Source organism: Chlorocebus sabaeus, chromosome 23 (assembly GCF_047675955.1).
Source record: "Chlorocebus sabaeus isolate Y175 chromosome 23, mChlSab1.0.hap1, whole genome shotgun sequence".
Classification (NCBI taxonomy): Eukaryota; Metazoa; Chordata; class Mammalia; order Primates; family Cercopithecidae; genus Chlorocebus; species Chlorocebus sabaeus.
In genome coordinates, this window is record NC_132926.1 from 23,620,058 (window position 1) to 23,692,146 (window position 72,089).

Consider the following 72,089-nt stretch of genomic DNA (forward strand, 5'->3'; position numbering starts at 1 on the left):
ATAAATGAATGACAGGCTATAGGGATGTAATAAGGTAGTATCTGGCACATAGGTCTTCATACATGACAACAGTACTGGGTATTAATATTGATCATGGATATCTGTGTTGGTAACTCCTAACCATGAACTTCTGAGATGAAGTATGCACGCCAGGCTTAAGTCATCACTGGGTCACATCTCTACCCCTGACTATAGTGATTGGCTTGGAGAGGGGTCAATTACCCAATCAGAGCAATTACCCAGAGAGACTTTGGCTAGGAATCCTGGAAAGAGACTATTATCTTTTCCCTCTGAGAAGTGAATCAGAGAGAATGTAGAATCTGGGACTGCTGCCACAGTTCTGTGAGTATGTGGAGCCTGACAAGAGAGGCAGCACCAAGGGACAGGTCACTGGGAAATGGAGAGAGACAAACAGATCCTGGCCATATCATTTGAGCCCTGGATCAAGCAGTAGGTAGTCACATCTACCTTGGTCTATCCTATTGCATAAGCTTCATTGAAAGTTTCTTGCTTGTTTTACTGCTTACAGAAATTCATGTCAGTTGCAACATTATTGTCATCATCATAAATAAAGTAACAAAAACAAAGATCAAATATGTCTGCTGTATAACAACTTAAGGTTTTTAGTTTTGCATGGACAAATATGAGGAAGATCTTAATTTCAAAGTTTTTCCACTTAAGACAACACAATCACTTCCTTCTTGAATGATTCATATTGGTTCTTTCCTGATGTCCCAGGAGGTGGGGGTCTCGCTAATACAGATGTTTAGAAAAGGAAACACACATAGTATGCTTTTCTTTTAAATCTCATGCAACATCCTGCCTCCCTGGCAGAAATAGTTCAGCTACTCTTTCACCTGACTCTGACTGTTTTGAAATCATCATTATAATTTTCTCCTTTCCAATTGATCTGTGTGGGACTACCTCCTCAAATCGCAGGCAAATTCCTCCTGAAAGTAACATCCGGGCCCACAATTAAATTCATTCACACATCAGATACTGCCCATTACTGGACACTAGACACATGATCAGATTTGAGAGTTAATCAACCACTACCCCAGAAATGAAGTTTAAAGCATCAAGAAGATAGACAACTTGAAATTTTCCTTCATTCTACTTGAGGAGTTTGAGTACAGATAATGTTCTATCATCCGGGAACTTGGAAACTATTTTCATGGTCTCCATTTGCATCTCCAAAAGTATGCTAGAAACTTGCTTTTGAAATTCATTTGCAACAATTATACAACCAGCAATGATGCAAACTGTAAAATCATTCAACAATGATTCAATGAGCATTTTTTAAAAAATCATCATATATTAGGCACATCAGAAGGGCAAGGAAAATACAAAGATGAGTGAAAAGTGGTTTCTGCCTTCAAGGAGCTTATAGTCTAGGACAGTAAAATTCAGTGTTGAGACTGCCAGTTGAACCGCAGGGTGTGCACACAAAGATTCCTGATAAGCACAGGCATCATTTCACTTAATCCTCACAATTCTCTGAGTTAGATTGTATTATTTGCCTAATTTTCAGATGGGAAATCCAAGATTCTTCAAAGTTAAATAGCTTTGCCTGAGTTCACATAGCTGATAAGTGGCAGAACAGGAATTCCTCAGGCCTAGGTCTTATATACTCATTGGGGCAGAGGATAGAATACTCTTATCGGATACTATATTTCTCAATCTTTGAAAATCTCTTTCAACTTTCGTCATTCAACTTTCACTGCTGTAAGCATATGTAGGGACAATAGTTGAGCTCTGTTCTAGAAAGCATATTGAAATACATGAGAGTGACTTTTGTCCCAGGAGTCTTTGATCTCACTTTTAGTTTCTAAAGAGTAAATCACTCACCAGTGTCGTACTGTGTGCTTAGTAACACATTATTTGTGACACCGTTTGCAAGCGTGTGTCATGACCCCTGGTCAAGAGCTACTGGTCCAAATGGAAGACTGAAGAGCATCCTAGGAAAGTCAAGCTGCCTCTTACAAGTCCCACCACCTCCATTCAGCTGCCTGCTAATGGGGGTCCCGCCCCTTGCTGATTAGACTCATGCTTCACTACTGGTAGTGAAAAGGAATCAGTATACCAACTCCTCTTTGAAGGTGTGGTAGGAAAGAGGGAGCTGGAAATCGAATTCTAAAAGGTGGAATAGTTTTCCCAAAGGGACAAATACTAGCAAACAAGAAAAAAGAAGGCAACAGGGAATCCCATTCAGAATGCTGCAAGGCCTTAGACTTCATGGATGCTCCATGGACCACTGTGGTCATGGCTCTCTCCTTAACTTCTCCCCAGGAAAATCTATCTTTGGTAAAATCACTGTCCTATTAAAATAAGGCATGTTTGGGAAAGGAGGGGGAATACAAGTTAAACCACACGTACCCCAACTGGCCCATTATATTTTATGGCAACACTTTAGTAGGACACAAATAGGACTAGAAGCCCTCTCAACTCCCTCTTTTCTTCTTCACTTCCCATTACTCCAGGGGTTTTATTATTTTAGGTGTTTAATGTTCGTCCATTTAACTTGAGAAGTCTGGGTAACCTGCTCAGCATAATGCTTTCATAATTTTGGTCACAAAGTGATATGACAATGAAAAGCCAGACATGTTTCATTTTCCTAAAACTGTGATCACCCCCAAAATAGTTTTGTTAATATCAGAGGGAAGTGTTGCAAATAGATTCACCCTGGGAGTTACCCTTCTGTAGGCAGTCAGCTTGAGCTGTTAGGAGTCTGACGTGACCAACCCATCATATACAAGCACCAATGACCTAAAAGAGGAAGAGTCCTACATCTTAAATATGAAGACACAGGAAATTATTTTCCCATGTCCTGTTTAAAGCTTTGAAATTCTATGAAAACTAGGCAATATACATTTAATCAACATTCGTCTATTGACTGTTCATAGAATGACGCCAGGCACTCAGGGGTAATTCAAAAGAAATGGAAAGCATAGTTCATTTCCTCAAAGAATGTTTAATCGAAGAGACGTGGAGACAGTACTCATTAGGCAGGTAAGTTTCCAAGCAAGCTGTTTATAGTTAAGTAGCAATTAGGCAATAGAGATTCATCAGAAAAGGGAGATACTCACTTGGGCTATAGTGAGGAGGAAAGTGCTTATCTGGAAGGTAAGCTATGCAGGTTTGGAAAGAAACAAAGGCAAGAGAAGAACTCCTCTTCCAGAGGAGGACTATTACTGAAAGAGACAAGTCAGCACTGAACTTTTATAGCAGTGTCATATCATTAATTAATTCTTTCAAAGTACTCATTACGATCCTTTTACCTGTCCAACAGGTCTGGGGATGTCAGGGGAAGTGGAGAAGAGCTGTTTGGTCCATTTTACAGAAATGGCTAATACATAAAACAGTTTTTGCAGAGTCCCATACCAAATTAAACCCTTTCCCGAAGCCTCACTAACTTGCTATTTCCTCTTAAGCCATTAGCTTAAGAAAATAGAAGGAAATTGACCTATTTTTACTCCTCTGGTCAGGACACATGCTGCGAGTTGGTAAGTGCCAAAAATTGAAGATGTTATATGTAACAACACACCGTAATGAGCACTTCTAATTATTATCTTTATGTAAAGATGAGAAAATTGAGGCTTACCAAGGTTGAGTCACTTGCCCAAGGTGGTGAAACAGGAGCTCAAACTCAGGGTTGTTCAGTTCTGAAGTCCAGGCTCTTAATAACTTTCTGTCAGGCTCTCCCAATAAGATCGCAGGGTTAGCAATATCAGCATCACCTGGGAATGCAAAGTCCCAAACCCGACCCACCTCACCCTCTCAGAATCAGAAACTCCAGGGATGGAGCCCAGCTCGCTATGGTTCAAAAAGCCATCCAGGTGATTCTAATGCAAGCTCAGGTTGGAGAACTGCTTACAGTCACTTCTCTGGCTATTAAGCTTAAATCGAGGTTTAGTGTAAGCAGGGGATGCAAGAAAGATAAATGTCTTAGACTCAGCACCATGAAAGGAATAGAAGCTTTTGGATATCTCTGAACCACTGATGAGTCTGCACGGGCCAACCTGCCTAAACATAGAAACACAATTTGTATATGAAGACACAGGCTGGACACAGGGACCAACTCCCAAGAGTATCCACTCCAGGGAAATGGCTGCCAAGCAGAGGTCATAATTCCAGCTCCACATCACCAGCACTGTGACCTTGCACAAGTTCTGTAGCCTTCCCACATCCAAATGTCCTCATCTGCTCCTAGAGGCTGCTGGGTTATGTGATTTGTATCGTCTTTTCCCGCTATAAAACCTCTAGTTTCTCAGGCAATCTTCTCAGGACCAAGGCAAAATGAGTTGCTAGATGGAGTGGCAGACTAAGAATCTGCGAAGACAAGATGACTCCGAAGGCTTGAAGGATTCAAGAAGCAATGAAGAAGGTGGAGGCTGAAGCTAGGAAGGGTTCAGACACGAAGAGAGCAGAAGGAAAGCAGTGTATCCAGGTGTGGGAGATCAGGGGCAGGGCTGAGGTGAGCCAGGTGTGCTGTGAGATCAGTCTGAGCAGATGAAAGCAGCACTTGACAACTAGAGAAACAAGTAAGCACAATTCTCAAAAAGAGAGTTTCACCTGGACCATGAAGCGTTTCTATTCAGTAGAGCCATTGAATGAACTAATGATTGTTTTTCTTTTAACCCATCACAGTCATTGTCAACCAAGGGCAATTATACCCCTCAGGAGACATTTGGCAATGTCTGGAGATGTCTTTGGTTTCCGCTACTGGTTGGGAGGGTGTTAGGGTTGCTATTGGCATCTAGTGAGTAGAGAGACCAGGGATGCTAGGATACTGCTAAGCCCCCTACAGTTCACAAGACGTTCCCATTCCCAACCAAATTAAATGGCCCAAATGTCAAGAGTGCATAGGCTGAAAAACATTGACCTAGCAGATAACCCCATGCCTGAACATCTAATAACCAGTGTAGAAGCAGCACATAATGACTATGCTACATAGGGTTCTAAGTACTTTAAGGGCCTGTTTTCACAGCAACCCTCTGTCCTTCTGTTGCTTTTTTTTTTAAAGGTAGGTTTTATTATTTTTTTAGAGCAGCTTTAGGTTCACAGAAAAACTGAGCAAATGTGCAGATTCCTCATCTACCCCTGGTTCCCACGTACAGCCTCTCCCACTATCTGCTTACTTTTAGTAGCTTCTTTTGCCGGTAAGAAACTGGGGTATAAAGACACCCAGACACTTAGCTAGCAAGGTGTGGCACTCAAATGTGGACTTGTCTGAAGAATTTGAAAGTGACTGCTCCTGTGTGCTACCCGGTTCTTTCTATGGCTCTGTTACCTTCCCTGTTGGGTAAATATGTCAGCTCTGCTATAAGCACATGGGGCAGAAAGGTGCAAGCTAGGCCTGCTTCTGAAAACCCAGGGCCCTTTAATTTAGACGCTTCATCTACTTCAAACTCTCACTGTTATTTTACTGGATGAATTGAGCTAAGGCATTGGACACAAACAGATTTCCAAAAGACAACTGCTTGATAAGAGTCTACGTGAAATTATTGTTTGCTAGGCATTTAAATACCTTTGTGGCCTTTCCTCGTGTTTTCCAGAGGAGTCCTGGGTATCAGCTGATAGGAGCGGTGAACCATGAAAAATGCTGGGTTCCAGTCAAAGTAATTCCATTAGGGGCAGAAATGACTCGCTGAAACATGAGGAAGGGAAATCATTTGCAGCATACCAACAGCTGGGCCCAAATGACATCACTCGCCAAAATCAAAGGAAATGAGCTAATCAGATATGCATAAAAGCCCTTTTTGTTTGCTTGCTTAGAAAGTAACAATTTACTTTCAAGCTAGAGGTGAAAAAAAATACCTCTTTGAAATATTTTGACCCTGATATTTTGCTTTTTAAAATTGTTTTCAATTATTAGAGTAGACATGAAAATAAAATGCCTGAAATGTTCTCAGTTCACTGCATATTAGGAGGAATTACCACAGGAATGTTATTTTCACAGGTTCCTGCTAAACATTTGATGGCCCCCGGCCTCACATCCTTATCAAAGGGACCAAAGTTATCCATTGGTTTTAATCCTTCACAACCCTTCATATTTTGACCTTCCTTTCTGTTTCCTAGCAAGTTCACCCAGCCTGTGGTTGAGTAAATGCATATTCAATTAAGGGCTGAAGGCTGTGGGTAAAAGTAGAATTAAATAATGTTAAGTGAAAAAAGCCAAAGGCAGAGAATTCAGTGTTACCCACCTGGTAAGGCAAAGCAGGAAGATCCCACCATTCCACAAGGGTGGAGGCTGGAGATGGGTCCAGGGAGGCGCTGGGTTTTGGGACACTGATATAGGCAGCAAGAGTGCCCAAGGAGCTGAGGTTTTTAGGTTCTAGTAAAAATGTCTTATGCTTCTCCTGGCCTCTAACCCCAAGGATGACCCGGGCAGGCAAAGCAGGATTTTAGTGTTGCATTTGGAGACGCAGCTCCGTCTTCACTGAGGAGTTATCTGGGGACACTCAGAGGGGAGGGTGTCAGGGCTCACTCTCTCAGGTGATAGGATGTTATGAGAAGTATTAGTGCTTTAGGCCGGGCGCGGTGGCTCACGCCTGTAATCCCAGCACTTTGGGAGGCCAAGGCGGGTGGATCATGAGGTCAGGAGATCAAGACCATCCTGGCTAACGTGATGAAACCTCATCTCTACTAAAAATACAGAAAAGTAGCCAGGCGTGGTGGCGGGTGCCTGTAATCCCAGCTACTCAGGAGGCTGAGGCAGGAGAATGGCATGTACCCAGGAGGCAGAGCTTGCCGTGAGTTGAGATTATGCCACTGCTCGCCAGCCTGGGCAACAGAGCGAGACTCCTTGTAAAAAAGAAAAGAAAAAAAAAAGAAGTATTAGTGCTTCAAGCTGTAGAGTGGGTGTGGCCTGGGGAAGGAGGCTCAGGAAGCAGTGTCCAGTAACTCGTGAAGCATGCTTTTCCATTGAAGTCATCCAGAAGCCAGCTGCCATTCCAGGTACCAGAACCCCCAGTGGTGACCATGTCATTGTTATTACTATTATGGTGAGAATACTTAACATGAGATCTACCCTCTGAACACAATTTTAAGTGCATAGCATAGTGTTGTTAACTATAGGGACAATGTTGTACAGCAGTTCTTTAGGAGGTATTCATCCTGCATAACTGGAATGTTATACCCATTGAACAGCAACTCTACATTGCCCTCCTCCGGTCCCTGGCAACCACCATTCTTCTCTCTGTTCCTATGAGTTTGACTATTTCAGATACCTCCCATAAGTGGAATCATGCAGTATTTGTCCTTCTGAGACTTGCTGCTATGGTTTGAGTGTGTCCTTTCCAAAATTCTTGAAACTTAATCCCCATTAAGAGATAAGCCCTTTTGGGAAATGACTAAGTCTTGAGGGCTCTGCCCTTATGAATGGATTAGAGCCTTATATTAATAAAAGGACTGGAAGGAACTAGACTAGGCCCTTTTTGCCCTTCCACTTTCTGCCATGCAAGGACACAATATCCAAGGTACCACTTGAAGCAGAGGGCAACCTTCACCAGACACGACTTTCCAGCGCCTTGTTCTTGGACTTCACAGACTCCAGAACTGTGAGTAATAAATTTCTGTTGTGTATAACTTACCCTGTCTGTGGCATTTTATTAGAGCAGCACAAAAATGAACAAAGACACTGGTTTTTTTTCGCTTTATGGTGGCCACTTTTAATGGGGCCTGAGTGGACACCCTAGGATGCCAGGCCCCAAGAGGCAGAAGTACTTGTGTCTGCCTTACAGGCTCAGGGTGCTGGGGCTGGGGCTGGGACTGGAGCTAGGCTGCAAGAGGTGCAGGCCTTCCCTGCACTCCCTTACCTGAGGCCTCTGTGTAAGCCATTCCTAGGGAAAGGGACATTTTATACGTACCTTATCACAAAATAACCTTACAATTCCTATTTTTCTCTCCATTAAGAATGTTCCCTTTATTTTTCTGAGGAATAAAGAAAAAAATATTTTTCATAAAATAAGTCTGTGAAAGTATCTTTAAAAAATGTCTTTCTCTACAATTCAACAAGAATAAACAGCCTAACTGAAAAATGGGCAAAGGACTTGAATAGACATTTCTCCAAAGAAGATTTATGAATGACCAATGAGCACAAAAAATGCTAAACATAATTAATCATTTGAGAAATGCAAATTAAAACTATAATGAGACATTACCTCACACCATTTAGGATACTGCTATCAAAAAAAAAAAACCAAAAAACAAAAACAAAACTCCAGATAATAACAAGTGTTGACAAAGATACAGAGAAATTGGCCCCTTGTGCTCTGTTAGTGGAATTGCAAAATGGTGCGGCTGCTGTGGAAAACGGTATGGTAGGTCCTCAAAAAATAAAAAGTAGAGCTACCATATGATCAAGCAATTCCACTTCTGGGTATATACCCAAAATAATTGATATCAGGGTCTTGAACAGATGTTTACATACCCATCTTCATAACAACACTACTCACAATAGCTAAACCACAGAAGCAACCCAAGTGTGCTTTGACAGAAGATTGGATAAACAAAATGTGGTATAGACATACAACAAAATATTACTCAACCTTAGGAGGAAAGAAATTCTGATGCATGCTACAAAATGGATGAATCTTGAGGATATCATGCTAAGTGAAATAAGTCAGTCACAAAAACCCAAATATTGTATGAGTCTACTTATATAAGGTACCTAGAGTAGACACATTTATAAAGACAGAAAGTAGAATGGTGTTTCTTTCAGTGGCTGGGGGAAGGGGCATGAGGTGCTATTCTTTAATGGATAGACAGTCTCAGTTTTCCAAGATGAAAAGTTCTAAAGGTGGATGGTTGTGAGGTCTGCGCGATAATGGGAATGACTTAATACCACTGAACTCTATATATAAAAATGGCTAAGATAGGATATTATATATTACATGTATTTTAGAACACTTAATAGAATTGTCTTTCTCTTGAGATCTGACTTTGGAGGTAACCACCACCTATGTGATTTGGAGACTAACAGTAGCATTGTTACAATTTATTGGGTGTTGATTACCTGTGGGGAACTATACACACATCTCATTTACCCCTCACAACAACTCCCATAGGCTTTATTGTTACATTATTTCAGAGGAGGAAATTGAGGTACAGAAAGTATGAGTGTCTTTTCCATAATCATGTAGGTATTAAGTGGCAGAGGGTTGGAATCCAGAAGTGGCTCTGAAATTCACACATCTGACTATCATGCTGCCTCACGTAGCTGCCATTCATTAAGCCTCCAGCTGTTACATGGATGACAATTCTAGAAAGAAGCAGAGCCAGAATGCAAACTCAGGTTTGTCTGACTCTAAAACTCCATCCTTGGCCCACTGCATACCACTGAATAGATTTTATTTATTGTGAAGACAAACTTATATCTTGTTCAATGACTCTCATCTTGATTGAGGCATATTCCCATTTGATACTATAGTAGGTAGCACTGATTGAACTCTTCATGTATGCCAGGCACTGTTCTAAGTACTTTGCCTAGATTAACTGATTTAATACTCATGACAACCCCAAGAGGCGGATTCCATCATTGTCCCCATATTAGAGATGGGAAATCTGATGCACAGAGAGATGAAGTAAACGTGCCCGTGGACACAAAGCTAGTGGTTGGTTGGGTAAGAATACAAAGCCAGGCAGGCAGTCTCTAAAAAGGTCATGCTCTGTAAACACCCGGCTACAGTGTGTAATTAGAATTCACCCTGAGGATTTGGCAGAAAGTCTACACCAACAAACTTTGATTAAATAAAATATTTAGTGATGGAATGTCATGATATTCTAGAAGGCATTGTCTTTTAGAAGCAGAAAATCCTATCTGCTATTGATTTAGTTGGATTTTTTGTAGACATTTCAGCAGAATTTACTTGTATTTCTTTTAAAAAGTTGTTACATCATCAAGCTGCTGTGTTCGATGGCTTCTAGAAGCCATTTGACCCTTTCATGGTAAAAGTTGGACGATGATAAGAGATGCTACTCTATGTGAAACAACGGGATTTCAGGGCAGTTTCGAGGCTGTCTTTAGAGTCCAGCACATTTTGACTTCAGATGAGGCTCTTTCCTGTGCTGCAGTCATCATCAATGAAATGGAGCTTGAAACATGAAACCTGCTAAAAAGGCAAACTGAGGCACAATAAATTTTGAAAGAGTTGAGTTGTACAAACAGTGATTCATGAATCTGGTAGTTCCAAATTGGAAGTGGCTCAGAAGCTCCACCGGAGGAACACTAGAGGGAGGTTTTTATAGGATAAACTTGGAAGTAAAGCAAAGCAAATATTTGATTGGTTATATTAATCATACGGCTGCCTTATTTGGTCTATCTTGCTGGAAGGCCCCTAGTTATATAATGATAAGTGTTTTGGCTGCTTCTGATTGGTTGAGCTTAAGTTCTATTTTTCTTTAATATAGGCATTTACAAGAAAAATAACTCAAGTTAAGTTTTGCTCATGCTTGCAAATCAAGGAGGATTAAACTCACTGATGAGGCCTACCTGGCTTGGTCTGCTCAGGGATTCTTCAGGCCTGGTCTCCATTTTAATTTATTTTCAAATGTCTCCTGGGGCCAGGACATGTACTAGCGACCTCCTAGAGTTGGCGTAACTGGAGAAGGAGGTGGTTGAGGCACTTCAAAAGTCTCAAAGCATTTTGTGTCACTGACTCAACTCACCTAGCGCTCTCACCTGGATGATGCTCTCACCTGGCATCTGCAGGGGAGGCAGAGTCGCCTTTGCCCATCACACTCAGTGGATACTCTTTTATTCAGTGCATCCAATGATCTACAGCAATTCTTATACATGCTAGAGTTAAGTAATGATTGCTCTAGATTAAAGAAATGAACAAAAGAAAAGTCTATATACACTGATGACTGGGTGTTCAAACATTCTGCCCCTAGGGGAACCATCAAGTCCTTGGCGAGGGTGGAGGTTGAATGGAGATTTCTGGTGTTCTTGTTTGCCTAAAGGGTTCAAAGTGGTTCCATTTTGTTTTAAAGCTCAGCACATATAATCTTAATATATGTTAATGGAGATGTTTGTGACTGTGAGTTGAACACGTATGATTGTGGTGGATGCGTGCGGTGGGGAAGAGGATGTGGGTTTGGGTTGTAAAGTCAAGTCAATAAATTAAAGGTTTTAATCCCACCTGCTTAGATAAACCTGCTGAGGGCTTCAGGCAAGGAGCTAAGTGAAGGTCAAATATATATTTAGTTCAGCAAGCAAAAACTAACCTGAAAGCAACATGGGTTCCCTCCTTGCATTTCTCCAAGTGAAGGACTAGTTGATACACGATGTCTTAGCACAGTGGTGAGGGTTGGCACTAGACTCAGAGTGCCTGGGCATAAATCCCAGTTGTGCCACTTACTAGGTGGGTCACTTTGAACAAGTTACTTAATGTGGGCAAAATAGGATTACTTTAAGATAGAACTACCTCACAGGATTGTTGGGAGGATTGAAATGAAGGGAAATACAAGACAGGTGCTTAGAATGATGCCTGGTACATGGTAAATCATAAATAAGTTTTAACTCAAGAACTGTAAAATCTCATTTCCTCTCATTCTGTGCAAGCTCCTCAACATTTCTCTTAAGAACTACCCAAATTTCTTTTTCTAGCCCTTTACTTCTTCCTCCTCTTGTTGCTTCTGGATCTTCAAAAGCCAAAAGCACCATTGTAAAGGGAAGTTACCAGGAAGAAACTAACTAGAACTCTTGAATTGAGTGGAAAGATGTCTAGGAAAAGGTACACTTCCTTTTCATGCACATATAAAGCATTGTGGTCATCTCATTATCTTTACCATTATTGGAAGCAACACATTCCAAATGGCGATTAAGAATAGGATTATATAGCATTCTATTATAAAGACACATGCAAACATATGTTTATTGCAGCACTATTCACAATAACAAAGACTTGGAACCAACCCAAATGCCCATCATTGATAGACTGGATAAAGAAAATGTGGCACATATATACCATGGAATACTATGCAGCCACAAAAAGGATGAGTTCATGTCCTTTGCAGGGACATGAATGAAGCTGGAAACCATCATTCTCAGCAAACTAACACAGGAACAGAAAACCAAACACCACATGAGTCCTCACTCATAAGTGGGAGTCAAATAGTGAGAATACACGGACACAGGGAGGGGAACATCACACAACAGGGCATGTCGGAGGGGGTGGCGGCTAGGGGAGTGATCGCATTAGGAGGAATACCTAATGTAGATGATGGGTTGATGGGTGCAGCAAACCACCATGGCATGTGTATACCTATGTAACAAACCTACATGTTCTGCACATGTATCTCAGAACTTAAAGTATATATTAAAAAAAGGAACTTCCAAGTCAATGCCCTCTGAGTCTGAATCTTGCTTTACTGAGACCAGGAAGGTTCCAAAGTCAACAGAATCTCAGTTTCTTTTTCTATATGGTGTGGTTGATAATACTGATCTTACTGGGTTATTGTGAAGCTTAAAGCAGGCAGTATTGTAATGTGCAGGCATACAGTAAGTGCTCAGGAATTGGGAGCCATTGTTACTATGTTTCACTCGTTCTACAAAAATAAGAGGCAGGATGGGAGGCAAACATCAAGGTGGAGACCGTCCAGCACTATTTCAGGCTAATACTAATAGAAATGCTGCTTTGGGGTTTGTTCCTAATCTTGTAGCTCCCAGGACTTTCATCGGTAGCCTACTGGTCCTTGCTGCTTTACCCAGAATCAAGAAAATCTGTCTCTTTGCAGAGTTCACCTTTTCCAGAAGCTGCCTAAGAAAGAGAAAAACAAAGCCTAGTTTCCCAGGTTGCTATTCTCTGAGCATAGGAAAAGCCACTTGGAGGGTACCATGAGCGGAGGACGGAGAATGAGATGGAGGCACAAAAGTTTAGCAGAGGAAGGTGCGGGTCCCTAGGCCCCTAGAAGCCGGCTGTCTTCCAGGTCTAATTGCAGCACATTCCTGAGATCTGTCATCACCAAGCCATGATGCAAACGCCTCAGCATTGTGGGTGGAGAGGAATTAGAATATCTATGAAAGTCACACAAAAACATGTGCTGACCCCTTTAGACCTATGACCATATTCTAAGTGGAGCCAAACTAAATGAAATCAAGGTCTCTGTCCAGCGTTTGAGAGCCAGTGAAAATAGGAACTCAGTGTTTCTCTAAATACACAGAGTGTATTACCTTAGTCATAAAATTGGGGACTTTCAAATCTAATTTGTTCAGCCCTAGTGCTGTTGAAGGCTGGGCAGGGTTCCAAAGGAAATCACCTCCACGCAAACAGAGATTAGCAGCTCTCCACTGGAGACATATGGGAATGATTCCCTATAATCTCCAGTAATTGTGGCTGCATTACATTCAAATCCTGTTTTCAATTTTCTTAAACTTCTAGACTGATTGTGTTATTAAATCATGCTGGCTGATGTGTTTAATAAGGACCTATTAAATGTTTATAAAATTAGGGAAATAAATATGGGCTTTTAGTCAGATTGCCCAATGGATCTGGTAACCTATTGTTAAAATAACAGCCCTGCTGTTAAAACTGCTTCTCCTGACTGCATTGGCTGGTACTCACTTTAAAACATTATCCCAACATTCGTGCAGAGCTGTTTATTCTAACACTCCATTCAGGAAAGAATTTGAGCCCCGCCCCCTCCGTAGGCTCCACTCCATTAAAAAAAAGAAATACATTCAAAGAAGACTAACTAGCTGTAAGATATAGTGTCTTGGCTGTCAAGAAATGTCACCTCCGCTTCCAAAGAAGTAGTGATACCAACAATTTTGAGAGAAGACCCAGAGGGACCAGTTTTGTTGTTGTTATTGTTGAAACCTTCACCTGGCTGAATTTCAGCATAGAAATTGCATTTAAGTTCCCCAAGGTCTTCAGTCAGAAGGTATGATTGGCCTTTAGAGAGGGAAGGAAAACTTGGCTAGAATTTATACAGCAGGGACAGAGAATGAACACAATCTACACTTCAGACAGATGGGCTTACTTAGGAATTATTTTATCCATTGAATCTTGGTGATCATGGCTGGCTTGAGAAGGTTAGAAGTTCTCTATGACATGGCTCAGACTAGTGCAGTACCATTGGCCTCACTGGTCTTTGAAAGCAAAGACTAGAAATGTCTGCAGAATGGATTCAGGCATGGAGGGCGACTCTCTCTTAAGAGGGAAGAATGGAGCGTGGACCAAGTCAGGGGGCTTGCCTTTAGCTTTATATTCTGTAGCCACTTGACCTGGGAGAGGTATTTCCTGGTCCAAGAAACCTCCTTTTCCTTACCTCTAAAATGGAGATATTGACTGTATCGACCTCTTGTGTAGATTAAATAGGACGTAGTGTCTGGCACACAGCGGGGGCTCCAGTGTGGTTGCTTAAAAAACGAGAAGTGGAGAAGTAGAGGCGATGGTCCAAATCAGTGATCTCTTTTGAAGTGCTAAAAATAACTATGAAGCTATGTTAACAATAAATATTAATACAATATTAGCTGTCTGAGCATGCTCCTGAGTGTGGCATTAAACCCGGTACCGCATGATTCTGTCCAAAGCAATTCCCTAACACAGACACAAAACCATAACTTCAGTCCTCCCTGCCAAAACACTCTCAGCCACCTGGCCTTAAACCACAGTTTCCTACACCCTCAACCACAGCTCAAATAATTCTGTTATCTTCAGGGCAAATGCAAACCCCACTTTCTTGGATGGATTAACCTTTGAGTTTCCCCTAAGGAAGGAGAGGGCAATTAAACAATCTTTCTGGCACTTAAAAAAAAAAAAAAAAAAAAAAAAAGCCAACAAACCACACCACATCATTATCTTGGTATAAACACACCCCCTTAAAATATTTTATTTCTAACAAGTGTGTACTGAGTTCCCCAACTTGCCTACTGCCTCCACCCCCATTCCAGAATATGGTAAAATGATTGGGGGGCTGGCCTGGTTCACATTAGAGACTCTGCAATGTTAGGGGAGAATTGGATACAAGGTTAATATTTGGCAGAACCTTGTAAATGACCTGATTGTTATTTTATATTGGCTACAGCCTCCAAATCACTGCGTCTTGCCAGAAAGACCCGAGTCTGGCCAGGTAGTTACACACAACAGTGTCATAAGCCTGCTCCATGGAGGGACACACTTACTCTGTGTGTTTGTGTGTGTGTGTTTTCTGTGAGTATGTGCACAGGCCCCCGCTGTTCTGCTTATGCCCAGCCAAAATACAGCAGAAACCCAGCACAGCAATTATTTTTACGAATTTTGTTTTGGTCTGCCCTGAGGGGAACTTCTCCCGGTTTAATTGTCTGGGGGGATTGTTTCCTTGTGGGATTTTATTTCAAAACATTCTGTTAAAATTTCTTTCTGAGGGGAAAGGAAAGAAAGGATGATTTTTTTTAAATCTCCTTAAACACACAAACCCACAATCACATAAAAATTCACCAAACTATGTATTCTGAAATTAATAGAGGCGTTTTGTGATGCATAGATTTTAAAATTATTTGTCTAAAGATATGTTTGGAATTGATTAGATTAAAGGTGTATAAATCTTGAGTTCCCTTCCCCCACTCCCATGCCTTGGAAATGAATTCAAGCAAACCAACTGAATTTTAAGTTAAGACAAACAGGGGGAGGGATCATTCATCTCCAGTTATACATGAAATAGCTTATAATAGTGGATGCTGAGTTCATGAAGTATATGTTCGACCCCCTTTGATATAAATTCCATCATCAGCTCACAAAGAAATTGTATTTATGCATAAGACAGTGCTCTCTAACATGAACTCCTATAAATTATGAGAACAGAAAATCCAAATTTATAAGATGCCATTTCTGGATTTATTTTTAATGCTCTTTCCCGCATATTACCAAACAAATGCCACATTAGCAGAGTATGAAAGGCTTTTTACTGGCATAAGCTACGGCCATGAAATTCACAGCACAGTCTGGGCTGGGTTTAGGTGCAAATGAAGGAGCAAACAGAAAGTGTGAGAGGGATCCCATGCTTGGGGGTGCTTAGGAGGTCCAAAGGCCTGTTATTTCCTGTAGTGTAGATAAGCTCGTCATTTTTCTTGGAAGGAAGGCACATTTCCTGATTTGTTAACAATAGTAAACATAGGTAATTATTGGCATTTCCTAAGAAATGTTTGTTTTCCCTTCCAAACTCCACACGTAGGATAAGACTTAATTGTCCTCTCTCTATCTTCTACTAATTCATTCAGCAGTTCATGTATCTGTTCATTCATTCATTTATTCACCAACTGTTACCGATTGCTTCAAGTGTGTCAACCATTCAGCTATGGAACTGAGGATATGGAATCTAGAAGGAAGATAATACAGGGTAGTAGTTAGAACACAAGCTGTCAAATCATTCTGCCTAAGTTATACATGAAGAAATAATAATAGCATTAATAATATTGCTTACGTGGTACCAGCCAGTATTCTAGGTTTTACACTATTACATGAGTTAACTCATATAATACTCCTACATACCTATGAGGTTAGATGCTATAATTTATTTATTTTAACTATGAGAAACTCGGTTTAAAATGATCTGATAGTAAGGAATAGAGCTGGCATTTGAACCCATGGTTTCAAGGTCAGCAGATTGAACCACTAAGTTGAAAAAAGTAGGTGTTCCTAAATCAATCCATCAGTCAATCATCAATCCCCCAGCTCTGCCTTTCTCTGACTGTGTGACCTTGGGTAAGTTAGTTAACCACTCAGTGCTTTAATTTTCTTATCTATAAATGGAGATAATAATAGTACCTGCTTCATATCATAGTGGTGACAATTAAGGGAAAACTTATACATGTGCAGCACTTAGAACAGAGCCTGGCACAGGTATGTGCTCAGTGCTCACTCTTAATAGCAATTATCGTCATTATGTGACAAATCTCCTTTCTTGTTACATACAATGGATGCATTAAGATATCAGGGTTTGGCAAGATAGAAGAATAAATGGCTCCACTGATTGTCCCCACCATAAGGACACCAATTTAACAACTATTTACACAGAAAGAAAAAAAAGACAAACCTTCATAACAAGCAAAAATCAGACGAGTCTTCATCGTAGCTGGTGTTAAGTTTGTATTGCTGAAAGAGGCACTGAGGAAAAACAGTCCGGAATCTCTGATGCCAGGCCTCACCAACCCCCCGCAGCAGCTATGTGGTGCTGAGAGTGTCTTTGGATGCTGGGGGAGGGAGAGCAGAGAAACTGTGAGGCATTGAACTCAGTGCTGTCCTGTTTGAGCAGAAAGGAAAATTGAACTAACTCAGCTGACGCTTGCCCATGGAGGGAGCATTTGAACCAACCCTAGCCAGTGGTTGAGGAATCAATGATCCTAGAGGCCAGAAGCTTGAGTGCCTGTAGACCTCCCCACTGATGGCTACAGTGCTCTGAGGTGCTAAGTAAACTTGAAAGGCAGTCTAGGCCATAAGAACTGCAACTCTTGGGTGAGTCCTAGTGCTAAACTGGGCCCAGAGAGAGTTGACTGGGGAGAACTCAACATACTGAGACACAAACTGGGGTGGCTAAGGGAATGCTGGCCTCACCCCTCTCCTAACCCCAAGTTGCACAGCTTCCAGCTCCAAAAGAGACCCCTTCCTTTTGCTCGTGGAGGGGAGAGGAAAGAGTGGAGGGGCTTTGTCTTTCTTCTTGAATACCAGCTCAGCCACAGCAGGATAGGGCACCAGTCAGAGTTGGGAGGCCCCTGTTTCAGGCCCTAGCTCCCAGACAACATTTCTAGACACACTCAGGGCCTAGAAGGGAATTCGCTGCCTTGAAGGGAAGGACTTAGTCCTGGGAGAATTCATCATCTACTAACTAAAGAGCCCTTGGGCCCTGAATAACCAGCAGCAATACCCAAATACTACATCAAGGGCCTTGGGTGAGCCTCTGAGACTTGCTGGATTCAGGAACCAGCACAGCTGTGAGAGGGTAGAACACCGAGCAGGCTCTTGGAGTCCCTGATTCCAGGACTTGACTTGTGGATGGCATTTCTGGACCTGCTCTGGGCCAGAGAGGAGCCCAGACTTGAAGAGTGAGTCCCAGGCCAGGCAGCATTCTCTACAAGTTGACTTAAGAGCTCTGGGACATTAAGAGAACATCCTTAGTAGTCTTACCATACTCCCCATGGCCTATGGTGGTGGTGGCTACAGGGTAAGGCTCCTCTGCTTTTGGAAAGGGGAGGAAAGACTGGGAATGACTGTGTCTTGTGGTTTGAGTGCCAGCCAAGTCACAGTAAAACGGAACACCAAGTAGACTTCTAATGTTTTTGACTTTAGTATGTAACTCTTGGATGGTACTTCTGGACCCACCAGGGCCTCGGGAAACTCGTCATTCTGAAGGCAAGAAGAACACAGGCCTGACTGGCTTTGTGACCTGCTGATTATAGAGCCCCAGGATCCTGAGTGAACATAAGCGGTACCAAGGGAGTGGCTACAGCAGGACTTGGGTGAGACTCAGTGCTGTTCTGGTTTCAGGTCTGACCCAGTACAGTCATAGTGGAAGTGGCCACAGGGATGCTTGTGTCACTCCACCCCCAGCTTTAGGTGGCTCAGAAGAAAAAGAGAAAGAGAAAGAGAGAGAGAGAGAGAAGGAGAGAGAGAGAGATTCTATTTGTTTGGGAGAAAGTAAGAAAAGAGAACAAGAGTCTCTACCTGGCAATACAGAAAATTCTTCCAGACCTTGTCCAAGACCACCACCAGTCTGCAAGAACCACAGTGTTACTGGTCTTGGGGTATTCCCTAAACCAGATACAGCTTAGATTATAACACCTAAGTACTTTCAAATATCTGGAAAGCTTTCCCAAGAAGGATGGGTACAAACAAGCTCAGACAGTGAAGTCTACAATAAATACCTAATTCTTTTTTTTTTTTTTTTTTTTTGCAGAGACAAGTGAACATTTATTTGTATGCCTTTCTTCCTATGTGTATTTCAAGTCTTTTTCAAACAAGGCCCTAGGACTCTCCAGATTCAATTATGTCCTTGGGCTTGGTCAACTGCTGCAGGAGTCTTAGGGAGCCTTGCACAAATGCTAGAGTGACTCATTTACCAACATTAAACCCTAAGATAGATGCAACAAAGCAGGACTCCTTCCTCCACGGAATGTGCTGATTTCAGACAATGCAGTACCCAATGTAGAAAACACTGGAATTTTTCTTTGGCACTGGAGTGTGATGAGAGATGCTTGCCATGAACATAAGCTACTGTCTTTTCTTTTCTTTGAGACAGAGTTTCGCTTGTTGCCCAGGCTAGAGTGCAAGGGCATGATCTCTGCTCACCGCAACCTCCGCCTGGCAAGTCTCCTGCCTCAGCCTCCCGAGTAGCTGGGATTACAGGCATATGCCACCATGCCCGGCTAATTTTTGTATTTTTACTAGAGACGGCATTTCTCCATGTTGGTCGGGCTGGTCTCGAACCCCCAACCTCAGGTGATCTGCCCGCCTCAGCCTCCCAAAGTGTTGGGATTACAGGCGTGAGCCATCATGCCTGGCCAGCTACTGTCTTTTCTTTGATCCTTCCTTTCCAGTTTTTGAAGATAAAGCAGGAAATAATCTTCTCTGAAGATACTTGATAAAAATTCCCAAAACAATTAAACACATGCTTCCACTTCATTGATAAAAATTTACCGCAGTTTGACACCTGGGTCTAGTTCAGCTGGCGGATGAGCTGATGCATTCACCCCGATAGCCAGGTGTGCCCATCTCCTTGAGGAAGCCCACTCTATTTTTGGTAGCATGTCAGGCCACTGAGAGGTGGAAAGGGCGCAAGAACCATGAGATCTCCTGGAAATGCTTCCCTGGGAAGGCAATTTCATGAATGAGGTCTTCCAAGCAAGTGACGCCAAACTTCCCCAGGTGCTCCTCAATCACTGTGATGTCTGTCAGAGGGATGGTCTTATTCTTGACCTTGGCTTGTCCACGTTTCAAAATGAGTTCTCGGACAGACTTCAGATTTGGAAATCCCCAGGTCACATAAGGTTCCACTATACGCAGCATTTTTAGGTTCTGGGGGGGTGACTTTTACAAAGACACCACTAAAAATTTTCTTTAGGCGAAGTCTTGCAATGGTTCTCTGCACCAATAAACTCATGCCATCAATCCTTTCGATGCGTACAACAAAGGCCAAGGAATGTTTGTCTGGCAATTCCAAGGCATGAGTTTTCACTTCTAGTCTTCTGAGACGCACTTTGTCACGTTTCTGCCGCCAGGAATCATGTAGGAATGATTCCAGTCGCTTAAACCTGAGCCCTTTTCCTTTCCTCTGCTCCTTCTTTGCCAAAAGTGCCTGCTTTGCCTGGGTGGCTTTGAGGGCTTGATAAGCCTTCCTCTTTTTCAGCAGATTTTCTGGAACCAAAGGGATTTTTCTTTGCTCTTGCTCTGCCATCTTTCTAGTGGTGCCTTTTTTTTTTTTTTTTTTTTTGAGACGGAGTCTCGCTCTGTCACCCAGGCTGGAGTGCAGTGGCCGGATCTCAGCTCACTGCAAGCTCCGCCTCCTGGGTTCGCGCCATTCTCCTGCCTCAGCCTCCCGAGTAGCTGAGACTACAGGCGCCCGCCACCTCGCCCGGCTAGTTTTTTGTACTTTTATTTTAGTAGAGATGGGGTTTCACCGTGTTAGCCAAGATGGTCTCGATCTCCTGACCTTGTGATCCGCCCGTCTCGGCCTCCCAAAGTGCTGGGATTACAGGCTTGAGCCACCGCGCCCGGCCAAATACCTAATTCTTTAATGCCTAGACACCAAAGAATATCTACTAACATCAACATCATTCAGGAAAACATAACCTCACCAAATGAACTAAATAAGCCACCAGGAACCAATCCTGGAGAAACAGAGATATGTGACCTTTCAGACAGAGAATTCAAAGTAGTTGTGTTAATATCAGATAACACAGACAAGAAATTCAGAATTCTATCAAGTAAATTTAACAAAGAAATTCAAATAATTAAAACGAATCAAGCAGGAATTCTATAGCTGAAAAATGCAGTTGGTATACTGCAGAATGCATCAGAGCTCTTTAATAGCAGAATGGATCAAGCAGAAGACAGAATTAGTGAGCTTGAAGACAGTCTATTTGAAAATACACAGTAAGAGGAGACAAAAGAAAAAGGAATTTTGGAAAAAGAAACATGCCTATACGATCTAGAAAAATAGCTAAAAAGGGCAAATCAAAGACTCACTGGCCTTAAAGCGGAGGTAGAGAAAGAAGTAAGGATGGAAAGTTCATTCAAAGGGAAAATAACAAGAAACTTCCCAAATTTAGAAAAAAGATATCAAAATTCAAGAACAAGAAGGTTATAGAACACTAAGCAGATTTAACCTAAAGAAGACTACCTCAATGCATTTAATAATCAAATTTCCAAAGGTCAAGGATAAAGAAAGGATCCTAAAAACAGCAAGAGAAAGAAACAAATAACATACAGTGAAGCTCCAAAATGTTCTACTTGGAAGTCTACTTGGTGTCTGCAACAGACTTTTCAGTGGAAACTTTACAGATCAGGAGAGAGTTGCATGACATATTTAAAGTGCTGAAGGAAAAAAAAAAAAAAAAAGCCTTTTACCCTAGAATAGTATATCTGGTGAAAATATCCTTCAAACATGAAGAAGAAATAATGACATTCCCAGACAAACAAAAGCTGAGGGATTTCACCAGACCTGTCCTACAAGAAATGCTAAAGGGCGCACTTCGCTTGGAGAAAAAGAGATGGTAATGAGCAAAAAGTAATGGCCTCAGGGTACCAAAGTCACTGGTAATAGTAAGTACACAGAAAAACACAGAATATCAAAACACCAACTGTGATGTCTAAACTACTCTTATTCTAAGTAGAAAGACTAAATGATGAATCATTCAAAAATAGTTACAAGTTTTGTAGACAAAAGACAGTACGATAATATATAAATAGAAACAACAGAAAGTTAAAAAGGAGGGGGACAAAGTTAAGGCATAGACTTTTATTATTGTAGTTTTCTTTTTGCTTGTTTGTTTATGCAAACAGTGTTAAGTTGTTACCAGATTACATAATGGGTTATAAAATAGTATTTGTGGCTGGGTGCGGTGGCTCATGCCTGTAATCCTAGCACTTTGGGAGGCTGAGGCAGGCAGATCATGAGGTCAGGAGATTGAGACCATCCTGGCTAATATGGTGAAACCCCATCTCTCCTAAAAATACAAAAAATTAGCCAGGCATGGTGGCACATGCCTACTTGGGAGGCTGAGGCAGAAGAATTGCTTGAACCTGGAAGGTGGAGGTTGTGGTGAACCAAGATTGCACCACTGCACTCCAGCCTGGGTGACAGTGAGACTCTGTCAAAAAATATATATATATATATAGTATTTGTAAGCCTCATGGTAACCTTAAACCAAAAAACATACAACAGAGACACAAAAAAATAAGAAGCAAGAAACTAAATTCTATCACCAGATAAAATTACCTTCAATAAAGGAAGATAGGAAAGAAAGAAAAGAGGAAGAGAATACCACAATACAACCAGAAAATAAATTTTAAAATGGCAGGACTAAGTCCTTACTTCTCAATAAAAATATTTAATGTAAATGGACTAAACGCTCCAATCAGAAGACATAGAGTGGCTGAATGGATGTAAAAACAAGACCCATTGATCTGAGCCAACAGGAAACACACTTCACCTAAAAAGACATATTAGACTGAAAAAAAAAGTGATGGAAAAAGATATTCCATGTCAATGGAAACCAAAAAAGAGTAGAAACAGCTATACTTATATCAGACAGAAGAGATTTCAAGACAAAAACTATAAGAAGAGATAAAGAAGGTCACTATATAATGATAAACAAATTAATTCAGCCAGAGGATATGGAGCAACCAGATATATTAAGCAAATATTATTAGAGCTAAAGACAGAGAAAGGCTCCACTATGATAATCACTGGAAACTTCAAAACCCTACTTTCAGCATTGGACACATCTTCCAGACAGAAAATAAAGAAACATTGGACATAATCTGCACTATAGAACAAATTGATCTAATATATACTTATAGAACAATTCATCCAACGGCTGCAGAATACATATTTTTTTTTCTTAGCACATGGATCAGTCTCAAGTATAGATCATATGTTAGGATACAAAACAAATCTTAAAACATTCAAAAAATTTGAAATAATATCAAGCATCTTCTCTGACCACAATAGAATAAAACTAGAAATTAATAATGAGGAATTTTGGAAGCTATACAAATACATGGAAATTAAACAATATGCTCTTGAATGACCAGTGGGTTAATGAAGAAATGAAGAAAGAAATTGAAAAATTTCTTGAAACAAATGATAATGGAAACAAAACATATCAAAACCTGTGAGATACAGCAAAAGTAGTATTAAGAGGGAAATTTATAGCTGTAAGTGCCCACATCAAAAAAGAGAAAAAACTTCAAATAAACAATCTAACAATGCATCTTAAAGAACTAGAAAAGCAAGAGCAAAACAAATCCAAAAGTAGTAGAAGAAAAGAAATGATAAATATCAGATCAGAAATCAATGAAATTGAAATGAAGAAAACAATACAAAAGATCAATGAAACAGAAGGGTTTTTTAAAAGTTAAACAAAATTGACTAACCTTTAGTGTGACTGAGAAAAAAGGAGAGAACATCCAAATAAATACAACTAGAAATGAAAAAGGGGCCATTATGACTGACACTGCAGAAATTCAAAGGATAATTAGTGGCTACTATGCACAACAATACGCCAATACATTGGAAAAGCTATAAGAAATGAACAAATTTCTAGACAATACAGCCTACCAAGATGGAACCAGGAAGAAGTGCAAAACCTGAACAAACCAATAACAAGTAACACAATCAAAGCTGTAATAAGTTTCCCAGTAAAGAAAAGTCCAGGACCTGATGGCTTCACTGCTGAATTCTACCAAATATTTAAAGAGAAACTAATTCCAATTTTACTCAAACTGTTTTGAAAAATAGAGGAGGAGAAAATTCTTCCAAACTCATTCTACAAGGATGGTAACACCCCAATACCAAAACCAAAGACACATGAAGAAAATAAAACTACAGGCTACAATATTCTATATTACATATACTATACTACAATATTCATCTCTGATGAATAGTGATGCAAAAATTCTCAACAAAATACTAGTAAACTGAATTCAGCAACACATTGGAAACATCATTCATCATGATTAACTGGGGTTTATCCCTGGGATGCAAGGATGGCTCAACATGAGCAAATTAATCAATGTGCTACATTATATCAACAGAATGAAGGATAAAAACCATATGATCATTTCAATTGATGCTGAAAAACTATTTGATAAAATTCAACATTCCTTCATGATAAAAACCCTCAAAAAAACTGAGTATAGAAAGAACAGACCTCAACATCACAAAAAGATCATCATGCAGGCACGTAGTCATCAGGTTATTTCAAGGCAAGACAAAGGAAAGAATCTTAAGAGCTGTGAGGCAAAAGTATCACATAAACTATAAAAGAAAACCTATCAGATTAACAGCAGATTTCTCAGGAGAAACCTTACAAGGTAGTAGGGATTGTATCCTATTTTTAGCCTCCTTAAACAAAATAATTATCAGCCAGGAATTTTGTATCCAGCGAAACTAAGCTTCATAAATGAAGGAAAGATACAGTCTTTTCCAGACAAACAAATGCTGAGAGAATTCACCATTACCAAGCCAGCACTATAAGAACTGCTCAAAAGAGCTCTAAATCTTGAAACAAATCCTCAAAATACACCAAAATAGAACTTCCTTAGGCATAAATTTCACAGGATCAACATAACAATAACACAATGAAAGAGGCACAAAGTATTCAGGCAACAAATCGTACGATGAATAGAATAGTACCTCCCATCTCGATACTGACATTGAATGTAAGTGGCCTAAATGTTCCACTTAAAAGATACAGAATAGCAGAATGGATAAGAGTTCACCAATCAAGTTTCTGCTGTCGTCAGGAGACTCACCTAACACATAAGGACTCACATAAAGTTAAGGTAAAGGGGTGGAAAAATATATTCCATGCAAATGGATACCAAAAGCAAGTGGGAGTAGCTATTCTTATATCAGACAGAACAAAACAACAGCATTTAAAAGACAAAAAGGGACATTACATAATGATAAAAGGACTAGTCCAACAGGAAAATATCACAATCCTAAATATATATGCACCTAACACTGGAGCTTCAGCATTTATAAAATAAGTACTACTAGACCTAACAGTTCTAGACAGGTCATCAAGACAGAAAGTCAACAGAGAAATAATGAACTTAAACTATACCCTACAACAAATTACTTAACAGATATTTACAGAACATTCTATACAATAACTGCAGAATATACATTCTATTCATCAGCATATGGAACATTTTCCAAGATAGACAATATGATCGGCCACAAAACAAGTCTCAGTACATTTAAGACAATTGAACTTACATCAAGTACTCTCTCAGACCATAGTGGAATAAAATGAAATCAACTCTAGAAAGAACCCTCAAAACCATTTAAATACATAGAAATTAAATAACCTGCTCCTGAATGATTATTGGGTCAAAAATGAAATCAAGATGGAAATTTTAAAAATTATTTGAATTGGATGATAATAGTGACACAACCTATCAAAACATCTGGGATACAGCAAAAGTGATGCTAAGAGGAAAGTTCATAGTACTAAATGTCCACATCAAGAAGTCTGAAAGAACATAAATAGACAATCTAAGGTCACACCTCATGGAACTGGAGAAACAAGAACAATCCAAACACAAACTCAGCAGAAAAAAAGAACAAAGATCAGAGCAGAACTAAATGAAATGGAAACAGCAACAACAACAACAAAAATACAAAAGATAATGAAACAAAAAGCTGGTTCTTTGTAAAGATAAATAAAATTGATAGACCTTTAGCAAGATTAACTAAGAAAAGAAGAGAGAAGATCCAAATAAGCTCAATTAGAAACAAAATGAGAGATACCACAACTGATACCACAGGAATACAAAAGATTATTCAAGGTTACTATGAATACTTCCATGTGCATAAACTAAAAAACCTAGAGGAGATGGATAAATTCCTGGAAATAGACAACCCTCTTAGATTAAACCAGGAAGATATAGAATCTCTAAACAGACCAATAAGACGCAGCAAGATTGAAATGATAATTTAAACACTGCCAATAAAAAAAAGTCCAGGACCAGACAGACTCACAGCTGAATTCTATCACACATTCAAAGAGGAATTGTTACCAATACTCTTGACACTATTCCGAAAGACAGAGAAAGAGGGAATCCTCCCTAAATCATTCTATAAAGCCAGTATCACCCTAATACCAAAAGCAGGGAAAGACATAAAAAAAAAAAAAAAACTACAGACCAATATTCCCAACGAACATAAATGCAAAAATCCTAAGGAAAATGCAAGTGAACCTAATTCAATAGCATATCAAAAAGATAATCTACCATGATCAAGTAGGTTTCATACCAGAGATGCAAGGATGGTTTAATATCAATAAATGGTTTAAGTTAATAAATGTGATACAACACATAAACAGGATGGAAAACAAAAATCACATGATCATCTCAATAGATGCAGAAAAAGTATTTGACAAAATTCAGCATCCATTATGATTAAAACTCGGGAAAATCGGCATAGAAGGGACATACCTTAAGGTAATAAAAGCCATTTACAACAAACCCACAGCCAACATTATACTGAATGGGGAAAAGTTGAAAGCATTTCCCCTGGGAACTGGAACAAGACAAGGATGCCCACTTTCACCACTTCTATTCAACATAGTACTGGAAGTCCTAGCCAGGGCAATCAGACAAAAGAAAGAAATAAAGAGCATCCAAATTGGTAAAGAGGAAGTCAAACTGTCACAGTTTGCTGACAATATGATCATATATCTACAAAACCCTAAAGACTCATCCAAAAAGCTCCTAGAACTGGTAAATGAATTCAGCAAAGTTTCAAGATACAAAATTAATGTACACAAATCAGTAGCTCTGCTACACACCAACAGTGACCAGGCTGAGAATCAAATCAAGAACTTAACCCCTTTCACAATAGCTGCAAAAAAAATAAAATAAAATTCTTAGTATATCTAACCAAGGATGTGAAAGACCTGTAAAAGGAAAAAAACTACAAAACACTGCTGAAAGAAATCATAAATGACACAAACAAATGGAAACACATCCTATGTTCATGGATGGGTAGAATCAATATTGTGAAAATGATCATACTGTCAAAAGCAATCTATGAATTCAATGCAATTCCCATCAAAATACCATCGTTCTTCACAGAACAAGAAAAAACAGTTCTAAAATTCATGTGGAACCAAAAAAGAGCCTGCATAGCCAAAGCAAGACTAAACAAAAAGAACAAATCTGGAGGCATCACATTACCCAACTTCAAACTATATTATTAGGCCATAGTTACCAAAACAAAATGGTACTGGTATAAAAATAGGTGCATAGACCAATGGAACAGAATAGAAAACCCAGAAATAAAGCCAAATTCTCACAGCCAACTGATCTTTGACAAAGCAAATAAAACATAAATTGGGAAAAGGACACCCTGTTCAACAAATGGTGCTGGGATAATTGGCAAGCAAAATGTAGAAGAATGAAACTGGATCCTCATCTCCCCCTTATACAAAAAAAAACTCAAGTAGATCAAAGACTTAAATCTAAGACCTGAAACCATAAAGATTCTAGAAGATAACATCTGAAAAACCCTTCTAGACTCTGGCTTAGGCAAAGACTTCATGACCTAAGAACCTGAAAGCAAATGCAACAAAAACAAAGATAAATAGATGTGACTTAATTAAACTAAAAAGCTCTGCACAGCAAAAGAAATAATCAGCACAGTTAACAGACAACCCACAGAGTGGGAGAAAATCTTCACAATCCATACAACTGACAAAGGACTAATATCCAGAATCTACAAAGAACTCAAACAAATCAGCAAGGAAAAAACCCCAGAGAATCCCATCAAAAAGTGGGCTATGGACATGAATAGATAGTTCTCAGTAGAAGATAAACAAATAGCCAAGAAACATATGGAAAAATACTCAACATCACTAGTTATCAGGGAAATGCAAATTAGAATCACAATGTGATATCATCTCACTTCTGCAAGAATGGCCATAATAAAACAAAATCAAAACATAATAGATGTTGGCATGGATGCAGTGAAAAGGAAAAAGTTTTACACTGTTGTTGGGAATGTAAACTAGTACAACCACTGTGGAAAACAGTGTTGAGATTCTTTAAAAAACTAAAAGTAGATCTACTATTTGATTCAGCAATCCCACTACTAGATATCTACCCAGAGGAAAAGAAGTCATTATACAAAAAGATACTTGCACACACATGTTTATAACAGCACAATTTGCAATTGCAAAAGCATGGAACCAGCCCAAATGTCAATCAATGAGTGGATAAATAAAATGTGGTGGAGACAGAGGGCAAGATGGCCAAATAGGAACAGCTCCAGTCTGCAGCTTCTAGTGAGACCAACGCAGAAGGTTAGTGATTTCTGCATTTCCAACTGAGGAACCTGGCTCATCTCACTGGGACTGGTTAGGTAGTGGTTGCAGCCCATGGAGGGCAAGCAGAAGCAGGGTGGGGTGTCACCTCACCCGGGAAGTGCAAGGGGTCAGGGAACTCCCTCCCCTAGCCAAGGGAAGCCATGAAGAACTGTGCCCTGAGGGATAGTGCTATCTGGCCCAGATATCATGCTTTTCCCATGGTATTCACAGCCCATAGACCAGGAGATTCCCTCGGGTACCTACACCACCAGGGCCCTGGGTTTCAAGCATAAAACTGGGCAGCCGTTTGGGCAGACACCGAGCTAGGTGCACAAGGTTATTTTGTACCCCAGTGCCTGGAACACCGGTGAGACAGAACCATTCACTCCCCAGGAAAGGGAGCTGAAGCCAGGGAGCCAAGTGGTCTTGCTCAGCGAATCCCACCACCATGGAGCCCAACAAGCTAAGATCCACTGCCAGTACAGTAGTCTGAAGTTGACTTGGGACACTGGAGCCTGGTGGGGGGAGGGATGTCTGTCATTATTGAGGCTTGAGTAGGCGGTTTTCCCCTCACAGTGTAAACAAAGCCACCAGGAAGTTCAAACTGGGTGCGGAACCCACTGAAGTGCAGCAAAGCTGCTGTATCCAGACTGCCTCTTTAGATTCCTCTTCTCTGGGCAGGGCATCTCTGAAAGAAAGGCAGCAGCCCCAGGCAGGGGCTTATAGATAAAACTTCCATCTCCCTGGGTCAGAGCACCAGGGAAAAGGGGTGGCTGTGGGTGCAGCTTCAGCAGACTTAAATGTTCCTGCCTGCCAGCTTGGAAGAGAGCAGTGGATCTCCCAGCACAGTGCTCAAGCTCTGCTAAGGGACAGATTGCCTCCTTAAGTGGGTCCCTGACCCCCATGCCTCCTGATTGGGAGACACCTCCCAGCAGGGGTCGACAGACACCTCAAACAGGAGAGCTCCAGGTGGCATCTGGCAGATGCCCTTCTGGGACAAAGCTTCCAGAGGAAGGAGCAGGGAGCAATCTTTGCTGTTCTGCAGCCTCCGCTGGTGATACCCAGGCAAACAGGGTCAGGAGTGGACCTCCAGCAAGCTCCAGCAGACCTGCAAAAGAGAGGCCTGACTGTTAAAAGGAAAACTAACAAACAGAAAGCTATAGCATCAACATCAACAAAAAGATGCCCATGCAAAAACCCCATTCAAAGGTCATCAACATCAAAGACCAATGGTAGATAAGTCCAAGAAAATGAGAAGAAAACCAGCATAAAAAGGCTGAAAGTTCCAAACACCAGAACGTCTCTTCTTCTCCAAAGGATCACAACTCCTCATCAGCAAAAGAACAAAACTAGACAGAGAATGAATTTGATGAATTGACAGAATTTTCTGCATCTATTGAGATAATCATGTGGTTTTTGTCATTGGTTCTGTTTATGTGATGGATTACATTTATTGTTTTGCATATGTTGAACCAGCCTTGCATTCCAGGGATGAAGCCAACTTGATCGTGGTGGATAAGCTTTTTAATGTGCTGCTGGATTCCGTTTGCCAGTACATTATTGAAGATTTTTGCATTGATGTTCATCAGTAAAAGTAAAACACTCCTTAGCAAGTGCAAAAGAACAGAAATCATAACAGTCTCTGAGACCACAGTGCAATCAAATTAGAACTCAGGATTAAGAAACTCACTCAAAACTGTACAACTACATGGAAACTATACAACCTGCTCCTGAATGACTACTGGGTAAATAATGAAATTAAGGCAGAAATAAATAAGTTCTTTGAAACCAATGAGAATGAAGATACAATGTACCAGAGTTTCTGGGACACAGCTAAAGCAGTGTTTAGAGGGAAATTTATAGCCCTAACTGCCCACAGCAGAAAGTGGGAAAGATCTAAAATCAATACCCTAACATCATAACTAAAAGAACTAGAGAAGCAAGAGCAAACAAATTCAAAAGATAGCCAAAGACAAGAAATAACTAAGATCAGAGCAAAACTGAAGGAGATGGAGAAACGAAAAAACTTTCAAAAACATCAGTGAATCCAGGAGGTGGTTTGTTAAAAAGATTAACAAAATAGAAAGACTGCTAGTCAGACTAATAAGGAAGAGAAGAGAGAAGAATCAAATAGCCATGATAAAAATAATGATAAAGGGTAGATCACCACTGATCCCACAGAAATACAAACGACCATCAGAGAATACTACAAACACCTCTACGCAAATAAACTGGAAAATCTAGAAGAAACGGATAAATTCCTGGACACATACACTCTCCCAAGACTAAACCAGGAAGAAGTCGAATCCCTGAAGAGACCAGTAACAAGTTCTGAAATTGAGGCAGTAATTAATAGCCAACCAACCAAAAAAAGCCTAGGACCAAATGGATTCACAACTGAATTCTACCAAAGGTACAAACTGGAGCTGGTACTATTCCTTCTGAAACTCTTCCAAACAATAGAAAAAGAGGGAATCCTCCCTAACTCATGTTATGAGGCCAGCATTATCCTGATACTAAAACCTTGCAGAGACACACACACAAAAGGAAAAATTCAGGCCAATATCCCTGATGAACATTGATGCAAAAATCCTTGATAAAATACTGGCAAACTGAATCCAGCAGCACATTAAAAAGCCTATCCACCACGATCAAGTTGGCTTCATCCCTGGGATGCAAGTCTGGTTCAACATACACAAATCAATAAACATAATCCATCACATAAACAGAACCAAAGACAAAAAACCACATGATTTTCTCAATAGATGCAGAAAAGTTCTTTGATAAAATTCAACACCTTTCATTCTAAAAACACTCAATAAGCTAGTTATTGATGGAATATAGCTCAATATAATAAGAGCTATTTATGAGAAACCCACAGTCAATATCATACTGAATGGGCAAAAGCTGGAAGCACTCCCTCTGAAAACCAGCAGAAGACAAGGATGCCCTCTCTCATCACTCCTATTCAACACAGTATTGAAAGTTCTGGCCAGGGCAATCAGGCAAGAGAAAGAAAGGAAGAGTTTTCAAATAGGAAGAGAGGAAGTGAAGTTGTCCTTATTTGCAGATGACATGATTGTATATTTAGAAAACCCCATCATCTAAGCCCAAAACCTCCTTAAGCTGATAAGCAACTTCAGCAGTCTCAGGATACAAAATCAATGTGCAAAAATCATAAGCATTCCTACACACTAATAATAGACAAACAGCGAGCCAAATCAAGAGTGAACTCCCATTCACAATTGCTACAAAGAGAATAAAATACCTAGGAATCCAACTTACAAGGGATGTGAAGGATCTCTTCAAGGAGAACTACAAACCACTGCTCAAGGAAATAAGAGGGGACATAAACAAATGGAAAAATATTCCATGCTCATGGATAGGAAGAACCAATATCTTGAAACTGGTCATACTGTCCAAAGTAATTTACAGATTCAGTGCTATCCCTATCAAGCTACCATTGACTTTTTTCACAGAATTAGAAAAAACTACTTTAAATTTCACGTGGAGCCAGAAAAGAGCCCATATAATCAAGATATCCTAAGCAAAAAGAACAAAGCTGGAGCCATTACGCTACCTGACTTCAAACTATACTACAAGGCCACAGTAACCAAAACAGCATGGTGCTTGTACTAAAACAGATATATAGAACAATGTAACAGAACAGAGGCCTCAGTAATGACACCACACATCTACAGTCATCTGATCTTTGACAAAGCTGACAAAAACAAGCAATGGGGAAAGGATTCCCTATTTAATAAATAGTGTTGGGAAAACTGGCTTGCCATATGCAGAAAACTGAAAATGGACCCCTTCCTTATACCTTATACAAAAATTAATGCAAGATGGATTAAGGACTTAAACGTAACACCTAAAACCATAAAAACCCTAAAAGAAAACCTAGGCAATATCATTCAGGACATAGGCATGGGCAAAGACTTCATGACTAAAACACCAAAAGCAATGGCAACAAAAGCCAAAATTGACAAATGGGATCAAATTAAACTAAAGAGCTTCTACACAGCAAAAGAAACTATCATCAGAGTGAACAGGCAACCTACAGAATGGGAGAAAAATTTTGCAATCTATCCATCTGACAAAGGGCTAATATCCAGAATCTACAAGGAACTTAAACAAATTTATCAGAAAAAAACAACCCCATCAAAAAGTAGGCGAAGGATGTGAACACAAAATTCTCCAAAGAAGACATTTATGTGGCCAACAAACATATGAAAAAAAAAGCTTATCATCATTGGTCATTAGAGAAATGCAAATCAAAACCACAATGAGATACAATCTCATGCCAGTTAGAATGGTGATCATTAAAAAGTCAGGAAACAACAGATGCTGGAGAGGATGTGGAGAAAAATAGCTTTTATGCTGTTGGTGGGAGTGTAAATTAGTTCAACCATTGTGGAAGAGAGTGTGGCAATTCCTCAAAGATCTAGAACCAGAAATACTATTTGACCTGGAAATCCAATCACTGGATGTATACCCAAAGGTTTATAAATCATGCTGCTATAAAGACACATGCACACGTATGTTTATTGCAGCACTATTCACAATAGCAAAGACTTGGAACCAACCCAAATGCCCATCAATGATAGATGGGATAAAGAAAATGTGGCACATATACACCATGGAATACTATGCAGTCATAAAAAAGAATGAGTTCATGTCCTTTGCAAGGACACGGATGAAGTTGGAAATATTCTCAGCAAACTAACAGAGGAACAGAAAACCAAACACCACACGTTCTCACTCATAAGTGGGAGTTGAACAATGAGAACATATGGGCACATAGAGAGGAATATCACACATTGGGGCCTGTCTAGGGGTTAGGGGCAAGGGGAGGGATAGTATCATTAGGAGAAATACCTAATGTTGATGACGGGTTGATGGGTGCAGCAAACCACAATGGCACATACACACCTATGTAACAAACCTGCACATTCTGCACATGTATCCCAGAACTTAGAGTGTAATTTTGAAAAAAAAGAAAATGTGATATATATGTATATATGCCATGGAATACTACTCAGCCATAAAAAGGAATGAAATAATGGCATTTGCAGTGACCTGGATGGAATTGGATACTGTTATTCTAAGTGAAGTAATGGAAATTGGAACGGAAATTTCCAAACATCGTAGGTTCTCACTCATATGTGGGAGCTAAGCTGTGAGGATACAAAGGCATATGAATGACATATTGGACTTCGGGAACTTGGGAGAAAGGGAGGAGGTGACCACGGGTAAAAGACTACACATTGGGTACAGTGTACACTGCTGTGGTGATGGGCGCACCAAAATCTCAGACATCACCACTACAGAACTTATTCATGTAACCAAACACCACCTGTTCCCCCCAAATCTATTGAAATATAAAAATTAAATGTAAAAAAATCAACATAACAAAATCAGTAGCATTTCTATATGCCAACAGTGAACAATGTGGAAAAGAAATTTAAAAAGTAATAACATTTATAATAGCCACAAATAAAATTAAATATCTAGGAATTAACTTAACCAAAGAAGTGAAGGAGTGTTACAATGAAAGCTATGAAATACTGATGAAAGAAATTAAAGAGGACACTAAAGCATAATTTAAAACTTCCATGTTCATGGATTGGAAGAATCAGTATTGTTATGATGTACACACTACCCAAAGCAATCTACAGATTCAGTGCAATCCCTGTCACAATACCAATGACATTCCTTGCAGAAATAGAAAAAAGAAATCCTAAAATTTATATGGAACAACAAAAGACCCAGAATAAAGTGAAGAAATCACACTATCTGACTTCAGATTACACAGAGAGCTATAGTAATCAAAACAGCATGGTACTGACATAAAAACAGACACATGTATCAATGGAACATAACAGAGAACCCAGAAACAAATATACGTACCTACAGTGACTTCATTTTTGACAAAGATACTAAGAATATACAATGGGAAAAAGATAGTCTCTTCAATAAATGGTGCTGGGAAAACTGGATATCCATATGCAGAAGAATGAAGCTATACTCCTATTTCTCACTGTATAAAAAATCAAATCAAAAATTGATTAAAGACTTTAAGACCTCAAACTATGCAACTACTACAAGAAAACATTGGGGAAAATCTCCAGGACACTGGTCTGGGCAAAATTTTCTTAAACAATACCCCAAAAGCATAGGCAACAAAAGCAAAAATGGACAAATGGGATGACTTCAAGTTAAAAATGTTCTGCACAGCAAAGGAAACAATCAACAAAGCAAAGAGACAACCCACAGAATGAGAGAAAATATTTGAAATCTATCCCTCTGACAAGAGATTAATAACCAGAATATATAAGGAGCTCAGATAACTCTATAGGAAAAATTATAATTATCCGATCAAAAAATGGGCAAAAGATTTGAATAGACATTTCTCAAAAGAAAACATACAAATGGCAAACAGGTATATGAAAAAGTGCTCAACATCACTGATCATCAGAGGAATGCAAATCTAAACTACAACAAGATATCACCTCACCCCAGTTAAATGGCTCATATCCAAAACAGGGAATAACAAATGCTGACAAGGACGTGGAGAAAAGAGAACCCTTGTACACTGTTGATGGAAATGTAAATTAGTAAAACTACTATGGAGAACAGTTTGGAGGTTCCTCGAAACACTAAAACTAGAGCTACCGTATAATCCAGCAATCCTACTGGAGTCAGATTCAGTATACTAATTCAGTATACTAATTCCATTCAGTATACTGAAGAGATATCTGCACTCCCATGTTTGTTGCAACACTGTTCACAACAGCCAAGGTTTGGAAACAACCCAAGTGTCCATCAACAGATGAATGGATGAAGAAAATGTGGTACATATACACAATGGAGTACTATTCAGCCATTAAAAAGAATGAGATCCTGTCATTTGCAAAAACATGGATGGAACTGGAGGTCATTATGTTAAGTGAAATAAGCCAGGCATGGGAAGACAAACATCACATGTTCTCACTTATTTGTGGGCTCTAAAAATCAAACAATTGAATTCATAGACATAGAGAATAGAAGGATGGTTACCAAAGGCTGGGAATGGTAGTGGGGGACTGGGGAAGGGCAAGAGGGGATGGTTAAACAGGTACGAAAAATAGTTAGAAAGAATGAATACAACCTACTATTTGATAGCACAACAGAGTGACTACAGTCAATAATAATTGTACACTTAAAAATAACTAAAAGAGTGTGATTAGATTGTTTGTAGCACAAAGGATAAATGCTTGAGTGATGGATACCCCATTCTCCATGATGTCATTATTTCACATTGCGTGCCTGTATCAAAACATCTCATGTACCTCATAAATAGATACATCTACTATGTATCTGCAAAAATTAAAAGTAAAATACATTAAAAAGACATAAAGGTTTCATTCTCTCACAGAATGTTGGTTTGGAAAGGAGCGGCTCAGACAAACATAGTGTTCACCTAGCAGAGATACCAAGAAGGTCTTGGGTCATGAAGGTCAACTATTAATGGTTCAAGTCAAACCACCAGAACAATCTGGTGAAACATCACTTCCATCACTCTGTAGTTCAAGGTAAGTTTGGGGACTGGAAGGACAGTATTCAGTGCAGCTCTCCAAAGCTTCAGTCCACAACCCAAGTACCCACATGTAGTTCAACTTCCCACCCCACCCCCTCCCCCAACTATTAGTCTCTTTACAGAAACAACCTGAGGCAGTGTCTCAGATCTTCAGGCTTTCGAGTGTTTTCTTTTTTAAAAAAAAACCCAAAGGCCCTAAGGGCAGGATGCCAAAATATCAAATTGTACAAAAACAGTCAACTTCCAACTATTCAGTAATAGCTCATTATGTCCATAGAGTGGTTGACAACTCCCTTTCAGTCTCTATCTTCAGAAATCAGCTACTGTCTGTTTAATGTACTATCTTTTGTCTCAGGCAATGTTCTTGACGGCAAGCAACAGAAACTGAATTGGACTGCTTATGCAAAGAAATAATTTATCAAAAGGATAGAATAAAATACCAGAGAAAACCATGTTCAGAAACTATTATCCTGAGGCCAGGCATGACGGCTCATGCCTGTAATCACAGCACTTTGAAAGGTCGAGGCGTGTGGATCACTTGAGGTCAGGAGTTTGAGATGAGCATGGCCAACATGGTGAAACCCTGTCTCTACTAAAAATACAAAAACTAGCTGGGTGTGGTGGTGTGTGCCTTCAGTCCCAGCTATTTGGGAGGCTGAGGCAGGAGAATCACTTGAACCCGTGGAGGTTGCAGTGAGCCAAGATGGAGCCACTGCACTCCAGCCTGGGCAATAAATAAAGGCTCGGTCAAAAACAAAACAAAACAAAAAAAATCACCCAAAAGTACAAAACTATTATCCTGGAGAAAGACCCCATTTTGCCACAAAATGGAGTTAACAAAATAGCATTTGCTCTGGAAGTAAAGCACTTGGTGCTGGGACTTGTTTATCTCTGGATCAGGCTATCTTGGGGGACCATCATTTTCTTTCCCCCACTTTTGGAAACTACATCTTGCTGTCCCAGTATCACTGCTAAATAACTATCCGCAGGCCCTGCTTTTTTGGAGTCCCACCTTTGGATGCAAAGCCAGGAGTGGATACACGTGATTGGCAGAGCCTATGCCAATGCCTTTACTGTCAGTGGAATCTTGAAAGCAAGTTTCTGGCAGTTTTAGATTTGATAGAAGGAGGTTGTATAATATTTTTCACCTCAGGCTGCTATAACAAAATATCATAGTCTGGGTGTCTTAAACAACAGACATTTATTCCTCACAGGTCTGGAGACTGGGAAGTCCAAGATTAGTAAAGATTAGTAAGGGCCTTGTCCCTGCTCCTAGCTTCCAGGTGGCTGTCTTCTCCATGTGTTCTCCCATGGCAAAGAGACAGATGGAGAATAAGAGAGAGAGAGAGAGAGAGAGAGAGAGAAAGAGAGAGAGAGTGTGTGTGTGTGTGTGTGTGTTCTGGTCTCTCTTCTTTTTCTTATAAGGATACCAGTGCTATTACGGGGGCCCCACCCTCATGACCTCATCTAAACTCAAGCACCTCCTAAAAACACCACCTCCAAATACTATGATATTGGGGGCTTTCGATATACTTTTGGGGAAGGATGCAGACATTCAATTCATAAAAGAAGTGGACTGTGACTGCCTTGAAATCTCACAGTTGGAGGATCCCAAAATAACAACAAAAGCATTTAGGTGTTAATAGCTGAAAATAATGAAAAAAGCACATAACATATTTTTAGTTAGACCAGTGATTCTCTGGGAATTATTTTGCTTATCCCTATTCAGGGACATTCATAACGTCTAGAGACAGTTTTGGTTGTCACAACTGGAATATGTGTTAGTAGTGTCTAGTGAGTAGATGCCAGGGATGCCACTGAACATTCTACAATGCACAGGACAGCCCCCAGCAGCAAAGGATTAAATGGCCCCCAATGTTAGTCATGCCATGATGGAGAGACCCTGAGTTAGACTGAAAGCTCCATGTGGGTAAAGACCCTCTCTGGCTTTTCTTACCTTTATGTCCTGACAACCATCAAAGCATGGACTCTACATGTTCAATAGATAAACAAAAGAGGTAGTGAATTAAGATATTTTTGATTTCCCACTAGTTTTAACAGAAAAGGAACCAAGAAATTCTTCTTTCTTTTTGCTTGGGCTTCTTTCTGGCCACCGTGTCTTCTAACACGTGGCCGTCCATGAAGCAGACACCTGATACATACTTATCAAATCAATACATTCAAGGCAAAATCCAGAGTCTAAGTAATGCCTACAAAACCCTAAATAATCTGGCTTTTTGTTCATTCTTCAGCCCCCTTTCCATCCATTTTTCCCTCTGCTCACTCTGTAGTGAGCACCCAACAACCTCACTGGCTTCCTTGATGTCCTTTCTGCATGTCATCCATGTTCCTGTTCCCTCTGTCTGGAATGTTCTCTGCCCACCCCACTCTGCCAACAGCCACAGGCTCATTCTCTCGTCCTCCGTCCAAATCTTTACTAAAATGACCTTTTTGCAATTAGACTTAAGGTGATGACCCTTGGTAAAGAAACACCTACCACCCCACCCTTGGCATTCCTGATATCTTTACACTGTTCTTTTATTCCCCACATCCCTGATAACTCATTATATAATTTACTAATACGTTGTGTTTGCTGTTTATTATCTGTCTTCCTCCACTAGAGTAATGTTTTCATTTATCTTATTTATGATGTATATCAAGTACCTAGAGTGGCGTCTGACACATAGAGGTGATCAATAAATGTTTGTTGAATGAATAAATAACTGAATCAACCCCAAAACATGGAACAGAGTGAAAATACAAATTGTTTCCCCAAAAGATTTCCTAAAATTCACAGAATGACAGACCCATTGTGGTGCAACAGATGCATAGGACGTCTGAATGTTTGGCAATGTTGGGAGCCAATGCTGGAATCAAAGCACTGACCTGCCAAATACATCCTCTTGAGGTTTCTTGTGTACCAGACAGGACCCCAGGGCTTCCAAAAATAGCCTCTATTTCTCACAAGTCTATGAAGGAAATATTAGAGTTCAGATTTTACAATTGAGGAAACCGGGACTCAGGGAGATTAAGTGGCCTTCCCCAGGGGCAATAGAGCTGGAAAGAAATGGAGCTGAAGAAGTGAGCTGGATTTTTCTGATTCCACAACTCATGACTCTGAACCCTACTTGCAAGGGCATTGAGCCTCGTCTGGTGGGGCAGTTCTCTTGGTGTTAGATCTCTGGAATCTGCACCAAGTGACTATGGAGAGGTGAAGAATGTCCAGATTAACAGGCAAAAAAAAAAAAAAAGGCGAAATCATAGACACCAAAGAGGAGACCTCGCCAAACCACCACTTAATTTTCTGACTGCTTAATAGTAATACAATACTGTATTGTGCACATTCAACAATTTCATATTAGCCATCTGATTGGCACCTCGCTACAACCCAATGCATTATTTAGACCAGAAGATTTATGTCTATATTCCAGGCAAAGCAACAGAGGTGTGGAATGATGTAGTGACTTGTTCCCATATGCCTAGGATTGGAATTTAGTGTTCTTTCTGCTAGTCTACCTTGCTGTGCAATATCAATCAGAAAAACAGCCATTTTCATAAACAAAAAAATACATCTAGGTATGTACTTGCATGTGCATACATGCATGCATGCATATAAACATACGTGTGTTTGTGTGTATACATGTAAGAATATATGTCTTTGTGTGTGCACACAAATGTATACATGCATGCGTGTTTGTGTATGTGCACGCATATCTGAGTGCATACAAGACCCAGACGCTAACCTCAAAAGCAACAACCCATTGACTGCTTCAGCTGTTAGGTTCTCTACATGCTCCAGATACATTTGGAATTCAAGAAGAGATGGGTGGGTGCTAAGAAACACCCTGAATGAGATATGAGTCAAGACATCTGGTCTCTAGACCTGCCCTTTTCACTTTCCTCATTTACCTAACCAGGAGTTTGGCCATGTGATATCTGAAATTGACGGATTCTCTGACCCTGACCTCAGCCTCTGTGTTTCTGCAAGCTGTTCTCTCCTCACACTAGTTTGTTCTCTTTGACCAGTTAATTCCTTATGTCCTGACTTGAATCCTACTTCCTCAAGAAAGTTATCCTCTCTTATAGAGTCCTCTGCTTTCCTTTTATGGCATTTAGCACAGCAGTTTAAAAACAACCTTTGATGGCCAGGTGTGGTGGCTCACGCCTGTAATCCCAGCACTTTGGAAGCCCAAGGCAGGCGGATCATGAGGTCAGGAGATCAAGACCATCCTGGCTAACATGGTGAAACCCCATCTCTACTAAAAATACAAAAAATACAAAAAAAAAAAAAAAAAAAAAAATTAGTCGGGTGTGGTGGTGGGTGCCTGTGTTCCCAGCTACTTGGGAGGCTGAGGCAGAATGGTGTGAACCCCAGAGGCGGAGCTTATGGTGAGCCAAGATCGCACCACTGCACTCCAGCCTGGGCCACAGAGCGAGACTCCATCTCAAAACAAACAAACAAAAACATCCTTTATTTGTGTGTTATCTGATCAAAGTCTATCTCCCCTGGTAGGCTGAGGCTTCCACAAGAATGGGAGTCTTGTGACTTCTCCTCACTGCCCTATGCCCAGGGCTGAGCCCTGAATTGTCTTCAGAGCTCCATCATTCTGTGTTGAGTGAATGAATGTAGGACAGGACCTGGATTTGAACTCAGTTTCCACCAATAAGAACTTGTGTGAGAAGTAGCACCATCTAAAGATCAATAAACCAGCAAGTGCTTTCTCTCTGTAGCAGCATTTTAAGATTAACCATATTTATGACATTTTGGCTTTTGACTAGCTATTCCAATGCTTGTAGCAGATTAAAAAATATATATGTATTTCAGTATGCTTTAAATATATATGTAAGTAATCTTTTACACATAAATTTCGGTAAGCTTTATAAAATATTTTACATATAATATTATATAAAGCTTACCTATATATATATCAGTAAGCGTTTTGCGAATCTGTGACATAAATATCAGATACCCCAAATTCTTCATTCCACTGTAGCCTTATTTTTCTTCTTTATACCTGTACTGTATAAGATGTGGCCAAAAGCTCTTGGAATTATTTTAAAAATTAGAAATACTTATCCAAATGAATTGAGTATAACTTTACAATGTTTCTTGGGAATGTCTATTTGTGGAGCCACTTTAGCTAACCACACAGGAAACATCATCTCATGACCTGTGATTTCACCCTGATTTAAACCAAAATGTTCTACCCAGCTTGGTTACTTTCTTTCTTCCTCACACTTGATGCCAAATGACTTTTGATCCATTTCAGACGTTAAAATCACACTGCAAAGATGAAAACTGACTGCAATCAACGCTATGCAAAATATCCTTGAGACTCCAATGGTCTAGCAATGGCAGTCTCACTGGGTTATATACACAACCTCTCAGGGTGACCACTTTGAACATGGTAGCATTCATATGATTTGTTTTTTAAGGTAGCCAAATTGCTTGTAGAGTCATAACTCACAATTTCTTGGAGCGAGATCATTAAAAGCTGTTTTTACCTAACTTTTCTTAAAACATTTGATTTAATACTTTGATATTATGCGTGGGAAATGGATCAGTAAAAAAATGCTATTTGTCAATGTATCTGTTTAACCCAGTAGGCTGTAATGTCAGAAGGGTAGGGATCATGTCTCTCATAATGACTGTTTTGTCCCCCAAAACAAGCATACTTACCTAGAGGCAATACAACATAGTGGCAATACATTCTAGTTTGCTCAAGACGGTCTCCATTTACTCTGGGGTGTTCTGGTGTAATTTTTAATAGCACGTCCTTTTACTCTTGAAAATGTCCCAGTTTGGGAGATGAATTATATAGCAGTAAGTGTTTTTGACTGTATCATGGGTGAAATAATGGATGAATGACTAACCAATGATTCACGTATCTATCACATCTGAGATATGAGATGAGTTGATCAACTGACTCTCTGAAAACAAAAAGCCCTTATCTCTAAGGGCTGATTTGTGTGGTGTAAAAACTCTCACTGTGACTGATTTCAGGCTACCAATTTTATATCAGTGAAGTAGAAGTGAGGAAGGGTTGTCTGAGCTGGTACAAGCTGGCTCCACCAGACCACTGTCCCACAGTTGCGAGACACCAAAATAAAAATGGGCATCTGGTTTGTTCCAGGGATGACAGTAAATAAAGTTTAACAACTGATATGACATGGGTACCAGTCCATCAGAATGGATGCTGGTCTAAGCATCATGGCTCTGGCTGCATGGGGATTAAGCCACCACCTTGATCTTTGGTAAGTGACAGCACCTGTCCTGTGCTCTCACTTACCAAACTTACTTAGTTTTTCAAAGGCGGGGCAAGGACCACAGCAATCTGACTTCCAGGTCCTCATAGCAATCTTTTGGTGTTTCCTGGAATTTTAAACAGGAGTAGTCCTCCCCTGTGTGTGGTGTACTCTCTGAAGGTTGTGAGTGGATCACAGAGCATCATAGATCCATGCTGGGAACTCCTGCTGGCCTGCCCTACTGGAGAACATTCCACAGCTTCCCTGTTTCCTTGATGTGAAATTGAACTGTAAAGGAGTTAGACAACATAAGCTAAAAGTATTCTCAACCTCCCTTTGATTTTGGTAGAAAAAAAGGTTTTTTTAAGATAAAATAAAATATACTCCCAGGCCATCACATCACACTTCTTAGAAGATGTGGGCCAACTTTCAACTCCATCAAGAAATAGGTAATTCGTCTAGTAGACGAACACATTAGTTAAAGGTAAATGAGGGCAAATCAAAACCCTTCCTTGGCATCTTGAAGGGTGGTTGGAGTGAAGCTGTGTGAAGCTGCTACTTTGATGCTGGAATGTATCCATTTTCTCTGCAGAGAACAAAGACTCAGCAGGCAACATTCCTGAAGGTTGTCAGACTCCTTAGATAGTTGATTCCTGGAAGTCAGTGTCGGACATGCCTAGTAGACAGGAGGAGGGAAATGGTGGTATCACCCGTTTAGAGAGGATCTAGTATTTGACTGGAACTGACTGTCACCTACATTGTATGATTGGAAGGCATTCAGAACTCCCATATTCCACATCAGGGTCAACTTCATGAGTGTGTGACCTTTGCAGATGCACAGTGCTCTGTGGTTGGAAGGGCCTTACCCTTTAGTGCTCTGCTGTTGCCATCTTGAAATTCTCAATAACTTTTAAACAAGGGGCCCAGAATTTTTATTTTGTACCAGGTCGCACAAATTGGCTTGTGTCTTTCAAAAGGGTCACTAAAAGAGCTGAGGTTATAATTTTTCAAATTGTGCATCCCAGAGACCTAGAATTGCCATCGAAATACACTATGAGTTACTATATTAGTCTGTTTTCACACTGCTGTAAAGAGCTACCTGAGACTGGGTAATTTATGAGAAAAGAGGTTTAATTGACTCACAATTCAGTGTGGCTGAGGAGGTCTCAGGAAACTCAGAATTATGGCAGAAGGTGAAGGGAAAGCAAGGCACATCTTCCCGTGGTGGAGCAGGAGAGAGCAAGCAAGGGAGGATCTGCCATGCACTTTTAAATCATCAGATCACGTGAGAACTCACTCACTATCATGAGAATGACATGGGGAAACTACCTCCATGATCCAATCACCTCCCCTCAGATCCCTCCCCCAACACATGGGAATTGCAATTTGACATGAGATTTGGGTGGGGACACAGAGCCAAACCTTATCAGCCACTGCAAGATGAAGAAGTATGTATTATGTTAATCAGGAGGAATCATAGGTTTCCTTACCTGTCAGCAAGGATACATCTACGTGAACAATTGACATAATTGATCAGAAGTCATAGTTGAAAGGAAGCAACTGGGGCACAGAAGAAGTGGCACAGCCCATAAAAGGTGACGAGAATAATGAGTGGCTTGTGGTGAAAGCCCAAAATATACAACACAGAAGCAAAGACAAGCTTTCCAAACTGACAAATGTTATTTCCACACGGCTGTCCATGATTCCCTGAATTTGCTTCCATCTCTTCTTTTTCTCCTTTTCTCCATCCCTTGACTCTTTCATATGAGCATTCAACCAACCTTTATGGTAGACAATGAAAAATGTAATAAGAAGGATACTGAAAGGTACTCTTGGAGTTCAGAAGAGGAAGACATCCCATCTAGGTGGCAGGAAGACGCATTTCTGGGAGTTGGCATTATAGCTGGTCCTTGAGAGATGAGAGTGACTTGGAGACAAGGTGAAGGAAAGGTTTCTAAGGAGAGAGGACAGTGGAAACAAAGGCATGAACCAAGAAAACCTGGGGGTGATCATCAAGAACAGTGCCTCGCTTTGTTCTGCTGGAGCCCAGGTTCATGATAAGGAGTAGTGGGAAGCAGAGTTTTCATTTCTTCCTGTATTGATTCCCTTCCTAAATATTTCAGATGAGCAGAAGCCACAGTTTAGAGAAAGAGGCATTTAACCAAGTAACTGGTCCTGAGTGACTAGTCTTATCTCTTCCTTCTGCTGTGACATATTATAATTCCCAATTTGGAGAATGCATCAGTCAGGACAAGCTCAGTCATATTGTAGTAATAAACAACCCACACATTTCAGTGACTTGAAAATGTTAACAAAGTTGTCCCAGTGCAGTGGCTCACGCCTGTAATCCCAACACTTAGGGAGACAGAGGTGGGCGGATCATGAGGTCAGGAGATCGAGACCATCCTGGCTAACATGGTGAAACCTCATCTCTACAAAAAATACAAAAAATTAGCTAGGCATGATGGCAGGCACCTGTAGTCCCAGTTACTCTGAAGGTCAAGGCAGGAGAATTGCGTGAACCCAGGAGGTGGAGCTTGCAGTGAGCTGAGATCGCACCACTGTACTCCAGCCTGGGCAACAGAGCGAGACTCTTTCTAAAAAAAAAGAAAGAAAGAAAGAAAGAAAGAAAGAAAGAAAGAAAGAAAGAAAGAAAGAAAGAAAAAAGAAAGAGAACGTTAACAAAAGTTTTATTTTCATTCATGCTATGTGACCACTGCAGATCCTCTGGGGACCCTGCTCTACTCCAAGCTGTCCTCGGCCAGGGATTCAGACTGAAGAAGCCCTTACGGCTTGGAGCTTTGCCTGTTTCCCTGAGAGGTGGAAAGAACAAGAGCAAATCATACATTGATTCTTAATGGCTTTTGCCCAAAGGGGACCTAGGTCACCTCCACCCACATCTCATTGGCTAATGCAAATCTTATGATCACATCCAACTTCAAGGAGCCAGGAAAGATGCAGTCTTACTGTGTACCTAACAGAAAAGATGCTAGAAATATTTGATGAATGGCACTCGTGAAGACTACAGAGAATCTGAAGGTAATTTTTTCCAAGATATCCAAACAACTGCCTCAGTCTATGTATACTATGACTGGATGAGTAGTTTTTTGCAGTTTCATATTTTGGTGCTTTGGCAATTTAAGTTGATTATGGAATTTATTTACCTATTTCAATGAGAGTTTAGATAAATTTACTTTAAAAACATCTTACCACTAAAACAGTTCACCTGGGTGCTGTAGGCATTCTCATCCTTCCCACTTTCTTTTATTTTTTGCCACTCTGCACTGACATCTATTGTTTGTAACTATAGGATCAGTATTACTTATGTATTAAACTAAAATTTTCTCTAGCTCAGGGATGCATCACCACTTTCTTTACCTTTTCCATGACAGACATTACTAATCAATCACAGTCCTTTTTTTCCGCTGATTCCAATTTGAACCCTTCTCATTAAGAGTGTTCCAGCTAGCCACTGCCACTTGATCGGAGCTTTAAAATGAGATAAAACCAATTTATCATCTTATAACAGGAAAGAAATGCTGTTTAAAACCCAGACTGCTTCCTAAAAAACCAATAACATATTAATAGAAAGGCCTTTATTCTTTCACATATTGATTGATTTATATATTCCTTCCTTGAGTTAACAAGCATTATTGAGCACCTACTATGTGCCCAGATATTGTTCTGGGCACTGGGAATGCTGATGGGCATAACAAACATGGACCCTTCCCCCATGCTTACTGATACTGGTAAGCATGCCAATGAGTTTGTGTATGCAAGTTTGGGAGCAAGAGAACTGTACTGCAAGATACAGGAAAGAAAATTCATATGGGAGAACCTGATTTGGAAAGTCCAGAGGAGGAGCTGAAAGCCTGAACACTCCATAGGGAAATCCAAGAGAAGAAGAAATAGTTCCAGCATTTCCATCTTCATTCACCCTAAAGGTCAAATACATTGATGAGTACTTACTCATATATTTGTTAAGGTTTGATTGTTTACCTTTCACTGAGGTCGCTTCTTCTTTTTTTTTTTTTTTTTTTTTTTCTTTTGAGATGGAGTCTTGTCCTGTTGCCCAGGCTGGAGTGCAGTGGCGCGATCTCGGCTCACTGCAAGCTCCACCTCCTGGGTTCACGCCATTCTCCTGCCTCAGCCTCCCGAGTAGCTGGGACCACAGGTGCCCGCCACCACACCTGGCTAATTTTTTGTATTTTTTTAGTACAGACAGTGTTTCACCATGTTAGCCAGGATGGTCTCGATCTCCTGGCCTCATGATCTGCTCGCCTTGGCCTCCCAAAGTACTGGGATTACAGGCATGAGCCACTGCGCCCGGCCTGAGGTCGCTATTTTTATAGATTCATTCATTCATTCATTCATTCGCTTGTTTCTTTATGTAGTTAATTATTTTCTCAGCACTTACTAGGTGTCAGATAATAGACAGTTCCACAGGAGTTTAAATACAAATCAGAAGAAATTCTACCTTAAAGGAGTTCCCATGTTAAAATTTAGGGGGCTAGGCAGGAACGGTGTGGGGGCAACTGAGGAGCAAATAATTACTTGGTAGAGCAGGAATAGAGGTGATGGTGCCACAGAGGAAGAAGTGATAACCTTTGGTTGCACAGAAAAGGCTCTGCAGAAGGTGGAGGAAAGTGAGGGGAATCTTCCATGAGGAAGAGAAGGCCAAGGGTATTTTAAGCACAGGGAAGGGTACAGTAGAGCACAGAATGGCAGACTGGAGTGAATCTGGAGAGTTCAACAGGGATCAGCAGCTTTGGAATGTTGAGGCAAGACACGAGGTGGGGAAGATCTGTGGACTTAAGCCAGCGGAATCAATGAAGTTCCTAGGATGAGGTGAGCAGTAGGAGTAGGAGGAACATTTAGGAGCTCAAGATTCTCCTCAAACCACTGAGATCACAGCCCCCAGATGCCACCTAGTTCATTTGCACACAGAACTGCCCTGATACTAATTGTGCACTTACCTCCTTTGCTGTGCTCTTGGACTTGAGCCTTCCCCATGCTCTACAGCCCTTTGTGTGAAATGCAACAGAACGTGACTGTTGCAAGAGTGTGTATACCCATTCAGAAAAGAATCATAACTGCTTGAAGGGTGATCTCTCAGCTGGCGGTATGAAAAGTTTCATCTTTAAACCTGAGCCAACAGACCACAGCACCAGAACACCTGTGTCCTCAAGACTATTTTTGGCTGGAAGCCCAGAGTTGTAAGCATGTAGAACTTTACCTTTTGATCACAGTGAGGAGTTGGGCAGTGCTATCTTCAAGTCTTTTTGAGAGTCATCATGCAGTGTATACTGAAGACTGTATTTGTACACTTCTCTTTTTTTGCGAGTACAGAGAACCCCCTTGAACTAACTCAGGCCACAATGGGAGTTTATTGCAGGGAAGCTGTTTGTAGCATGTGCCTATTTCACTTCCTTTTCTTTTTGGGGACTGACTTTTCTTGTTTGTAGTTTCATGTATGTCATGAAGCAACACAGCATGCTCTTTATAACCTTTTCTCTTCCTTGGCATGAAGAAAGACTTAATTTCCTTGCTCCTCTTACAGTTATGTTTGAGTTATCTAATTTGATTCTGGCCAGCAGAATGCACATGAAATTGACATACAGCCTGACCCTGAAAACCATCCCCTGTGACTCTCTCTTCCCGTGCTGTGACAAGCTGGTGGTCATGTGTTCATGTGGCATTCCTACAAGCATGAATGTGAAATACACTTTTACAGTGTTAAGCCACTGATATTTGAAGTTTGTGCTACTTGTCACAATAGACAAGCCCCAAATCTCAGAAAAACTTGGTCTTTTCCAGCTAGTAGAATTTCATTTCCTTTACTCAAGAGACCAGAGCCACTGAGACCTTAATCTCCATCCTACTTTCCTAGAGGAGGGAGTCTGATTGGTCTTCCATTAACTGAAGCCAGAACAGAGGTCAAATTGCAAAAACATGGTTTCGCCTGCAGGAAGCACATGAATCAAGGGGGTGGGAGAATCAGTTCTTAGAAAATGGAGGATACAGTCTACATAGGGTGGGCCTGACAAACAACTGGATAGATATTTCTGCTCAGAATCTTCCCAATATGCTTCCAGGGAGGAGTGGGAGAGAAACCTACACTGAGCATCTTTCTCAAGGCCCGAGGCCCTGCTTGGCCAAGGCTGGCCTCTGCAGGTTTCCGGTTGGCCTGAGATGCAAGCCACGTTCAGAAGGACCACTCCTTTCAGAAGGTCTTTCACCCCATCCCAGGATCTCTGTCGTGGTTGCCAAGGAGGCTTCCAGCTGTGAAGGGACTCAGACCATGAAGTTCCAAACTGGGACTCAGACCATGAAGCTGCAAGTCATTTTCCATAAGCCACTGAGCAGCTGTTAGATGTTAATGAAGTTGACTCAGTACCACCCAGGAGCAAGATTTTGTGGACAAAAAATGAAAAGCCTCCAAGCTGATGACATAGCTGGTCACACCCTCTGGTCCTGTTAAAGGAGATTCATCTTCTGAGGGAGAACAAAGTCTTGCCGCCAAGTATCCCGGGCCACTGGGACAGATGCAGCCCCTGTAGATCTCCCCACTGCTGTTTCCCTAAAGACCTCCTGCCTTGGGGCTGTGATGTTCTGTAAAGGCAAATAAGTGTTTCTGGCACACCCTCCATTGACAGCTGTCTACAGAGGCAGACAGGTCTGATTTGCATATGGTGCATTTACATGTGGAAGAATCCTCCAAACCTTTTTAAGTCCTCTGGAAGGAAATGCCAGCCACAGGGAGTGTGAGAGGAGTCAGTGGTAGCTCAGCATAAATATAGATAATTTTTACAAGAGGGAGGAGGAGCTGGCTGGCAAGGATAGGGAAGTTCTTTGATAAATCTATGGACATTCCAGGAAGAGAGGGTGGAACAATTTGGAACATGGAACCTTGCTTAGGGGAGCAAATAGAACCTTCTCTTGAAGGACAAAGACCAGATGATCATACAACACAGGGTGTCTGCTGGAAACCTGTGGGGACTGAATGGTTGACAATTACCTTGTTATTTCTACTTCCAAAATACATCTTTTTTTTTTTTTTTTTTGAGATGGAGTTTTGCTCTTGTCGCCCAAGCTAGAATGCAGTGGCACAATCTTGGCTCACTGCAACCTCCACCTCCCAGGTTCAAGTGATTCTCCTGCCTCAGCCTCCTGAGTAGCTGGGATTACAGGTGCCCGCCACCACATCTGACTATTTTTTGTATTTTTAGTAGAGACAGAGTTTCACCACGTTGGCCAGGTTGGTCTCGAACTCCTGACCTCAGGTGATCCACCTGCCTCAGCCTCCCAAAGTGCTGGAATTACAGGCCCAAAATATACCTTGAATGCATCTAGTCTCCATGTCTATTGCCAACCCTTTTGGCCCTCCTGCGCTACTGCAAGAAGCTCCTGACTGTCTCCCTATTTTCACTCTTGCCCAGTTCCAGTCCATTCACATGAGCAGCCCAGGTAATCTGCTTAAAATTGGAGCATGAGTCATTCTCAGCTCATGCTCTCCTAAGACTTAAAATAAAACAGGTTCCTGGCCAGGCACGGTGGCTCACGCCTGTCATCCCAGCACTTTAGGAGGCCGAGGCAGGTGGATCACAAGGTCAGGAGGTCAAGACCATCCTGGCTAACATGGTGAAACCCCATCTCTACTAAAAATACAAAAAATTAGCCGGGTGTGGTGGTGGGCACCTGTAGTCCCAGCTACTGGGGAGGCTGAGGCAGGAGAATGGCATGAACTGGGGAGGCGGAGCTTGCAGCGAGCCGAGATCGCGCCATTGCACTCCAGCCTGGGTGACAGAGTGAGACTCTGTCTCAAAAAACAAACAAACAAACAAAAAACAGGTTCCTTAGTGTGGTCATGAAGTGGCTGCCCTGGCCCTTGCTTTCCTCTCCATCCCCATTTAGTTCCGCTCTCTCTCACTCAGTGCTCTCTGATCTCCCGTGTCTCCCTTCCAGTTACCAGCAGTTTTCCCTCTGCCAGGCTACAGTGGGAACCGTTCATCTTGCAGTGGACTCCTCTTTCCTCACTTTTCTCCTTTGGCTTCAACATCGCCTCCTCAGAGAGGCCTTCCTTGACCACCCCAATTCTTAGCAGAGCCCCTTTACCCCCTTATTCTCCCTCACCACACCCTGATTGTTTCCATCATAACTCTTACCCTGCCCATAGTCACAAATCCATGCAACTGTTTACTTATTATTGCTTGAACCTCCTGCTAGACTGTAAACACCACCAGGCATGGCCGTGGCTCTCTTTCCTTTGCAGATTGGATGGCCCAGTGCCCAGCACAAAAATAATTGTTGATTAAATTAATGGTTTGGCCTCCAAGGAGAGTGCCTACAATAAAGGGTTTGGATTCACAAGGACCTGAGTTTAGCTCCTAGCTCTGCCCCTTGCCAGCACAGAGACCTCCAGCCAGTGGCCTCCCCGCTGAGTCTCCATTTCCTTCCTTATCACAGGGATAAGAATGGTACTTCCCTTTTGTATTTGGTGGAAGGATGACATAGTGCAGGAGAAAATTCTCAGCTGGTGCTTGGGATGAAGATGGTGCTTGCTTCAAAAAGGCAACCCCACCTTGCCTAACCTGGGATGAGCTGTATCTCAATGTCTGTGTTTTCGTGTCCTTAAATATGAAAATCTGGCATGCCCCGCCTGCCTCACAAAGTTCTCATGAGGATCAAACATATTAACATTTACAAATGCTCTTTGCGAGGTAAGAACCCCAATGGACTGTTTGTTCCAGCAAAACTGTCAAGTGAAGCCAGGACTCTTACAATCAACAATATTAGTTGTAATCTTATTGTTATTATTACTATTTAGCTCCGTTTAGACATGACCACAATGTTCACTGGAGAAGAGTGAACAGGGCTTTCAGATGCGGTATGTGTGTATTGTGGGTTTGTTTTGTTTTGTTTTTATCATGGTGGCACATACCCCCAGCCTTCTGTTTTATTCGTTTTGCACCAGACAGCATTTTACCGGAAAGAACGGCTGCTGTTTCTCTAACGACAGTCACACGCTTAATGCTTCAATTTCCACATTTTATTTTATATGTAATTTAAAGCCCATGGTGCCTTAATTGTAAAATAGGCCTTATTAAAATAATAGCTTGAAAACCAGTGGGGCTCCCTGTGCCGAGCAATGAGGGTTTTTAGCTTAACGGCTGTTTACTGGGATTTAAAAAGAGACACAACCCAAATAAAGCTGTAAGACATTTCCAGCGTGAGTGATGGACCAAGGACCAGCTGATAATTAAGCTCCCTCATCCCCACACAATTTTTTTTTCTTTTGGTGCTGTCTGGAGCTTTCCTTAGAAATCCAAAGCACACTCTTTGCTGCTTTTATGATTGATGAGGCGGTGAGGATACTTCAGTACAAGGAAGCAATGTAGTGCTTTGATTAATGATGCCGGTGAGACTCCCAGAAGACCAAAGAGAATAACACTGTTATCAGGAAAGCAGCTGAAGCTGCTGAGAGGGACACAAGACTGTGGAGACTGTGGAGCCATCCATGGGTAGGGTCTTTCATTCAGCTCTAACCCAGCATCTCCTCCTGGAAGTCCAGAAGCCAGTGGAGCGGGGACTGAAGGGCACGCTTTTCCACTGAATTCACAAAACTGGCACTGGGCACAGTTCGGTTCCCTGGAAATCTCAAAGGATGAAACACACACAAGCTGGTAGGAGTCTCAGGCTCTATCACAGTCATGATGAGTTTTTTTTTCAATGTGATTGTTCTTAGGCAGAAACAATCAGATGAAGAGAATCTATAGTATAAGAAAAATAACAGTTTCTATCCACCAAGCACACGGACTTACACTGAAACTTTACAATACCCATAAAGTAGATGTTACTATTATTCATCTTAATTTTTGTCCAAGGACACCTAAACTCATAAGAACTTTGTGCATTACAGGTCACACAGCACTTGAGCTGTGGAGCCAGGACTCTAATCGAAGATGGTTCTAATGTCTAAGCCTATATTCTTGGACCTTTAGTAACTCTGGGCTTCCAAGAAGAGAGCTGTGGAGCTCATGGGAAGATATCCAACCAGGTTTCAGACATACAGATTTTAGATTTTTGCCTCACCTTGCCTAACCTGGGATGAGCTGTGTGTCAATGTCTGTGTCTTGGTGTCCTTAAATATGAAAATCCGGCATGCCCCACCTGCCTCACAAAGCTCTCATGAGGATCAAATATATTAACATTTACAAATGCTCTTTGCAAGGTAAGAACCCTAATGGACTATTTGTTCCAGCAAAACTGTCAAGTGAAGCTATATGGAAAAACATTTATAAAGCAAATTAACATTGAAGGAGCCAAGCAAATTAAGATTCCTAGTTCCAGAGGAACCCAATATCATTTCTAACGCCTAGATGAGTGACTGTGCGTAAGTCGCATGATCTCTCTGAATCCCAATTTTCTGCCCTTCAAAATCAAGTAATACCCATCTCTTAGCATTGTTTTGAGAATTCCACGATATTATGCCCACAGAGCAGCTTAAATGTTGCCTGGCACATGTGTCCTCTGAATGTTCACTACTGTTACCATTTCTTTCGTTTCCTTCCCTCTGAGCCGCTCATTACCATTTGGGCAGAACTGTGCCTGCCTTTCCCATTGTCTCTGTGCTTTGTGGCATTATAGACTGAAAAAGGAAATATGAGTCAAAGAGTGCCCTGAGGCTCGAACACTGTGGTTTTGAAAGTCAATACGCCTGTCGATAGCAAGACTCACTGCCTCTCCAGGGACCGCCCACAGTGGTGTTGCTGAGCTTTGCAAGCCAGGCACAGAGAAGCTTCGTGGTGGTGGGAAGTGCTGTCCAAAAGAGGGGCTATCTTACTGTCAGGCCAGAGCATCTGCGGCCTCCACAGCAAATGGGGATTTGAGCAAGAGGCAAGCCAGACAGCCCCTGCCTACTCCTACACTGATGCAGTGGCTGGAAACACCTACTCTCAACTTTTACAGTGTTTTCACATCTTGCACACTGGACAGTGAGTGGACCTACTGGACCAAAACTGCAAAGAAGAGAACACAAAATAGCTGTGACTTTCCCATAATGGTTTTCCCATAATGTAAAACCAAACCAAACAGACCTAGCTTTGAATCATGGCCCTACCATTTCCGAATTCTGTGATCATAGGCAAATCCCCTAACTTCTCAACTTTTCCTTCTATAAAAGAGCAGCTTAACCACCTACTTGGGAGGCTGAGGCAGGAGAATTGCTTGAACCTGGGAGGCAAATGTTGCAGTGAGCCAAGATTGTACCACTGCACTCCAGCAGAGCCTGGGCAACAGAGCAGAGCAAGACTCTGCCCCCGAAAAAACAAACAAACAACAAAAAAACACAAAAAACCAACGCAGAAGGCAGCTCTGGTGCCAGAATGCCTAGGTTCAAAGACAGCTCTGGTGCCGGAATGCCTAGGTTCAAATTCAGGCTCTGGTACATCTGGTATATTCTCATATTCTCAGATAATTTATTCTTTCTTTACCTGTAAAATGAAAATGAGAATGAAATGAAATTTTAAAAATATATAAAATGTTTCAAGTAGTAGCAAGCACTAAATAAATGTTAGTTGCTGTGTTTGGTGGCATGATTTCCATGTAATCCTCCAGTGAAATATAAACCTTGACATCTCAGTGGATTAGCACCATAAACATTTATTTCTTACTCATGCAGGTGGAGAAATTTCTTCTATTTCAGGAGACTCGGGGATCTGGGATCTTTTCTTCTGACGTCACTATGTCAATCAACCTACAGCGGTTGGTTCCAGTTCATCACAGCAGAGAAAGAGATGGGGAGGGGGGTACCTGGCTCTTTTCTCTCTTGGCAATCCTGTTCACAGTCCATCAGCCACAGCAAGTTCGAGAACCCAAAGCCTACTGCACAGGAAATGGCCTTTCTGGTAAATTAGGCTAACTGCCCAAATCACACTGTGCTGTAAAAGCATTAAATGGCAATGTGCATGGCATGCTTACACTGTGGTTGGCACATGGTTAGTGCCCGTTGTCTTTTGTGAGAGTTACTACTTTTGATTCAGTGCCCATCTGACATGATTCAATGCAATTCTGACTTGGATCAAACCACTGGTTGTTCCACACCACAGACTGTGGTGGGCCCCAGGTTCTCTTAGTAGTTACGCTTGTCCCTCACCTTTATCAACCTTTCCCTGCCTTTCTGTGCCCCATTTTCCTTTTCCAGTGCCTTCAGGTGGATCCACAACTCATTAACACTCCACACTCTGGTGTTCCATCATATGCCTGTTTCAAGGTTACATGATCATTTTTGATGTTCAATTACTTTCATAGTGTCTAGTGTGATGCTGCACTGATTCATTCAGGAAGACTTAACCCAATGCCTGCTTTGTGCCAGGACTGGGACCAGGCATTCACACTCACTGTCACCTGGAGGCCAGTCAGTCTTCTTGGCCTTAATTTTGGATATCAAGTGGAAGCCCAGAGAGGATAAGAGACTGCCTCAAGTCACACAGCCTGGAGGAGGTGAGGCTGACTCAGCACAAGGTGTCTCCCCATGCAGAGGCTTTTCCATTCTCTTTGGGAGGCCTCTGCAGTTGACTTCTGTCTGTTCTCTGGAAGTTATTACACATTTCGGTCTTTTCTAAGCCTTATTTATGCTTTTTTTCTTCGAAGACTTAAACCTGAAAAATTGATTAATTCAAGCTAAATCCTTACAGAAGACAATGGCTTAACCTGTCGTTTCTGTTTGAGATTTTTATGGCTAAAGAGGCACTGTCTCAGCCCAGGGTCTGCTGACCACTAATGGTGGGTGTCAAGCATTCAGCCAGGCATGGTAGGTGCCATTTGGAGGCAGGGGTAGATATTCAGAAGTGTCTCCAAATCACAGCACATAAGTAACAGATTTCTATTACAATAAAAGGCTGACCTTTCCAGTGTGTGTCAGTGTCCAAAAAGTGAAAATTCAAATTGAGTTCACACCCAAAAAAAGCATCACATGGATTCCCTCACACAAAAATTATTTTGTATCCTCTGTGGTTACCATTCACTCAATGCAGATTTCTATGCCAAGTATTCTAGAAATAATTGGAGTCTTTAATCCTTACAACCAGCATGTGATGTCCAGACTATTTATCTCCATTTTCCCAAGCAAGTGATCACACCGAGGCTCAGAGAGGTTAAAGTGACTGGTTCAAGCCACACAGGAAATGTCAGAGTTGGAATTTGACCTAATTCCAAAATTCATCACTTTCTGTACTATCATAGAACAACAGGATGCTATGAAAGGGAACTGATGTTAACAGTATCCAAGAGGTGGGTTGCTGTCTCATGGAGTTTTTCATAGACCTGGCATATCAGTATGGCACCTCAGAGGCTGATGGAGAGAAAGGGATGGCTAAAGCTAGCCAGGCAGGATTCTAGGGTCCCGATCTTCTTCTACCAGAGAAACTACTTCTGTACTTTCTGTACTAGATTTGCACATAAATATTTTGCTTTAAAAATGTATTCTCCTACAAACACAGAGAAAAAGAAGGTTAAAAATAAAAGAGAGAGAGAGAAATCAAAACTATAGTTTTAGTATCATGGTCTCGATTTTATGAACTAGACATTAAGGCCCAGGGGGTGAACAGATTTGTCTGATCATACAAAGAGTTATAGGTGACAGACTGTGGTTTGGAGCAGGACTTGGCAAACCTTTTCTCTAAAGGACAAGATAGTAAATATTTTAGGCTCTGTGGGCCTTGCGGGCTCTGTCACAACTACTCAACTCTGCCATTGTGGTAAGGAAACAGCCACAGACAATATGTAAAAAAAGAAGCATTGTTGTATTCCAATAACCTTTATTTATAAAACTGGTTGAAGGCTGGATTTGACCCATGGGTGATAATTTGTGGAACTCTAGTTTGGAACAAAGGATCCTTGACTCTTTATTTAGCACTTTTTCTACAAAAACAAAGCTGCCTCCTGAAGACAGACGAATTGTAAAGCCCCATTATTTTCTTAATGTTAAGGGAAAATGAAAGATCAAAGTTGGAAAACCGTGAGGGTTTTATAAAACAAAGCACAGGTAAACAAGAAGGTAGGCATTAGACATTTTAGTGTTATTAGGGCCACAGCTCCTGGGGTGAAGGATGAAGGGGAGGCATAAATAAGTGACTTGAAGAAAGGGCCCTGCCCTGATGAAGATATTGATATGCCTTGAACTAAGGTGTGTCACTAAAATTCAACCCTCCGCACCAAGGACTAAAATAAATTCATGTATTTTGGAACTAATTAGACATGATGGTTACACAACATTGTGAATGTACTAAATGCTACTGAATTGTACACTTCAAAGGCGTTAATTTAATATCATATGAATTACACCTTAACAAAAAATTTTTAAAAAATCAATAATTAAATTAAGCAACAAAGTTGAAAATGAAATGGCAAGGTTCTATGCCAATGATCTTCCATCTTGCATCTTGCTTCAGGTCCTGGAACTTCTGAAGGTTCCATTGGATGGTTGAGTGAGTTGTCTGCACTGCCAGCTGGGAGCATGGTATGATTTTTTTCATGCTTTGACCCAGTAAAAACCATATGGGCTGATTCTTGATTCCTAGATTTTTTTGGGCCTCAGTTTCCTTACCAGTAAAATGCAGGTCATTGTTTGTACCACTGAGGATTGATGTGATCACTAAATGAGATTCTGATATAAACACTGTCTTAGTCACCTTGAGCTGCTATAACAAAATACCATAGACTGAGTAGTTTAAGCAGCATTTATTTCTCATGGTTATAGAGGCTGGAAAGTTCAAGATAAAGCTGCTGTCAGATTTGGTTCCTGGTGAGAGTCTGCTTTCTGGCTGTAGATACCAGCGTTCCAGCTGTGTGCTCACATGGTCTTTCTTCAGTGCATGCACATCGGGAAGAGAGATCTCTGTCTTCCTCTTCTCATAAGAGCAGTGATCCTTGCATGAAGGTCCCACCATAATGACTAAATGTTAACTCTCTTACTTCCCAAAGGCTCCACCTCCAAGTACAATCATATTGGGGGTTAGGTCTTCAATATATAAATTTGGCAGGGGACATAAACATTCAGCCCACGCAAACAGTTAACATCTAGGAAGTGTTCATAAATGTAGCCTTTACTCTCTTTATTTCTGAGAAGCCTAGGGTGTTTATTCCTTTACTTATTCATTCATCACTTACTTAGCTTCTATTATGTTCCAGGCTGCATAACTACGCTCATTTTCTCTTTTTTTTTTAATTATACTTTATGTTCTAGGGTACATGTGCACAACATGCAGGTTTGTTACACATGTATACATGTGCCATGTTGGTGTGCTGCACCCATTAACTTGTCATTTACATTAGGTGTATCTCCTAATGCTATATCCCTCCCCACTCCCCCCACCCCACAATAGGCACTGGTGTGTGATGTTCCCCTTCCTGTGTCCAAGTGATCTCATTGTTCAATTCCCACCCATGAGTGAGAAGATGCAGTGTTTGGTTTTCTGTTCTTGGGATAGTTTGCTGAGAATGATGGTTTCCACCTGCATCCATATCCCTACAAAGGACATGAACTCATCCTTTTTTATGTCTGCATAGTAGTCCATGGTGTATATGTACCACATTTTCTTAATCCAGTCTGTCACTGATGGACATTTGGGTTGGTTCCAAGTCTTTGCTATTGTGAATAGTGCTGCAATAAACATACGTGTGCATGTGTCTTTATAGCAGCATGATTTATAATCCTTTGGGTATATACCCAGTAATGGAATGGCTGGGTCAAATGGTATTTCTAGTTCTAGATCCTTGAGGACTCGCCACACTGTCTTCCACAATGGTTGAACTAGTTTACAGTCCCACCAACAGCGTAAAAGTGTTCCTATTTCTCCACATCCTCTCCAGCACCTGTTGTTTCCTGACTTTTTAATGATTGCCATTTTCTATTACTGTATAACAAACTACCCTCAAAATTTAGTAACTTAAAACAACAGACATTTATTATCCCACAATTCCTATGGGTTATGAATTCAAGGAATTAGCTGGATGGTTTTGGCTTAGGATCCCTAAAGAGGTTGCCATTAATATGTGGACTCTGGCTGCAGTCATCTGAAGGCTTGACCAGGGCTGATGGACCTACTTCCAAGATGGTTCATTCACATGGCTATTGGCAAAAGGTCTTAGCTTCTTGCCAAGTGGGCCTCTCTATACAGTGTCCATATGAATTAACCACTGTTTTCCCCTAGAGCAAGGAGGGGGAGAGACAGAGAGAGAGTGAGAGAGAGAACCTGGTACCCAAGTCTCCTATTTTATTTGTCCATCACTGAGACAAGTTTGTACCCAGGGGAAAGTATACGTAAAAGCACAAATGCCAGGAGGTGGAATCCTTGGAGGGCATTTTGAAGACTGGCTGCCACAGTGCCTTAGTAAGAGTTTTGGGGATATAGCCATGAGCTAAAGGGCCATCTAACTTATAGTCTAAGAGGAGAGGCAGACATATATAAAATCATTATGTACCTAAATACATAACAACCAACTAGGCTAAGACAATGAAGGAAAAGTTACAGTATGTTATGAGAGACATTTAACAGCGGACCTTAGGAGGAAGTGGAAGGGACAGGGATGCATTTGTGAGGAAGTCACATTTCAGTTGAAACTCAAAGGATGAGTGGTAGTTAACATTAGTTAAAATTATGGTGGTTGCCTCATCATGTTAAACATAGTTTCCTTATCACCTAGCAGTTCTATCCATGGGTATAAACCCAAGATAAATGAACACATACATCCACACAAAAGTTTGCACATGAATGCCCATAGCGGCGTTGTTCATAATAGTCAAAAAGTGAAAGTAACTCAAACGTCCATCAACTTGTGAATGGATCAACTAAATGTGGTATATCCATACAACAGGATATTACTTGATGACTAAGAACAAAACACTGATCCACAGTACAACATGGATGAACCTTGAAAACATTATGATAAGTAAAAGAAGTCCTACACAAATACGACATGTTAGATAATCCCATTTGTTTGAATGTCTGCAACAGGAGACAGAAGAGAGATGGAAAGTAGATTAAGGATTTCCTAGGGTTGAGGGAAAATGGAAAGTGAAAGCTTATAGGTAAAGGGGTTTCTTTTAAGGGTGATAAAAATGTTTTGAAATAGATGTAATGATGCTTGCACCACTCTGTGAATATGCTTGAAACCACTGAATAGTCCACTTTAAGTGGGTGAATTGTGTGTATGTAAATTTTTTCTTAATAATGAGATTATAAAAGAGGGTGACTGGAAAAGCTTTGCAGCAGAAGGAACAACTTGAAGTGGAAGAGAATATGGTGTGCAGGAGAAATGGAAAGAAAGTCAATGTGTCTGCAGCACAGAGTAGAGGAGAGAAGTAGTGTTAGATGAGGTGGAAACCAGACCCTGCAAGTCTTAGTAACCCAATAAAGGATGCTGCTCTTAATCTTGAGGGCTATGGGAAGCCACTGAAGGCTTTTAAGCATGAAGTTGCCTGATCATATTTGAGGTTTTCAAATTTAATATCATAAATGCCCTATAAAATAAAGCTAATATTTGTATCATGAGGTGATTAATGAAGCAGGCAGAATAGTGAAAATCGTATTTTTTTTTTAATCATTTTCCCTTGAGGAGTGCAGACACTGGAGTTTTGAGATTGTGCTTGAACCCTTCATCCTTAGGAGCAGCATACTTGGTTCACGTGCTTTTCGTCCACCCTCTGGTGTCCTACATGGCTTCATATTGCTCAATGAGGGGACAGGCTGGATGTGGCCACCCTCAGGTGCTGGCCCCATGTGTTCTCATGTTGCACAGTTTTTGGAATTCTGGGCTTCACTGAGCTCTTTATCCTTGTCCAGATGGCAGAGCAGAGGAAATATCTGGTAAAATGTTAATTCCACCTCATTTAATGCAGCTTACATAGGTGTGGTGTAGTCAAGGCCTCTACAGGAAAAGCTGATTTCAAGTTCTGGCACAAGGATTAGCTGATTCACAAAAGATGTGAGTCTCCGTTTCTTCCCTGCACATCTGTCCTGTCTGCTTTTAATTTGGAAGCACCAGTTTTAATTTAGTGGCAGGACTGTAAACTCCATTTCTGTGAACACAGAATGACATACTTTGTGGAACGGGGGCCTCTGGCCAAGATCTGACTCCTAAGTAATTGATGCCTAGTGACTAGCTGAGAAATGCTCAAATGCAAACACTTCCCATGGCAAAAACCCTGTCGTATCAGCTGGATTACAAAGGAGACTTGCTGGGCTGCTGCCCATCGAAATATAGGCTGTGTCTTTAACCACGGTCTCCGAAGCCTGAAGGGAGCCTCCAGTTCATTCTAAACATCGATGATCTTTTCAGTCCACAGGTTTTCCTTGTCCTCAGACTTTGTCTGGAGCCTGTGGCCCAATGCACAGATTTCTTCATTTTTGGAAGCCAACCATATCAGGAAGGAGGCTTCAGCATTAAGGGTTGTTTTGTTCTGGTGAAAAGGACACTCTTTTCATCACATTTAAAAACCAATTTTTTTAAATCTCACTCAGATCCAATATTTTGTGTATGTGAGAGAGAAAACACAGGCCTAAAGTTACATCACCCTTGTGGTTTGAGAAATCTTTTTCACAATGTGTAGACTGTTTTTGGAGCTGGGATTTTTGGAGAAGGGGGGAAAGCAGTGGGGCAAGAAGGACAGAGATATGAGACAGAAAAATAAGTCTTCCTCCAAACGAGAAAGAATGGATAAGCAAAGGGAAGTCTGACATCTTCTAGATACAGAGATAGCCGATACAAAATCCCAGGATGCCTTTTAAAAAATTAATAAATTTAATTTAAGTCCATCTGTCTTACGTTACCATTGAATCTCGATGACCTATCATGGTGCCTAGCATATAGTAGGTTTTGATACACATTTTTGAATACATGAATGAGAAAATAAGTAATTATTGCAAGCTTACCATAAGCCCAGCACTGCTGTACTCAAAGGGCATGGGAAACATAATTAATGCCATGGGGAAACTTATGGGGAGTCCAGTGTGGAATAATGGTGGGAGGCACAGAGCCCAGAGTTAGCTAGTCCTAGATCTGGGTTTGAGCCCTGCCTTTACCACTTAGCAGCTGTGTGGCCTGGGGGAAAATTATTTAAGCTAATTGTTAGTTTCCTTTAATTGGAATGTGGACAATAATAGGACCTATTTCATGTGGTTGTTGGGAGGATTACTTGTGGTAAAGGTGTAAGGTGCTTGTGCCTAGAACATAGGAAATACTCAGTAATGGTAACTATTATATAATTTGGAAATGGTACATGGCCGCCTTATGCAATAGTTCTTGCTGTGAGTCTCTCCAAAATATCCTTGAACTCCCACCTTTGTTTTACATACAATTGCTTGCCAATTCCGTTCTCAAGACATAGTGAAGCCAACATTATTCACTCCCGTTGGTCTTGCTTAAATGTGCAGAGTCCTTTTGTCCTGGAACTAATGTGGATTTTGTAAAAAATCATTTCTCCATGGAGGACAGTGGCACTCGGCTCCAGTACTAACAAGAGAACATCCCAGATGGTTTGCAAAGTATTTTAGTTTTTGCCAAACATGTTTCCCGCTAATTTGAAATTCCCTGTGTGTTTTTAAGTGAAATGTAATCCACGTGTTCCTGGTCAAGTAACTATTGAGGAGGGAAGTGGGAAAGAATCAGGGAGAATCCCAACATGTCTTACAGAGATGGCAGCATCTGAGGTGTGTGTGCTGCATGTGTTCTAAGGGACCTCTGTACAAGGAAGAGAGGACATGAGACTTCCTGATTCTCCTCTCCAACCCACTGGTCAACCACTCACCCAACCACTCCATGCTTATTGGGCCCTCACTAACTCCACACTGTAGTGGGCACTGCTCGTACAGAAGGGGTCAGCGTGATCCCTGTCCTGAACAAAGTAGATTAGAAGTCAGCAAACTTTCTCTGTAAAGACTCAGATAGTAAATATTTTTGGCTGTGTGGGATTCACGGTCTCTGTTGCAATTAGTCAACTCTGCCGTTGTAACACAAAAGCACCCCTAGACAATACATAACAAAAGAACAGGGTTGTGTTCGGTGATGAGAGCTACTATTATATCATTTGGAAATGGCACGTGGCCACCTTACGGAACAGTTTTTGCCATGAGTCTACCCAAAATATCCTGGAACTACCACTTTTGTTTCACATACAATTGCTTGCCAAGTTCTTTCTCAAGCCATACTGAGGCCAGCGTTTTGCCCCAACTGAGCAAATTAGGTCTGTGGGGGCAAATTTGGCCTGTAGGCAATAGTTTTCAGATTCCCGGATTGGATTATACCTGGAAAGATCACAACACCTCAGATAAAGACTCAAGAGTAGATAAGTCAGTGCTCATCAATGAAGAGGCCGGCCCTGCCTCAACATAGTAGGGATTCAGAAGCAGGAGGTATCAAGGGCCTGCAGTTGTAGCTTTCAGGAAGAAGTGGATTCAAATCCCAGTCCTATCATTTACTGGCTATGTGACTTAAGAAAAATTAGTAAATCTCTACAATGTTCAGTTTGCTTATCTTTAAATTGGACATAATAACATCATTAATTTCATGTAGTATCATATTAGTGTTATTAATAAATGTTAATAATTAACATTATTTAATCTCTGGATTAAATCAGACAATGTATATAAAGGTTCCATGCCATGTCCAGCACCCAGTATGACAGCTGATGTTCATAGTGAAAAAAGCACAGACTTTGGGGTTGGTGGTCCTGGGTCTGACGCCTGCTCTGCCACTGAATCATCTGGACCAAGGGTCAGTCCTGTAAAGAACTGATGGCAAATATTTTGGGTTTTGCAAGCCACATACAGTCTCTCTCACACTAAAAGAAATTTATAACCCTTTAAAAATGTAAAAATAATTCTGTCATTTATTAGCTTATAAGCTGTACAAAGCCAGGCTGTGGGCTGCATTTGGCCTGAGGGTTGTAGTTTGCTGACCTCTGTTCTAGACTGCCACTCTATTGAACAGAAATAAAGTATAAGCCACACACTGAGGCACATATGTAATTTAAAATGGTCTGGTAGCCTCATTAGACAAAGTAAAACAAAAACATAAAAAAGATAAAATGAATTTTAATAGATTTGTTTAATCTGACGTATTTAAAAATCATTTGAATAAGTAATCATTAAAATTTGCTAATAAATTATTTTGCATTTTTTTTCCTTTTTGTACTAAGTCTTTGAACACCTGTTTGTATTAACACACACAGCACATGTCAGGAGCTCAAAGCCACATGTGGCTGGGGGCTACTGTGTGGGACAGGCAGCCCTAGACTTCAAAAATTCTTTGCAAAATTAACATAACCTTAGAACTTACATTTTAGAGTCTTTGGGATTTAATGTTTGGAAGGTGCTGAGCACACTACCTGGCACAGAATGATCTGTTAATGCTAGCTAATCAGCTGATCAGTGCTAAGAAGGCTCAGTGTGAATTATAATGATGGTAATGATTATTTGGGAGAAACGGTCGGTATCTCCTTCTCTCTTCTGGACGAAAAAGAAAAAATCTCAGTCCTGGTGATTAGAGGCCTTTTCCAAGACCCCACAGCTTCCTTTATCATTTTTCTCAGGGGCCCAAGAAGATTCTGGTTGCTCCTCAGAAATCACAGTTTTTTCTAAGACCCAGGATACAGGTGAGCAGCCTGACAATTTAACATGGAATTAAGGAATCATCCACAGCCTACAGCCCCTCTGGGACACTATGAGGGTCAGCACTGCCTCCTCTTTTTTGACTGCTTCATTCCTAGGCCAGTGTTCCAGGAGAGAATCCTTACTTTGTCGAATGTGTGTGTCTGTGTGTGTGTGTATTTCCCTCCTACCCTGTGCCATTTCTCCTTTGATCCTTGCATTCCGTTTCCCTATTTAGATGCCCTGCCAGCATTCCCTGCAGCTTTTTAGGAGGAGTAGATGCATAGGTTTTCAAGGAGAGGCCTTTTGAGAAGCTTAGGAAGTCTCCCATTTGAGCCAGAGACTTGGGGTTGCCTTGCCTCCCAGTCCCCTGAAAAGCTGGGTTTTGCTGGCCAGCCTCATCTGACCCAATCTTTTGTATTGTCAAAAGCAGGGCAGTCCAGTTGTGTGCATCCTGTTAGGATGTAGGGTTGACTCTTGTTGGAAAAGTACCAATTGTTATATACCAAACAGTTGCCCAGGTTTCTGTGGAAAGCCAAATCAGATGGACTGGGAGAATGTACCTAGACTGAAATGAGCAAAAATTCTTTCTGGATGAGGTTTTCTAGTACAACTCCCTCAAAGTGTTGGTTTTCATATTGAACAACTCTAGGTCAGGGGTCGAATGACATCACTGACTCATGAAACCCATTCCTCTGCAACAAGTCCCTTATCCAGCATTTTACAGAACAAAGTCTTTGGAGCTAAATCCTTGCTTTGCTACTTATCAACTGTGTGGCCCTGGACTACTTAACTGCTCTGAGCCTCAGTTTCCTCATCTTTAAATGGGGATAGCTATATACTCTTGGATTGTGGGTAAGACTCAATTAGTGCTATTAATTATGGGAAAGATTTAATTCACTCAGGATACACAATCAATGTGCAAAAATCACAAGTACTTCTATACACCAACAATAGACAAAGAGAGTCAAATCATGAATGCACTCCCATTCACAATTGCTACAAAGAGAGTAAAATATCTAGGAATATAACTTACAAGGGATGTGAATACCCTTTATTTCTTTCTCTTGCCTGATTTTTCTGGCCAGAACATCCAATGCTATGTTGGATAGGAGTGGTGAGAGAGGGTATCCTTGCCTTGTGCTGGTTTTCAAAAGGAATGCTCCCAGATTTTGCCCATTCAGTATGCTATTGGCTGTGGGCTTGTCATAAATAGTTCCTATTATTTTGAGATATGTTCCATCAATACCTAGTTTATTTTTTTAAAGCTTTGTTTTAACTGTTTCTGATAGGAAAGTAAAAGCATGTGTAAAATGCTTTCACTTGAGTATTGATGCATTTCATGAAGTCATCAAAAGTATATGATCTTGTCTCTGCCCTCTAGGATGTTCCAGTAAAGTTGTGAGGATTTATATGAATGAAAATTAAATATTAGGCAGCCTATAGAAAGTGTTCACTAAATTGAATAGAAAGTAAATATATTAATGCTGGTTGGACACTGTAGCTTCTGCCTAAAATTCCAGCACTTTTGGAGGCCAGTGTGGGAGAACTGCTTGAGCCCTGAAATTTGATACCAGCCTGGGCAACACAGTAAGACCCCATCTGTACAAAAAATTAAAAGATAAAAAGTAGAATGGTGTGGTGGTGCATGCCTCTAGTTCTATCTACTTGGAAGTCTGAAACAGGAAGATTGCTTGAGCCTAGAAGGTCAAGGCTGCAGTGAGTTATGATCTTGCCACTGTACTCAGCCTGGGAAACAGACTGAAACCCTGTCCCTTAAAAATAAATGCTTGTTTAGACCTAATAGGCGTCTAGAGAACTCTCCACCACAAATCAACAGAATATACATTCTTCTCAGCATTACATCGCACTTATTCTAAAATTGACCACATACTTGGAAGTAAAACACTCCTCAGCAAATGCAAAAGAATGGAAAACATAACAAACAGTCTCTCAGACCACAGTGCAATCAAATTAGAACTCAGGATTAAGAAACTCCCTCAAAACCACACAACTTCATGGAAACTGAACAACCTGCTCCTGAATGACTGCTGGGTAAATAATGAAATTAAGGCAGAAATAAATAAGTTCTTTGAAACCAATGAGAACAAAGACACAACGTATCAGAATCTCTGGGACAAGCTAAAGCAGTATTTAGAGGGAAATTTATAGCACTAAATGCCTACAGAAAGCAGAATCGATCTAAAATCAACACCCTAATATCACAATTAAGAGAACTAGAGAAGCAAGAGCAAACAAATTCAAAAGCTAGTAGAAAACAAGAAATAACTAAGATCAGAGCAGTACTGAAGGAAATAGAGACACGAAAACTGCTTCAAAAAAATCAGTGAATCCAGAAGCTGGTTTTCTGAAAAGATTAACAAAATAGGTAGACAACTATCCAGACTACTAAAGAAGAAAAGAGAGAAGAATCAAATAGACACAATAAAAATGATAAAAGGATATCACCACTGATCCCACAGAAATACAAACTACCATCACCTCTATGCAAATACACTAGAAAATCTAGAAGAAATGGACAAATTCCTGGACACATATAGCCTCCCAAGACAAAACCAGAAAGAAGTCGAATCCCTGAATAGACCAATAACAAGTTCTGAAATTGAGGCAGTAATTAATAGCCTCCCAATCAAAAAAAGCCCAGGACCAGACGGATTCACAGCCAAATTCTACCAGAGGTACAAAGAGGAGCTGGCACCATTCCTTCTGAAACTCTTCCAAACAACAGAAAAAGAGGGACTCCTCCCTAACTCATTTTATGAGGTCAACATCATCCTGATACCAAAACCTGGCAGAGATACAACAACAAAAAAAAGAAAATTTCAGGGCAGTATCCCTGATGAACATTGTTGTGAAAATCCTCAATAAAATACTCGCAAACTGAATCCAGCAGCACATCAAAAAGCTTATCCACAACGATCAAGTTGGCTTCATCCCTGGGATGCAAGGCTGGTTCAACATACACAAATCAATAAATGTAATCCATCACATAAACAGAACCAATGACAAAAACCACATGATTACCTCAATATATGCAGTAAAGGCCTTTGATAAAATTCAACATGCCTTTATGCTAAAAACTCTCAATAAACTAGGTATTGATGGAATGTATCTCAAAATATTAAGAGCTATTTATGACAAACCCACAGCCAATATTATACTGAATGAACAAAAGCTGGAAGCATTCCCTTTGAAAACCAGCACAAGACAAGGATGCCTTCTCTGACCACTCCTATTCAACATAGTATTGGAAGTTCTGGCCAGGGTAATCAGGCAAGAGAAACAAAGATATTCAAATAGGAAGAGAGGAAGTAAAATTGTCTCTGTTTGCAGAGGACATGATTGTCTATTTAGAAAACCCCATCATCTCAGCCCCAAATCTCCATAAGCAGATAAGCAACTTCAGCAAAGTCTCAGGATACAAAATCGATGTGCAGAAATCACAAGCATTCTTATACACCAGTAACAGACAAACAGAGACCCAAATGATGAGTGAACTCCCATTCACAATTGCTACAAAGAGAATAAAATACCTAGGAATACAGCTTACAAGGGATATGAAGGACCTCTTCAGGAACTACAAACCACTGCTCAAGGAAATAAGGGAGGACATAAACAAATAGAAAAACATTCCATGCACATGGATAGGAAGAATCAATATTGTGGAACCAAAAAAAGAGTTCATATAGCCAAGACAATCCTAAGCAAAAAGAACAAAGCTGGACACATGACTTCAAACTATGCTATAAGGCTACAGTACGCAAAACAGCAAGGTAGTAGTACCAAAACAGATACATAGACCAATGGAACAGAACAGAGGCCTCAGAAATAATGACACACATCTACAACCATCTGATCTTTGACAAAACTGATAAAAACAAGCAATGGGGAAAGGATTCTCTATTTAATAAATGGTGTTGGGAAAACTGGCTAGCCATATGCAGAAAACTGAAACTGGACCCCTTCCTTACACCTTATACAAAAATTAACTCAAGATGGATTAAAGAAGTAAGCATAAGACCTGCAACCATAAAAACCCTAGAAGAAAACCTAGGCGATAACATTCAGGACACAGGCATGGTCAAAGACTTCGTGACTAAAACACCAAAAGCAATGACAATGAAAGTCAAATTGACAAATGGGATCAAATTAAACTAAAGAGCTTCTACACAGCAAAAGAAACTATCATCAGAGTGAACAGGCAACCTACAGAATGGAAGAAAATTTTGCAATCTATCCATCTGACAAAGGGCTAACATCCAGAATTTACAAAGAACTTAAACAAATTTACAAGAAATAAACCAACAACCCCATCAAAAAGTGGGCAAAGGATATGAACAGACACTTCTGTTATATAAAAGAAGACATTATGTGGCCAACAAACATATGAAAAAAAGCTCACCATCACTGGTCATTAGATAAATGCAAATCAAAACCACAATGAATTATGATCTCATGCCAGTTATAATGGTGATCATTAAAAAGTCAACAAACAACAGATGCTGGAGAGGATGTGGAGAAACAGGAACGCTTTTACACTGTTGGTGGGAGTGTAAATTAGTTCAACCATTGTGGAAGACAGTGTGGTGATGCCTCAAGGATCTAGAACCAGAAATACCATTTGACCTGGCAATCCATTACTGGGTATTTACCCAAAGGATTATAAATCATTCTGCTATAAAGACACATGCACATGTATGTTTATTGCAGTACTGTTCCCAATAGCAAAGACTTGGAACCATTCCAAATGTGCATTGGTGATAGACTGGATAAAGAAAATGAGGCACATATACACCATGGAATACTATGCAGCCATAAAAAAGATGAGTTCATGTCCTTGCAGAGACATGGAGGAAGTTGGAAACCATCATTCTCAGCAAACTGAGACAGGAACAGAAAACCAAACATTGCATGTTCTCACTTATAAGTGGGAGTTGAACAATGATAACACATGGACACAGGGAGGGGAACATTATACACCAGAGCCTGTTGGGGCGTGGGAGGCTAGGGGAGGGATAGCATTAGGAGGAATACCTAATGTAGATGATGGGTTGATGGATGCAGCAAACCACCATGGCATGTGTATACCTCTGTAACATATCAGCATGTTCGGCACATTTATCCCAGAACTTAAAGTATAATAAAAATAAAGAAAGAAAGGATGCTGTGCAAAGAACATGGGGCTAGGAGTTAAAGATTAAACAGCCCTGCTTTGAGTGAACCAGGCATATTTCATTTTTCCAGGTCATGTGAATATGAATAGTTCCAGTCTCCAAGAATGGAAGAAATAGGGAAGGTGTATCATTAAGCTGACTAAAAAAATAGAAAAATGTTGTTGGTTTATTGACTTGATTAGTTAATTTGACACAAATGTATTTGAAACCTAGGCATACTAGACATAAAAAACATAGCATCAGCCCTCAGTGACCAGGCCATAGGACAGGTTTGGGTTTTTGTTTGTTGCAAGACATTCCCAACACTCTTTTAAAAATCAGACCATGAAAACATTCCTTGTCCTGTTGAGGTGAAAAACATAATAGCAACTCAAATCCCAGCTTTCCATAAAGAGAGCCCTGAAGTATACATGGGAATAATTAAAGCTAAAAAATTAAAAATATAAAAAAGATGATTCTGTGAGTGTTGTAACTGGGCACTGACACCATATGACATAATTGGCGCTCGCCTCCCAGCTTCATCTGAATCCAGCATTCTAAAGCCCTTTCGTAACAGCAATGAACATCTGCTCCAAAGAAGAGCCCTACACCCAGGCAAGAAGAATCATGCAGAAGGGCGTGTTTTCCTTCAAGTGCAGTAATATGTTATTAAAGTGTCAAATACCTACATTTGTGACAATAATTACATAAACACAGGCTCGAAGACTGTAGGAAAAAAGATACACCAATTAAAAAAAAAAAAAAACCCATAGGAGAAGCAGCATTTAATGTTGAGATGAGGTTTAGTTAACTTTTCCAGGGTTGGAGTTGAACATATTTAAAAGGAATGAAGATGATCCTACTGGCTTTTATTATGATTATGATTATTTCTTCTCCTTCTTAAAGACTTCCTCACTTCAAGCAAGAATTATTTATTAACAAGTGGAAATCATTACTTTGTGATTTTATTCAGCACAACACTATATGGAAAAAAATAGACTCACAAGTTGCCTGAATGTCATCATGTAATTTCCTCACTTTTTCTAAACTGCGCTCATCCATAAATTTTCAGAAACAGTATTTCAAAAACCTACGAACAAATTTTCCATGCTTCTTGTTCCAACCCAACTCTTTGAAAATATTTTTCTACTCCATTCCCCACTGAGAGAGAGAGAAAGAGGAGAGAGAGAGAGGGAGAAGAGAAACATGGGTGAGAAAATGCTGTGATCACAGGGGATTAGCTTACCCACAACTTCTTCAAAATTGTAATTGTTCACAAATTCACGTGGTCCCTAGAGAACGGAACAAGATGAATTTCATCCACATGTTGAAGTCCATTCTGTCCAAGGTTGATATATTGCATGTATGTGTCCCTTTCCAAGGTTAATGACACAAACTGGACTCTTGGGGAGGAGAATATCTCTTTAGCTCAGTCAATGCTGTCAATTTTTAGTGTTTGAAAAGTTTAGAAGGTTTAAGTGGGATTCCAGTGCCTAAATTCTCCCAGCGAATGGGTTTATCAGTGAAAGTTAAAATGGCAGCTGAAAGTTCCAATTTCCTTCCTCTATTTCCAATGTTTCTTTGTAAGAACTGTTTAAGGATGGTGAGGGATGAAATGAAGCAACATTAAAAAAAGGATTAACTATCTTCAAAACAACACATCTTAAGTCTTGGCCTATGTGTTCCACATGTGCTTCCAAGCTTCAAACATATTCATATCACATTCACAAATTTTGACAAATTCACATATCACTTGACTACTATTTATTCAACATTTTCTTTAAAATGGCTCTTTTTTCACATAGATAAATTTACATAGAAATGAAACTTTATATAACTGCTATTAATGGGAAGGCATTACCATTGGTCATTAAGGAGTTTACCACAAAAACATATGAGCAGGCTGGCCACAGTGGTTCATGCCTGTAAACCCAGAGCTTTGGGAGGCTGAGGTGGGAGGATTGCTTGAGGCAGGAGTTCAAGACTAGCCTGGACAACATTGTAAGATCCTGTGTCTACAAAAATTAAGAAATTAGCCAAGTGTGGTGCTGTGTGCCTGTAAGTCCTAGCTACTCAAAGGGGGCTGAAGTGGAAGGATTGCTTGAGCTCCTGGGAGGCCGAGGCTCCCGTGGGCCATGATTGTGCCACTGCACCCCAGCCTCGGCAACAAAGAGAGACCCTGTCCCCCCCCCAAAAAAAAACCTAAAAACAAAAATCATGAAAACATGAGCAAGGAAAACTAAACTGTGATATTAAAATCTAGTTAAATACATGTTCTCATTCAAGGCTCCATGCCTGAGGTTGAGGTCCGCTCTCTCTTTATGGTAAGGAAGTTTAGCCAGTGTTGAGGTGGTGAGGACATGTTGGCACCACAGGAAGACTTGCTCTTTGAAGAAATCAGAAAGGGTAATTGAGAATTGAAAAAGGAATAACTTTCTTACTATGTAGTTTAATACCATTTAATATTCATTCCCAAAAGCAAACCCTTGGACACTGACAGGTGTCTCTCATCTCACCAGCAATGCATCCCACAATTTAAGAAGCTTCGCTAGCAGTCTCATGCTTTATAATGTCTTCTTAGACTTTGCAAAGTGCTACCACATACAGTGTGAAGCTATATATTTTAAGCGCACACGGGAAGTCCGTGGCAAAACTCTCTCTGAAACTTAGACTTCTTTTTTCACTAAAGAAAATACATTTCAAAGTTTATTGATACATTCTCCATTGCATCTTAGATGTTTTTCTTTTTTAAGAAATTCTTTTTCCTTCAAATGAGAGGAAGATATTTAAAAACAAAATTCAGTTATTTATGATTCAGCAGATATTCAATCTGCTGTATTCATTAATACAGAGATCGTGATGACTCTCCAAATTTTTCCTATATCAGCATTTACAAAGAAATGGGAATAGAAAAATGAGCAGCTATTAAT

At 40.6% G+C, this 72,089-nt stretch overlaps 1 pseudogene; it reads right to left on the bottom strand.

Annotated features, from left to right (window-relative positions):
• Positions 1-19,529: 19,529 nt before the first annotated feature.
• LOC103230859 (large ribosomal subunit protein uL30-like 1 pseudogene) lies at positions 19,530-20,379 on the bottom strand (annotated as a pseudogene).
• Between the last annotated feature and the right edge of the window lie 51,710 nt (positions 20,380-72,089).